Source organism: Protopterus annectens, chromosome 6.part0 (assembly GCF_019279795.1).
Source record: "Protopterus annectens isolate FY-2018-M chromosome 6.part0, PAN1.0, whole genome shotgun sequence".
In the NCBI taxonomy this organism is placed as follows: Eukaryota; Metazoa; Chordata; order Ceratodontiformes; family Protopteridae; genus Protopterus; species Protopterus annectens.
In genome coordinates this window covers 71,551,575-71,623,663 of record NC_056737.1, presented here as the reverse complement: position 1 = coordinate 71,623,663, position 72,089 = coordinate 71,551,575, and the positions used below count along the sequence as shown (strand labels likewise).

At 36.8% G+C, this 72,089-nt stretch overlaps 1 protein-coding gene across 1 annotated transcript; it reads left to right on the top strand.

The window, feature by feature from the left end:
- Window positions 1-17,845: 17,845 nt before the first annotated feature.
- On the top strand, window positions 17,846-45,114 carry LOC122804171 (annexin B11-like). Its single transcript, XM_044073858.1, has 4 exons — window positions 17,846-17,917; window positions 24,087-24,135; window positions 25,562-25,581; window positions 44,795-45,114. Exons 2-4 carry the CDS (start codon window positions 24,126-24,128, stop codon window positions 44,987-44,989), a joined length of 225 nt encoding a protein of 74 aa, XP_043929793.1. The 5' UTR covers window positions 17,846-17,917; window positions 24,087-24,125; the 3' UTR covers window positions 44,990-45,114.
- The last annotated feature ends 26,975 nt before the right edge of the window (window positions 45,115-72,089 follow it).

Below are 72,089 nucleotides of genomic sequence, written 5' to 3'. Positions count from 1 at the left end.
GCAAGCAGACATCAGTGAACCCACTTCTCTGGAGGTCACAAGCAAATGATAAATCACCATATTAATGCAGATAGACTGCCCAGTTACCACTGCAGATCAACAAACCAAGGGAGGCACATTCAGAGATGCTTTGTTGTACAGGTTTCATTTTCCTCAGCTGGATAACACGTCCATGACTGCGATGATGATCCAGAAGGAAAGGCACAGACATCTTATAGCAGGTTTTCCATATAGTACAGTCTGCAGGTACCAATTCAAAGAAGACACACCTTTGGCTGTTCTGTGAGCAGTAAGATAAAGTTAAAAACTGGTGGTGGCTGCTAGTGTAGGAGTTAAGGTGGTCATTCCACTGAAACTGCAGTTGCAAGTGTTTGAAGAGGTGCATGTGGCTATTTTAAAATAATCAAAAGTTTTATGTGATTGCCAGGAACAGCCCAGTAATCAGAGCAGCTTGCCACACACTGTTCAGGGCATCAGTCTGTTCAAACTGTGCCCAAAACAGCACTGATCAACCCTTGGGAATGGACTGTCATAACTTAATCTTGGCAGGGGATTCATACAGATTTTGCATGGCTGTCCATGGTTACTGCTGTCCTTTTAGCCAAGGATGCCTGCTCCATGTGACCAGTGGTGTTTTCAGTGATGTTCTTTTCACTGTGTACATAGTGGAAATACTGAAGGAGGTCATTCCAAGACCAAAAGTACCAGGACAATGGATAAGTAATGAAGGGCCACAACTTGTAACTGAACAGTTTAGTGAAATCAGACACATTAAATCATTATCATGTCACCTAAGAAGCAATGCGTTATTGGAGTAGTTTATGCAAAGCTTGAAGAATGTTTTACAGCTAAACCAAAAAGATGACAAACTTCTTACAGGAGTGGGGATGTCCCATATGAAGCAAAAAAGAAAAGAAAGAAAGAAAGCCACCTGCTATTGTTTTCCTACATCCCATGGTGAATTTTAGGCTGGATCTGCTTGTACTTGGTACCAGGAGATGCAAGCGAGACCAAGGGCTAAAGAAAGTGGGACTATGGCTAACAAAAGCAGGAAATGTTGCTATGGGAGTGGTAGCTCTAGAAAAATAGATCAGAGTGAGTAGATGAAGCCACAGTGGAGGATTAAGCAAAGACTGGAGCCTCTCAAACACCATGGAGGCAGCATATCTGAAGACCTCAGTGTAGACCATTTGAGAGAGGTCAGGTGTCCATGTCAAAGAATTGCTACCTAAAATGCTGGACACTGATGTTGTGGTTCTACAGTTGCTATCTAATGAAGCAAGTGCTTCAGCAGTGGATACCCCTGCACCATCATCAATTACCCTGTTGGACAACAGGAATACTCCAGCTGAGGATGCAATATGGTACCTAAACTCAGCATGGAAAGCTCCCCAAAAGTTGGAAGGACAACCACTGATATTCTTAGGAAACGAAAAATTGTAACTTTATTTCTCATTGGAGGTAGAACTGCAGTGCTTTGGTATTTGCTATTCCAGTTAAGTATCCTTTTGGTGCCTTCAATTTTTTTAACTTAACTTTACTCTGTCAGGCAAGGTTTTTTTTTTACTTTGTTGTCAGATGTGTAACTTACCTGTATGAAGTCTACTACATCTGATACTGATTCATGACATTTTAATGTTCAGCCATTGCGAATAGAGCTATAATGGCTTCAAATTGTCATTTTGGGGCTCTGCATTATTTATACTCTCCGTGTGTGTGTGTGTGTGTGTGTGTGTGTGTGTGTGTGTGTGTGTGTGTGTGTGTGTGTGTGTGTGTGTGTGTGTGTATCATAGTGCAGTGTGGAATGGGAAATTTACCCTTTTCCTCACTGTAGTGTGATCTTGGAATTGGTATATTTAATTTACAGTGTGTTTGGGGGTTGCAGAGAGGGCTTGCCCCTTCTGCAAAAATGTACAAAAATTTTGAGGTTTTTTTTGGATGTTCGAGTTTTTGGAAACTCGATCCTATTGTCTCAACCATATGAATTTTGAGTTTCTGAAAACTTGATCATCTGATAAGAATATTTATATATATATATATATATATATATATATATATATATATATATATATATATATATATATATAAATGTGTGTATGTATGTGTGTGTGTATACATATATATGTATGCTTCTTGTGTAATTTTGTGCAATTTGGATATTTTTAGTTATTTTTAGACATATTGATCCTTCTGTGTACCTGGGATTCTTCTTCCATTTTTTTTCTTTAGTAGGAATGGCTTGCTACTCTACATACAAGCCATTCCAGAGAAACCACAGTAAAAGCTATAAGATAGTGTAGTTGTATGATGCACCCAACAAAACGTGGTTCTGTCCATCTATCCCCATTGTAAATCGTAAAGGATATCATAATGTAAGACTCTGTGTTGTACAAGTTGTCTGTTTCCAATGCTTGGCACTGGTCATATTGCGTACCTGAGAGCCACTCCACAAATGTAGCAGCCTGATCGACAGAGTATACATTTAGAATGAAATGACTGTTTCTAGATAATGTGCCTTGACTTGGTTTATAGCGTAAATGAACAGCATGGAGGAATTGGTGAAATTCTGAAAACAGCAGTCATTGTCCTTGAAACAATAAAACTGAAAGTGTATAAAGGGGAACCTCTATGTTAAGTCTGAGTCTGCAGTACATTGGAGTATTCCTCCAACTTTAAGATATTACAGTCACAGAGTTAGCATTTACAAATAATAGTGGCATAAGGAACACAAGTGGTATTGTAATGGTTTGGGGTATAAAGGCTGCACCCCAGAAAAACTGGTTAAATAACATGTAAGTGAGGATGAAAATGTGATGGATTTTTTTTTCTTGTTTTTCACAATCACACTGTATTTTTACATTTGTAGGGTTAAATGTGATATTACTTAATCTAAAGAACTATGACAATGCAGAGCAGACAAGGAGGAACCAAATCTATCAACTATGATATTATGCTTAACAGAGAATCATGCATAACTGAAAAAAATGAGAGATTCTTTTGGAAGTACTGCAGTTAACTAGTGATGGAATGAAATGGAAAAAAATTTCAGAGGTGTAACAACATTAATGTAGAACTGCCGATACTGAAAGACATCACAATGAAAGGAAAAATCACCAATAGGGAAATTAATGCGGTCTTGTTAATTTCAAAGAACAAATGGGTTGTGGCCAAGGGCTTAATGTTCAAAGCAAATAAAGTAATCTTTTCCAATCAATTTGTAAGACAAATGCATCAGAGGATACAAAATTCTCTTTGATGAATAATCAAATACAAAGTAAGGACAAGAGATAAGATGCACTGGCTTGGAATTTGACTTGCAGAAAAAGAACTGTGTAACTTGTGAGTTGTACCACAATAATAATCCAAATCAAGAAATGATAGCAGACACAATACCAGATTGTGATTTTATCACCAGTTCAAAGACGTAGCATATCTCATATGTGGGCAGATTATTATTCTAAGTTCCCTGAAATAATCAATGTGACAGGCACAAACAAGTACAAATATGAGTAGTCTAATAAAGCTTACATTCTTGAGACAGGTGACACCCTGTATTGTTATATCTGACAAGCGCTGCAGATGGAAGCTCCTGAAGCCATGTCTTTATGCAAAGCTGTAGTGCAACAGGAACTATCAAAAGAAAGAACATTGGCTGATCAGAGGAAACAATAATACTATTGTGTACTTTAGATTTGTAAGAAAACTGAAAAAATCAGACAGAGACATCAATAGTTTGAGTTAATCATGATCATGAAAACTAGGATATTGTTTTTTAATGTGTTCAAAATTATTATTTTAGTGTAATAAGACACTGGCATGCTTAGTATACAACTTAACTTAAAGGCTCAGCTTACTGTAACTAACTCATAAGACATATAAAATGTGTGTGCGTGTGTGTGTGTGTGCGTGCATGTGTGTGTGTGTGTGTGTGTGTGTGTGTGTGTGTGTGTGTGTGTGTGTGTGTGTGTGTGTGTGTGTGTGTGTGTGTGTGGTTTACTATTAAAATGTTGAAGGTGGGTTTGGTGAACACGGAAATGATGAACGGCAGTTGGCCGATTTCTGTGTTGCCAAACATTATAAATGCAAGAGCAAATATCAGCGAATGCAACTGTGCATTCACTGATATGTACTCAATGTTATACATAGAGATTGCGGTACAGTGTGGATTGGGAAATGTATCCCTTTCCTCACTGTAGTGTGATCTTGGAGTTGGAATATGTAGTTCGCAGGGGGTGTGGAGGGGGTGCAGGGGGCTTGCCCCCCTGCTATAACGTGAATGGCAGTGTAGGAGTCTAACTTACGCCTGCACCTACACTGATGTCACATTCAATATTCAACATAAATGTTGAATCTGCTGAATTTGTTCAAGAGAGTCGACATTTATATCTAATTAATATGCAGGCATTCATAGTTTCTGTTCGATGTTTTGTATGTTTTTTTTTTTTAAGTTCATTTTTTTGATAACTCGCTGACAGGTACTCCAGGTACAATAAAAGCACGTTTCAAATAAGGCTGTAAAATGTTTTTTATTAAGTGTTCTTCTTAAAAATCCACTTTTCGTCGAGTGACTTATGCTCAACTTCCTCAGAACTACAATACAGTCAACAAATCCAAAACCATATATAACATTTCAATGTTCTTTAAATCTCGTGCCTTCCACTCATATGACTTAAACTACAACAGGTATTGGCTCTCTGTTGCCTGTAATGAATAATGCATGAGTTAACAATTAAAAATTAAAAATTCAGACGCCAAATAAAATGTTAAAATATACGCATTCAATAGTCCTAAAGTGACTCATTATAAATGTATTGCACAAGTTGTTACTCTCCTTATATATGTGTACACTACTTTTGCAGAAACCTTTAAAAATATATGTCAAAACCTTCTATATAAATATTTTTATTTTTATCGTCAAGTAAACTTAAGAAGTATATTGAATTCAAGCATAGCTAACCATACGACTGTGAAGTAGCACAGACACATATTAGCTAAAGCTACACTTAACAAAAGGTTAACCATAGTTCGACATAAAAATGGTTAACAGTACTTATAATGGTGAGCGGAAAAAGTGGTACTTTACTCACCCTAGTCAACTACCCTACTCTATGAACTGAATAGAGTTCTTTAAAGTATTTTACCGTAAATACCATAATGTTACTATAATTAACTGTGATTTACATGTAACTACCTACTAAAAACAAAAATAATGAAAAACTAATAAAAATAATAATAATAAAAATAGTGAACTTACAGCTGTTGTCTAACCATGAGGGTTACCTTATCAAGTTTTTAAGGTGAAGAATACACATAATGGAACTACATTCATTAATTCCTGGGTATTGGCATGCATTTAGTCTCAATTGCCATATTAACTCACTTTTCTCCAATCTCAAAGATTCAGGTCCACCTCTACCATTACTGTGTAGCTGTTGTATTACTCTAAATTTAAAACTATGACCTTCATGTTCATTTACGTGTCTGGCCAGTGCATTTTCTACTTTAGATCTACTGATACAGTAAAGATGTTCATATATTCTTTCACAAAGTTTTCTGTCAGTTTTGCCTATGTAAAATGCTTGACACAGGATACACTTCGCTAAATATACTACTTGTTTACTTTGGCAATTAAATTTGCCCTTAGTTACGAATGTTCTATTCCTGACAGTAAATTTCTTCCCTTCATCAATATTTTTACAACACCTACACATATTACATTTGTACATCCCTGCTCTAGGGTGTGTCTTTGTATGTTCAGATTCAAGGATCACTTTTAAGTTACTACCTTTTCTGTAAACTACCTTTGGTCTTGCTGGGATTAACATTCTCAGCTGGTTGTCACCTGTTAGTATTGACCAGTTCTTGTTAATAATGTTCACTATGTCACAAGCGTCCAATGAGTATGTACAAATGAAGTAAAGGGGGTTCAAAGTATTTTTCGTGTTTCTCACTGCCTCCAATTGTCTTTTGGTGTTGTTCACTATTGGAGTGTAAAACCCCATTTTCCTTTTGTGTCTTACTTGTCTAGTTAAATCTTAGATTAAAGAGGCTGGATAACCCCTTTGGGTAAAGAATGTGAAAAGTACATCACATTCTTCTTCAAAGTTATTTTCTCTTGAAACCATTCTTGCAGCTCTTACCAGTTGGCCCTGCACTACTGATTTCTTCTGGTGTGAAGGGTGACAACTGGAATACTGCAAATAGGAGTTGGAGTAAGTTTCCTTACGGTAAATTTTCATTACAAATTACCTAGTTTGGTAATCCTTACTTAATGCAACATCTAAGTAAGCTATTTTGTCCCTGTTGTATGTATAAGTACATTTTAAAAAAAATAGTACTAGTGTTGAAAGACCCTACCATGTGGTTTAACTCTTCTTCTGTACCCTTAAACAGAACAAAAAATATCATCCAAGAACAGAGCTGTTCCTGGAAAATGGGGTGTGATAACACATGTGTTCTTTCCCAGTTTGCCATAACCAAGTTGGCAAAACTGGCCCCACAAGGGGAGCCCATAGCTACCCCAATTTGTTGGTGGTAAAATTTTTTGTCAAAAATTACATAGTTGTACGACAAAACTATGTCAAGTAGTTCTTCTATTAAGTTTATTTCCGCATCTGGGGCACTGTGTTGTCTCAACATAAAGGATACCCATTCTATTCCAACACAATGTGGAATAGACGGGTGCAATGTACCTTTGTACCACCCCTTTTGTCCAGAACACTTAATAAACAACATTTTACAGCCTTATTTGAAACATGCTTTTATTGTACTTGGAGTATCTGTCAGCGAGTTCCTCTGGATTTGCTCCTTGTGTGGTCTGACAGTTTGTGCTTTGTTCTACAGTTCGTTTTTCATTTTTTTGATAGTTAAACCCATATATATATATATATATATATATATATATATATATATATATATGGGTCTACTTTAGAACACCGACCCAGTTAGCCGACACACAAACCACCGACACCAAACAACCGACAACACACAATACCGACAACGCAAAACACCGAACACCAGTACACCGACACACTACGCGTAAACAACACATTACACTACATTACATATCCACTAGCCCAAACCCAAACCCTAACCCTAAGGTCCGACACTGCACACTTACCCTACCTGCACCCTAACCCTAACTCACTTAACCCACTAACCCTAAGATCCGACACTACCGCACACTTACCCTACCTGCACCCTAACCTAACTCACTTAACCCACCCCTAACCCTAAGGTCCGACACTACCACACTTACCCTACCTGCACCCTAACCCTAACTCACTTAACCCACCTAACCCTAAGGTCCGACATTACCAGACACTTACCCTACCTGCACCCTATTCCTAACTTACTTAACCCACCTAAAACATAAACCGTCACTAACACACACTTACATTACCCAAACCCTAACTCCGACACTACCGCACTCACCTTTCACACACCCTAACCCTAAATCCCTCACTATTGCACACTTACCTGTCTGCTCCCTAATCCTAAATCCTCACTAGCGCATACTTACCAAGTCGCTTACATTCCCTTGTCGGTCTTCCAGCTGTCGGGATTTCAGCATGTCGGTCAACTCGTTGTCGGTCCTTTCGCGTTCCTCTTCCGCGTGTCAGCGAAATGGCGTTTCGGTAATTTGAAGAGGACCCATATATATATATATATATATATATATATATATATATATATATATATATATATAGTTCTGTTCCATAAATGGTAATTCCTCAGGTCTCACCGCCATGAAACTTGATTCATTGACAATGCCAGCATTTCCACTGAAAAGTCCTGACAATGCTTTTCAGTGGAAGTGCTGGCATTTTCAGTGGGAAATGTTGGCATTGTCTGTGAATTGTGCAGGAACTTAGTGTCATTTTTGGGAGTTTGCCCACTTACCCCTTGCAGTGTGAGCATACAGTTCATTATCTAATTTAGGGGGTGGGGTGCAGCAAAGCAGTGTTTTCATGCAGTTATTATCAGCGGATTGAGTTTCAGGTAAATGAGGCTTAAATTTGCATTCATATGTCATAGTGGAAGCATATATATATATATATATATATATATATATATATATATATATATATGTGTGTGTGTGTGTGTGTGTGTGTGTGTGTGTGTGTGTGTGTGTGTGTGTGTGTGTATATACACACACACACACACACACACACACACACACACACACACACACACACACACACACACACACATATCTCAAGAGAAAGAGAGTATAACTTTAAAAGTTAATGACTGATTTCTTGAAATTTGCCATGTGGCACACATTCTTTCTAGAAGTCACTCTTAATGCAGCTAATTACACATACTAAGTGTCTGTATTACTTGTAGCATGTCCTGGCAAAACCCCATCTGCTACAGTTGAAGTAGTAACAGAAGCAGAGTGCTCTGTACTTACCCTTTCCTCTTGTATCTTTTTATGTGGGTGCATACAATTAGCCTCAGCAAACAGCAGTGGATCTGTTATGCCAATGAGCTGTTATTATGGGTATCCAATAATTACCCAGACATTATCACCTATAAATCACCACTCTTTTCAAACAAATCTGTTAACCACTGGGTTGATCAAAGTCTGAAAGTGAATACTGCCAAAATCAAAGCTATGGTATTTTGAAAATTTAAAATGTTAACAGCCATCAAGGATGATTGGACCATTGTAAATCATAAAAAGTATCATAATGTAAGTGCAAATGAATGCATTTAAATATCTTGGAACATAGCTTGACCCACTTCTAAATTTCAATGTGAACATTACCAGTGCTATTGCCAAGGCTCAGCCCTGTCTTTGTAGTTATTAAAAAATGCAGTGATTACTGGATTATACACACATGGGGCTAATTCAAGAGCAGATCTGATGTTGTCTGTTCAGTCTTCATCAAACTTGTGGGTTTAGGTTTCGACCTTGGAACCGACTTGGTCGTTAGCAAGCAAAAGCTTCCAAACTAGAGTTCCTCCCACAGTATCCATAATCCATTGCTTCTCCCAGATATCTCATATCTTGTTTGCTGTGCATAAGCAAAGCATCATGGTCCATTTTGAACTCCTCCATGGGTTCCTTTTTCACCATTTTTTTGTGGATACATGAGTTGGCCTTTGGTCTGTTCTTTCTCTTACTACCCTTTTAGCCTTTTTGTACTAGTTTAAAGAAAAAAGAAAGAAAAAAGAAAAAACATCTCTTTAGTTTTAGTCTGCTCCTGTCTGCTGGATGTTCTCCATCATCCCCTTCTTTCCTTTTTCTTCCACTATGTCAGAGAAATCTAACACCCCTGTTGGTTTTAAAAAATGCACTTCCTGTGGGCACAAGATCCCTGTATCTGATGTCCACAGGTAGTGCGTTTATTGTCTGCACACCTTGAGGTGACATGGTCTGTCTGCAAGGCTTTCCTTCCCTGGGCCATTGCAGATGGAAGGAATAATCTGGTACTTAAAGGGCTTTTTCCACCTTCTTCCCCAGATATTCCTTCTGTCTCAGGGGCTCAAACCTTGCCAAGGAGGCCAGAGACCCTAAAAAATAATCCCCAGTCCTTCCACTTTAGTTCTGTTGGAGACTCCCCAAAAGCTCTGAGAACCTTGGAGCAGAGCCCTTCAGCTCCTGTCTCTGTGCTGACCCCTCTGCCCTGTGCTTCTTTCATCTTGTCCGGGCCAGACTTTTTGGTGCCAAGTACATCTCCTAGGGATATCTCTCCCAGACCTCACTCCAGGCCTTCCTCTCTCTCATCTTCCATCAGGTCTTTTCGGAGCCAGTCAGAGAATGAGGTGGACAGATTGATGAGGAAATTTCTCCATACACAGATTCAGATGGGGGTCATTCCAGCTCCATCCTCTACAGGATCTGTGAGCACAGCTTTCCCTTGCAAAATACTATCAGATGTCTGTTCAGTCTTCATCAAATCTGTGGGTTTAGGTTCCGACCTTGGATATGACTCGACCATCAGCAAGCTAAAGCTTCCAAACCAGAGCTCCTTCCACCCTACCCATAATCCCTCGTTCCTCCCAGATACCTCAGATCTCATTGCTGTGCATCAGCAAAGCATTGTAGTCCATTTAGAGCTGTGGGTTTCTTTTTCACTGTTTCTTCATGGATCATAGGATCATAGGAAGTTACGAGGCTATTGGCCCTGAGACCCTTATAAGCCTAGCCAAGAGTTTAGCCCATGCATAGAGAAATCAGGACCCAATGCCCCTGTCCAGCAGGGACACGAGTAGAATCCCAAGGATGTATTTTCTATTTTCCATCCAGTTATCCAGGTTGTGCTTAAAAAGGGGTAGAGAGGTACTTTGCTTGACATGGAGAGGGAGCCTATTCCATAGATGGGAGAGTCTCTGGTACACAAATCTGTCCCACCAACATGTCATATTGATGTCACAGACCAGGTTGAGGCCACTTGTGCAGGTTAATTAAGTGGAGCTTGATTTGTGGATATGCAGCAGTCCCATCAAGGTGGGGTCCAAGATCGCCTTGTATGCCAGACAGAGGTCACCTCTGAGGAGTCTGTATGAAACAGAGTAGAGGGGTAGGCCTTGTAGCCTATCTGTATATGATAGATTTTTGAGGCCCTGGATTCTCCTGGTGAGGAACCTCTGTGGTCTGTCCAGCTGCCGCATGTGCTTTGTGAGGTACATGCCAAATGGGGCATTGTACTCAATAATGGGCCTTACAATGGAAGACTACAGGAATGTTATGACCTCCTTGTCTCTGGATGAGATACTCTTACTTATGAGGTGGGTCATGTAGAAAGCTTTCTGCACAATAAAAGCAACATGGTGGTCAAAAGTCAGGTTGCTATCAATCTGGGTGCCCAAATCCCTCATGACTGACTGCGTGCTTAGGAAATTATTAATGTGATAATTTGTGGGGACGTCACTCTCCCCAAAGGGGATGATGATGCATGTTTTTGTATTCAGCTTGAGGCCATGTTTCTGGCACCAGTCATTTTTTTGGGTGAGTCCACATCATTAGGGGAATTGATGACAGCTCCCAGTTTGCAGTTATCTGCAAACTTGGTCAGCCATAGCCCACTGGTTTTGGCCTGTACCTCAGAAAAGTATATCCCAAATAACATAGCCCCAAGACTGAACCCTGGGGTATGCCACTCGATACGGGTCTACTGCTTGAGGTGGCTTCCCCTATTTTGATTAGGTGGATTCTGTCAGTGAGCCAGTTAGCTACCATCTGGTAATGTATGGATTGATGCCTAGTTGAGAGAGTTTATCTATTATGCTCAAGTGGGGAATAGTGTCGAAGCCTTTGGCCAGGTCAAGGTAGGCAGTGTGCACTGTCTTCCCCTCATCCATGGCTTTGATGACTGTCTCAAAAACGTCGACCAAATTTAACAGATATGACCTCCCCTTGATGAAGCCAAACTGTGTGGGATTAAGTGTTTGGAGGTTGCCACTGTCCTTGTTAATGAGGTCCATGATAATCCATTCCATGGCCTTGCAGATCAGGCTAGTTAGGCTGATGGGTCCGTAATTTCCCAGATCAGTGGACAATCCACCTTTGTGTAAAGGGATGACAGTGGCTGTCCTCCACTCAGCTGGGACAAAGGCGGTACTCAGGCTTTGGTTGAATAGGGCACCTAATGGTGCTGCAGGTTCCTGCCTGAGTTCATGTAGGATGCAGCCTGGGATGTTATCGGGTCCCATGTAGGCTGTATTTTTTGCATTTGAAAGACCAGTGATGACCTGATCCCTAGATATAAGGGAAAGGGGACAGGTACCGTGAATGTCCTGATTTATTGGGGGGGGGGGGCAGAGGGGTGACATTTTCACTTAATCTGTCAGACCAGCAAATTTGCTATATCTACGGCATTTGTATATGTGGTGTCCTTGACTACCAGTTCTGAACAGATCTGGGTGCTACCTTTGAGATTACAAACATATGTAAAGAAGGCCTTATGATTGTCTGTAGTAGATGTGGCCAATTTGGACTCGAAGTTTGCTTTGGAGGATTTCACTACTGCTCTTATTTACTTGTTTAGGCTAAGAAGAGATTGCTTCCAATTGGGCACCTGCTCCTTCTTGGTCCTGGACAGCAATTTTTGGCCTTTGGCTTGTTCTTTCTCTTCCTACTCTTCTATCCTTTTTGTGCTAGTGAGAGTTCTTCAGTGGACATGTCAGTTTAATGGTCCCTTTTGCACCAACCCATGAATCATCCTGTAAGACTGTTGCAGGTGTGCAGAAATTCTCTATCGTGGTGGCTTCACAATCCAGAAGCTGCACAAGGTCGACCATTTGTTCTTCCCACTCCCATTGCTCTGCTGACCATGGATGCTTCCCAGCTGGGGTGGGGGACATTACTTGAGATGGACAGTTCAAGGCACGTGGACTCCCCAGGAGACCAACTTGAATATAAACGTCCTAGAGATGAGGGTGGTGCTTCTAGTGTTGCAAGCACTTCACTCTCTTCCTCCTCTAAGGACAATTGCAATTCAAACTGACAACATATCTGTTGTGTGGTGCATCAACAAACAATGTGGAACCAGGTCTTACCCCCTTTCTCAAGAAGCAATAAGAGTGTGGCAATGGGATTTCTCTACCAACCTATTTCTAATTGCAATGCACATTCCGGGGGAGCACAGCATACTGGCGGACAAGCTCAGCAGAGTTTTATTGATGCCTCATGAGTGGTCTCTGAATCAGTTACTGGCAAACAGAATTTTCCTCAAATTGGGTTAACCTTGCTGTGACCTCTTTGCTTCTCTCCTCAACAACAAATGAATGCAGTAGGTACTTTGCATTGATCCCTCCACCTTGAGAGCCACCAAAAGATGCTCTAGTCCATGGTTGGCCCCTGTCTACTTTATGCATTCCCACCTGTTCCTCTGATCCCCAAATTTATTCAGAAATTTCGAGGAGCAAAGTGATCCTCATTGTTCTGTTTGGCCTCGACGAGTCTGGTTCACTTTCCTGTGGTCTCAACTGATTTGTCCACCATGGACACTGGAACCCTTTCTGGATCTCCTGTCTCACCCCTTAGGGCAACTCCATCCAGATCCTCACAACTTGAAATTAATCACATGGTTTCTCAATTCCATTGATGGCTAGACACTCCAGGCTTTCTACCCAGGTTCAGAGGATTTTGATTTCCTCCCATAAGACCTCTACCAGGAAGATTTATAAAAGTAAGTAGAAAAGGTTTTCCATATGGGCTCAACAGCATCACATTGACCCACTCACAGCACCTGTTTTTGCAGTTTTGGACTTCCTAGCTGGTCTGTTTCATTCTATGGCCAGCTTTTCTACTGTCAAAGTTCAGTTGGTAGGCATATCTAAGTTCCACATTGGAGAAAATGCTGGATCCTTAGCTTCTTCTAGGCTTTGCAAAGCTTTTCTTAGAGGTACATTTCTTCTTCATCCCCCTAGCAAAGATCCTACCCATCCATGGGACCTCACTTTCATTCTCCATGCTCTGATCGTACCTCCCTTTGAACCCACTGTAAAGGCAAATTTAAAATGTATGTCCTGGAAAACAGTGTTTTTACTAGCCATTACTTCTGCAAAAAGGGTATTGGAGCTTCAAGCCTTTTCTTCCAAATCCCCCTACCTTATTTTTCGTAAAGCCAGAGTTACTCTACATGCTAATCCCTCTTTCTTACCCAAGGTTGCTACAATAAATACTATTACTCAATCCATCAACCTCCCTGTGTTCTTTCCAAATTTCTAGAATAAGGGAGAATATATGTTGCACCTCTTAGATGTTCATAGACAGTTGCACTTCTATTTGGATAGAACAAAATATTTCAGAAAATCTGACTGACTGTTGGTGGCTTTCTTAGATTCCAAAAAAAGGAAAGCTGTTGTCAAAGCTACCATAGCTCAATGGCTGGGGGATTGTATCTCTTATGTTTATTTGTCTAAGACTGTACCTTTACCTGGGGAAGTCGGAAGTCATTCCACAAGGTCCATAGCCACGTCTCAGGCTTTTTGGTCTAGGGTTTCTTTGAAAGGCATTTGTGTGGCTTCTTCATGGGCAAGTTCTCACACCTTTATTTCACATTGCAAACTTAATATCATCTCCAGGAATAGGGCTGTTTTTGCTGTGCAGTGCTCCAGAATATCATTCAATGAAGGTCACCCAGATATATGTAGCTGGGGACTCTGTCCCATGGGTTGATGAAGACTAAACAGACATCAGATAAAGAAGTTATGTACCAATCATAATGTCCATCTGTGTTGTCTGCTTCAGTCTTCATCAACCTTTCCTCCCTCCTTCTCCTTTCCTTGTATCTGAAGGACCTGATGGATAGTGCTAGGAACCTTCGTGCCTGCTTTGAGCTTATGAGAATCTTTTAAGCTCTCTTGTTAAAATACGCCATTTCTCTGCTAGGAGAACTGACAGCAAATTTGATCTGAGGTATCTGGGAGGAGCTCTAGTTTGGAATCTTTAGCTTGCTAACGGCTGAGTTGGTTCCAAGGCCAGAACCTTAACCCACAGGTTTGATGAAGACTGAGGCAGACAACACAGATAGAACATTATGGTGAGTACATAGCTTATTTTTTTCTTTATCTCAACATTAAAATATTATTTTTAGGAGCTTGCTTTGCTTCCCTAGTTCATCCTGACAGCCATCTCCAATGCCTCACTTCCAATGCTGGGAATAGTGGTCACTTCATTTCTGAATTTGGAATATTACCAAATTATGACAGGAACCAACATGAAACCTAAGAGTGTCCTGAGGGCTGATACTTTCCAACATTGCTTTTTTTTTTAACTTTTTATGTCCAACCCCTGTTTCTCCCTCCCACCTTTTTGTTATGTGGTTACCTAAGGGTAAGGTGTGCAATGGGAACATACACTATCTCACCCCACCTCCATGGAAACTCAGCCATGCTCCTACCCTAATCCCTTCCTTTGGACTATGCCCTTCCTGCACCACACTGCTAAACAACTGTCCTGTCACTCTGTGACGTGCACTTCCCCATCTCTTCCCTGCCAGCACCTTGAAAACTCAAGCTGCTAAATGAACTTCGATCACCTGGGCAGTCAAGCTGCTAATAGAAGCAGGATCACCTGGGTTTTAGTCAAGACTTTATCCCTCTGTGCCACAGTGCTGTCTCTCCCCACATTAGAATACTGTGTATCAGTGTTTGCAGGCATAACTGGCAATTTATTAGACAGACAGCAGTAAAATCTTCCAATATAAAACTGGTGTTCCTTGCAAAGAGCATTGATACCATGCATATGATGAGAGTAATCAGTTTCTGGCCCCCTCAAGTGCTAAGCTACTGGTGTATTTTAAATGACAAAATACTAAACTTGCACTACTGTAGCTCTCTTTCACAGTACCCCAAAGAGAAAATATGTTACCAGATGCTTCAGATCTGGAAGTCAGTTTGCAAATAATGCTGGGATCCTTTTTTATGCATTCCACTAATGATCTGAATCTTTCTGAATTCTAAATGTTTTGGGGTGGAATTCTCTTCCTGCTGAATCTAAGAAGTGCATAGCTGTATATAGTTTCAGGAAATCCTGCAGGGAGTTTCTTTCATAATGTTACTTGTGTTTGTTACATAATTAAAATACACTACGATTCTGAATGGTTTCTTGTACGCAACCAGTACTCAGATTGTAATGTGCTCAGTTTGTCGCATTTCCAGTTCCTGTTGTATTTAGCCTATATAAAGTATGCGTTGTTTATGTCTAATCAGTTACCCTGTAGTGTATGATTCTATCAATACTTTTATGATGCCGTGAGGCTTGCTTAATCAATCTGAATTTGTATTTTGGTTTACTGAATTTGTATTTTACTTTCCTCATAAACAGTCTTGACTGGAAAATGACCAAATACACCACTTCTTTATTCTTTAAATGGTACAGAAAACTACAGTTCAATCCTGTTAAATAGAAATAAAAAGGATTTTACGGCAATGAGGGTTAATCTTAACTTACAAATGGCTCGGGGTGTGTGTGTGTGTGTTGGGGGTCTGTCTGGTCAGGTGTGTGTGTGTGTATCTGTCTGCGTGTGTGGGGTGGTGTTTGTGTTAATGTGTCTGCCTGTGTGTGCGGGAGTACCTAAGTATGTTTGCAGACGTGAGTGGGGTGATGTGTATGTATATGTGTGTGTGTGTGTGTGTGTGTGGGCGAAATTGAAGTGTATTAACCCACCAGATGCGCAGTAGCAAGCCCCTCCCAAACCTCGCCTGCGAGCATGTTGACTACTACACCCACCGCGCGGAGCATGTTGACTACTACACCCACCGCTTGATACATGTCCGTACTTCGATCTCCACATATACTCGTCTAGATAACTGGGCACCATAATGAGTGTGCCTGTTAAACATTATAGTATTTGATTATTAAGTATTAGTATTAAATGGTAAATAGGTCAAATAAGCACAAGTAATATCGGACGCGCAATATTCCTTGCAGATGAGTAGAGAACACTCGTTATCATCTTAAGCCAAGAAACTGAACAATTCAGAAAAAAGATATTTCCTCTAGTTTCTGAGAAAAACAGTTGTATGAGTAAACAACTGGCCCTGCCCCCACACACACAACCGCAGTCTTATCTCCCTGTAGACAGCCGTACTGTGATATCCATCTACCATCATCTGCCTGCATTTGTTCCAGTTTAAACTAAATTAATAAAAACAAGTAAATAAATTAATAGACAACTGTGAGATGTTCAGCCAGTTCAGTCTGGCGTTTCTGACTAAAAGGAATGAAAACATTTTAAGAAAAGCGTTCTATATTACTTGTGTGCTTATTTGACCTGTTTACTATTTACATATTTACTGTTTGCATTTATTTGACCGTTACATTTGCATTGCGTGTCAAGTCACGGCACATTGCCGTTGTTAATACCCGCCCTCCGGTATGTCAATCACGGCGGGCACGCCCATTCCTGCGCGAACTAGGAGGTGGGTTAATGCACTTCAATTGCGCGCGCGCGTGTGTGTACATGTGCGCGTATGGTGTGTGTGTGTGTGTGTGTGTGTGTACGTACATGTGCGTGTGTGTGTGTGGGATTTGAGGCGTGTGTGTGTGTGCGTGCGCGTGTGTGTGTCTGAGAGTCCGAGTGAAAGTACAGAGAAAACGTGTTAGTATGTTTGCAAAGTCAAAATGTCTTAACAATTAAAATTACGATGCAAAATATGATGGTACTTTTAATTATTTCTACAGTTGGTCATACAAGAGGACCTTATTGATTAATTATTCATGCTTGATATGAATGAGAAACTCTTTACACTGAGTGTGAAGGAGAGAGTACCCGTCCTGCACTCACTCTACTTCGGAAAATAAGACAAACTAATCAACAGTTGATTCTGCGTTCTCTAAGCAGCTTTGTGAAAACGTTAGGGGGGGGGGGGGGGGGGGCAGAACGCAGAACACAATGTGTGCGTCTCTAACAGTATTTTATATTATTATTATTATTAGCAGTAGTATAGGTGTAATACTGACCTCCACCATACCTCTCAAAGTGTTAGCGCAACAGCACTGGGCAAAACTAATAGGTTGTCAAATGGTCTCAAATCAGAGGCGATTAACAGGCTTTACATTAGCGGGTATATTTGAAGGATAAAACTAAAATAAGACTAAAACGCAGGTATCCGTTATTATTTAATGACTTCGATCCTGAACGATTCGCCAGACAAAACATTTTATATGACACAAGACACAGTCCAAATGTATGAGACAGAAATCTGGACATTCTGCTAAATTCTGGCCAGTTGAGAGACACCCCCCCCCCCACCACCACACACACACACACACACACACACACACACACATCTCTGTCCCCTTTAGGGCCCTGGAGCTTTTTACCTGGAATGGCGTGCTTTCATTGCAGTCCAGCCTCTAGGGGTGGTTTCTTGACAGCTCACTTGACTTAATAAAAAAATGCATAAATACAGCACTGAAGAGATCATCGGTAGGATAGCGTTTTGGTGAAGTCAGGTAAGTAGACATGGCTGGTTGGGGGGAATCTTTAATGTAGTTGTTTTGTTTGGTAAGAAACATTGTTACATTGGCATGTTTTGTTTGGCAGTAACGGGGCATTGTTACATTTGGAAGTTTATTGGAACTAGAAATGTGTGCATTATGAGTGACTGCGGTATTAGTATTGTAACCAAGTATAAGTAATAAGGTGCAGTTTAGTTTGTAGGGAGAATCCAACCTCAAACGTTTTGGATATATTGCAATACATCATGATTTCACTGGTTGATTGAAACTGCTAACTCTAACTGGCTCAAAGACGTTTTTTAAAATCATACTTCGCAAATGTCTCTGATTTTCAGGGGCGACCTCTATTTTTGCTCAAAGCTTTGTTTGCTGTGTCCCTCATAATTACCCCAAAAGTGGTGATTTGGGGATAAATGGTGGCGGTTTACATTTAATACATAGTGTGACACCAATTAGAGTTATATACTTCTTTTACTTCAAAAAATACATTCTGGTTCGCATTATGTTATTCTGCTAACTTTTCGACTTAATTGTAGTAATTTCTTTTAAAATGTGTCCCTGATTATGTTTGCATTTGTCCCCGATTCTGGAGATCAGAGGTTGAGAGAGCTATATTTCTAATCACTTTTAATGTGGATCTAAAAGTAACATCTCAAAGGCAGAATTAGAGAAACGTGTGCGGGGCCGTCGCCCTCTAGCCCCATTAATAAATAGCATCGGCTGCCTCAAGTATCAGATGAGAGACGTCTGACAGGTAGTTCCCTTTATAAATTACATATCGTTAGGGGCATTTAATATCGGATGAGAGACCTGGGGTGCACCCCGACACGCGCGCGCGGACGCGCACACACACACTACTACAGTATCTCAACCTCTTAATGTAGGAAATCTGGACAAAGCCTAAAAGTAATGGGGGTAGAAAGGCTAGGGACTGATTTTAAATGTCGCTCTTACGAACTTAGAAATATACCTCTCAAGTGTACCTCATTATGAGGAACATACTTCATTTGGGGTCTTAAAAAGTTCATGTTCCTCGAAATTCCTCAAAGTTCCACATTGAAAGAGTCTGTCACACATTCAGTGTTAGAAAAATTTTTAAGTGAAATCCATGGTAAATTTAAATTGTTCATATTAATTCATTAAAGGATCTTCTTTATAAGTAAAACCAGCATATTTTAACCATCCTGTGACCTTCCTAGGTGAAGTTGTTAGTAAGCCATTAGTATGTGTTCCACATTTTGCCCATTTGTTCCACATTATGAAGGCGAGTGTTCCTCATTTTGGTGATGGAAGGTTGAGAGCTATGCTTAGAAAGTTAACAACTGTGTTTGTGCTGGTCTGCCTTTTGTGAATGATATGAAGACTTCAACCCTCAGTAATTTGCTAGAAAACCAGACAGTTTACGAGGAACAGACATAAATATGAGGCAAAAATATGGACATTCTGCAAAAATCTGGATAGGTAAGAAGTATGATACATTTCTGTATAGAAATAACCTCATCTCCGCCACCCTACTTGCAGGGTGCGGTTACGGTACCAGAGCACAAGTCTAGTAGTGTCTGGGCATTTCTTTGGCATCACTATTAGGCTTACCACCTGTCCCACTTTGCGAGGGACAGTCCCTCTTTGGGCAATTGTGTCCTGACAAAAAATGTAAAAATGATAAATGTCCTGAGATTTTAGGACAAAATGATTTCCTATATTTTATGTAATACGTGAATAAAACAGTTATTCTGTATCTGAAATACCTAAATGTTATAAGAAAAGAATAAACAACTAAAATGCTACAAGAATAAGCAAAAATAGTTAAGTTCTGTACTTTGTACTGGCCGTGGGTATGTGTTGGCCTGTAAAATCTGACGTTTTACCAAAAATGTCCCACTTTGGCCATTTAAAAAGCTGGCAACCCTAATCACGATTTGTCTAACTTGGCTGGCTCGGAACCTCAAGGACAACATGCTACAACGTTCACAATCGTTTGTTTGTTTTTCGTTCTCTATAACAGGCTGGACTCAGGACTGGGAGGACACTGTGGTAACACCTTCGCCAATACATTTGTTTCACGCAGACAGAGATGATTAAAAAAAACAAAACAAAAAAAACTTGTCTTGTGCATTCATCTTTATGAATTCCGGTAATAATATCAAACATCTCAGGCTAAATAGTGGATGTGGTCAACTTGCAAATATTTTTGCTTACGTGTTTTGGAGCACGGTATTTATGATGTCTGAGTTATAGTTTATATAGACTTGAAAACATTTTACGTAATGCACCCCCGTATCTGCAGGTATCCCCCATCTGATGAATGCTAAATTGTACTAGTTTATGATTTGCATAATTTTTTTTCAGATGTTCGTCTTTATTTCAAATACGATAACAGTGGTTGTTGTCTTTAGGGGTTGCCACAGCGGAACTCCGGTCCGCTAATGATTGGCAGTAGATTTTGACAAACGCCGAGGTGCCAGCTCGACGTTCAACCTTCAACGAAGGCACGCCCATTTACGCATGAATACGATGACAGTATATATACAACTAAAGTTCGGGAAATTAGTTTTGCGCCAGTCTCTGGTGTTTGCTCTTACACTGAGTGCAGTCGCAGGTGCACGTTTTAAAGATGTGATTCTTAGAACGAATGCTGAAAAATATCATTGTCAAACCACACCATCCTTATTAGCGTAGACACAGGAGTAGTAAAGCCCGCAGGGTTAGAGGAGCCCTGTTGTAATCTGAAAACACTAATGGGGTAAAAGTGAGCACACCTTTTTCAAGCAAGACTTCTGCACCCCCTATTCACACTTTCCTTAACATTTTATTACTTATGTGAACTTAACTTTTTTTGTACAATAATATTTGTTAGTGGGATGTCCCCATCTCATTACTTTTTTAACTTTTCCATTACCGTACACACTTCATGTGAAACAAGAAAACATGCCCTAAGCCATAAGTTCTTATCCTTTCTGCTCTACAGTAAGGAACTCCACCTCTGGTAATGGGCAAAAATGTGGAACATTTAGTTTACCCACACTTTCATCTAGGAAGCTTACATGATAGTTAAAATGTATTTATATACTCATAGTAAAGTTATGTTGATGATTTGGTATCATTCATTGTAATTTGCTGTAAATATTAGCTAAACATTTCTTAACAATGAATGTGAGAGACATTTTCAGTGTGGAACATGGACTTTTACAGACTTGAAATGACTAATGTTCCTCCTAATGGGGTACTGGGGCAGACAAATTCCATTTTGTACTCACACCCCGTTAGTGCTACCCACCTTGGACACCTATCACTTAAAAATGGACACATCTCTCAAAATGCTGTCTCCTCACCATGCACGTAATAAATGTAACTAACATTTTCAACTGTTGTCCCTAAAACCATTAAAAATACTGTTTTTAGATTAGCAGTATTGTAGCTTTTGTTAAATGCATTAATTTTGACAGTTGTATACATAATATGACCTGAAAAAAAGCCAAGTTGATATGATAGGGCAAAATAAGGGACCAGTCTTTCCTTGTAGAAACAGGAGGATGTACCTTTAGGGTGTGGTAGTCACGCTGTTTATTTGCTTGTTAGACTATACTTTTTTAAAAGGGAGGGGGTGCTACAATACTTGTCAGTCTGACAGTTTTGTTTTTTTATTTATCAGTTATGAGTTGAAGATGTTAAGATTTACACTGGGTGTGACGAGGATGGACAGGATTAGGAATAAGTATATTAGAGGGTCAGCCCAGGTTGGAAGGTTTGGAGACAAAGCCAGAGAGGCAAGATTACGTTGGTTTGGACATGTGCTGAGGAGGGATGCAGAGTATATTGGGAAAAAGATGCTAAGGATGAAGCTGCCAGGCAACAGGAAAAGAGGAGGGCCTAAGATAAGGTTTATGGATGTGGTGAGAGAGGACATGCAGGTGGTTGGTGTGACAGAGCAAGATGCAGAGGACAGGAAGAAATGGAAACAGTTGATCTGCTGTGGCAACCCCTAACGGGAGCAGCCGAAAGGAGAAGAAGTTATGATGTATTAATTCTCAGTTATATAAGGCATTGTGTAGTTCGTCACGGAATCAGACTGACAAAAGGTTGTCACAGATAAATAAAAAATGTATTTGTTGTATGTTTGTTTGATTTGCTCCTTCACATACCCAGCTGACATCCAGCTGTTCGAATTGTTGTGTTGTTTCAGCTGCTCCTAACTTAAAGTGCTCGATAGACTGCAGAAGGAGGGGTGCATGTAGTGAAATGAGATAGTTATAAATGGTTTACATGCAGAGTAGTCCTGTTCAGTTTAACAGCTCCAAAGCATACAATCATAGCTAACAATCTCTTCTCTCCAGATTCAGGGACAAATCCGGTAGTAATCAGGGACAATTGGGAGCACTTTTAAAAATATTACTGCTATTAAACTGGGAACTGGCAAAATAAGAGCTTGTGAATTAACATGCAGGTTCTGAAGTAAAAAAAGGACATTGCTCTAATTACTGTCATTATGTATTAAATGTAATCCACTAGTTTTTCTCCCCAGATCACCAATTTACATGGGATTAGGCGGTACAGAGCAAATGTTTGTGCCACAAAAGGACATTCATGAAAATCACGTACATTTGAGAGGTATTCATGTCCTAATTATATCAGTTACATCCTTGAAAGCCGTTTATTAAGGAAACTATGTCCAAACATTCATGGTAATTGCTGGGGTTAATGAAAGTGAACCACTCCACCCAGAAATTGAAGCGCTTTGCGTCTCTCTCTCTCTCTATATATATATATATATATATATATATATATGTGTGTGTGTGTGTGTGTGTGTGTTTGTGTAAATAGATTGATCCTGGATGTCTGTTATTCTCCAAATGGTTTGACAGTGACTACAATACCTCCTCAATTTTTTCTGTCAATATGTCTTTGTTTCCTGCCATACCTTGTATCTCCTATAATTTCAAATAACCAAAAACTGTCATTTAGAAGCATTGCTTTGGCATTTGCTTGTAGTGGCCACCTTGTGAATTAATAGGTTCATAGTTATATACTAGGCTAATGACGAACAGAGCCTTTATAAGGCTAGCTGTGCAATCCATCCCAATTGTGACCCTATGTAGCATGGGTGTTTATTAAGAGGGGGTATTTTAGGAAGTTTCTAGAGGTTATGGGGGTATGTTAGTTTTGGCATTGCCATCTGCCTCTGTCTGTCAGAGACATGGTGAGAAATGCTACCCTTTTAGACTTTCTCTGAAGATGGAGGCTTTCTCTAAAGCAAATTTTTTGTAATTGCATCTGCTGGTGTTGGTGGTGCTGTGGTAGCATTGTCGCCTCACAGTAAGACACTGTCTGGTTTGATTCTCAGCTAGAGCGTCTTCTGTGTGGTAACGTGTGAATGGGCGTACCTTCGTTGAAGGTTGTGCATCGGGGCTGGCAACTCGGCATGTAAAAATCAACTGCCAATCATTAGCGGACCGGAGTTCCGCTGTGGCCACCCCTAACCAGGAAAAGCCAAAAGACACACATCTGCTGGTGTTGGAGTTGCCCCTCACTGCACTTCAATGACTCAAATTCAGCAGGTGGTCCTGGAGGTGGGTAGGCCATCCAGGGAGGTGAGATTAGGAATTAGGAAATCAGCTGTTCCATCTCAGGGTAATATGTGGAGCTCCCATCCTCTACTGGCTTTTCTGCTCACTGATATCATGCAGAGAGGTATGTAGTTAGTGCACACATTATCAATACATATAACGTGTCTGTGTGGGGCATAATCAAAATCCCACCCTGGTTTCAAACCCAACAGCAGTGACACTGGAATCCTTCCATCAGTCAGTATCTGATATGTGCTACTGGGTTACCAGGGGTGAGTAGAATTAGCAGTTAAGACCAGAATGTTAGACATCCAATCTGTATGTCATAAAAAATAGCTAGTTGTTAAACTGAGCTATGCCTGGAAAAATGCAATGTTCAGAGGGTCACTAGTAAAGACTTCAGAAAAAATATTTTGTTGATGCAAGTAAATGCACAAAAGTAAAATGTAGATTTCCATAGCAACAACTCTGCTTAGCTTTTTTGATGCACTTACTGGGGAATAAAGGTATGCTAAACATAGCAGTTTTGTTTCTTCCAACAAAATTAGAAAAATGTTTAATTGCAGTATTTTTTTTACATCCACGGATTTTTTTTGCAGGTTAAACAGATTTGAGAATCAGAACTATAAGAGCCAACCATGAACCCTGGTAAGTCATAACATGAATACAAAAGTTAAGGTTTCTTTTTTTGACAGTAGATGGGGAGTCCTCAGCTGTTAAATTCAAATTGTTTGATGTCAGATGATTTTAATCTGTGCTGTAAACGAGATGTGTAATATAGTATAGTGGTTAAGGTCCTGGTCTGCAAAACTAGATGACTGGGATTATCAGATTTTCTTTAGTTCCAGTTTAATAGAAAATCAATGAACTTGCATGCCATACTCCATGTAATTTCAGTATCCAATGAGAATGTCCAAGCTATCATTAATTCTGTTTCTGTGTTCCCCTTTAAGTACTGATTTACACCAAAAATATCTCTACCATATAATTGTATGCTCTTAACAAATTGCTTTATATTAATCTCTGTTATAATTGAGTTTATTTCTCTATTTTGCCATTTCATTAATTGAAAACAGCTGCAAATCATAACCTCGTTGTTATGTAATTATTATGATTTTTCATTTCATTAGAATATTTATGTGAATTCTATGGTCTAAACAGGGAGTGCCACAAATGAAAATATTAAATAACCAAGTTGCTGTATGAAAACTCTAACTAAAACTAAATAATATCAAAATATAGCAACTTATTTTTTTATAGTTTTCTAGCTGATAATTCAAGAAAACACTCTTTTCACCCGGAAATATTTTAGACCTGTAACTATCATTTCATACAGAATCAAAAGTACTAGCATAGTTGTGTGCATAGCTAACTAAGTACTAATATAACTAACCAAGTAGTGTCATAGTTAACCATCTCTGCATAGTGCATAAGTACCTTTTGATATTCCTTAAATTTATATTATATACAATTTCTAATAAATGTATATTGACTGGTGACAAAACACTTTAATTTATGAAATAGTTATTAGATCATTAGTCTATACCTCCATTGATTTACTGTGATAGGAAAAATGCTGTTACATATTATTTCCTATTTAGTTCATGAAATCCTCTTTTTTGCAGAGAGTCATTTAGCTTGCAACCTTGAAATCAAAAGAAAACACCTGCCCTCAGTGCAGAATTAAAAAGTAAGCTTAGGAAGGACATGTGTTTACTAAAAGTCTTTATGGTGATTTTTTTTAATTTGAGAAACAGATGAAAGCTTTGGAGGAATAGCTTTTGAAAATAATTTCTTTTTGAAAGCCAGACTTGCAGTTACAGCCGATGAATGATTTCTTACTTCATATTTTCATAAGCAGCACTAGTGATAAGCAATTTAACTGGTATTGCACCAACATTTCACAAAAAGTAGTCAGTACGTTGTAAAATACCTTTTCCTGTTTAGCACTATACTACCTCTGTTTTTATTCTGTAGGACAAAAAAATAATTTTAAATCAAGACAGAATGTAGCAAACTAAATGTAGTTGCCACATTGGAAACATATCGTTAATACCACATTTTTAATTTTCAGACAAAGAACACAAGCCTGAGGTGAGTTGTCCTGTTTACAGTTTATTTGGAATGCTCTAAACAGAAACAGGCTGTGCCCTGTTTGTTTATGCACCGTTTAACATACATGTTATTCTTACTTACTGCCTTTTACTTCCACTTTACTAAATGCAGAATGATATAAACAGCATGATTGATATTATTACTCCTGTGGGACAGCTGGTACCTAAGAATAAATAATTTAACTCAGAAATTCATCATGTTTGTAGAAGAATCTTTTGTGGGTCAGTTAAACACAGTGGGTGTATGAGTCTTACTGATTCCCTTAGCTTTAAGAAAATATGTCCTACTGCTAGCTCACCATCATACCTGCTAGCAACTGTTATCATTACTCACACAGACTTAACCATGGAAGGCAGCTAGAAACTGGTAGCAGAGAAAGGCAGAGAGCAAAGCTAGAAAACTGGAAAATGGGATTTAATCAGTGCAAAGTGATATCAAAACCTGAAGATGTAGGATTTAAGCAGCTGTGCATTCACCAACAGCTGAGGATAAGAAGGCAAGGAGATGTGAGGTGTGATGCAGTATCAAATGATTATAGCTTCACTTCAGATAAGTTTGTTGAGCTCACTTATTAATTTAAGCTAAGATTGTTAATGTTTGAATTTTTTACTTATTTACTAAGAACACACTATTTCAGTTGAGTTTACATTTGTTGATATGATGTAGTTTATAGCTTATAACTGTTGGTGCACAATTTATCATATTGTGTCTTGCAGACTTCACTATAAATGTGATTTTAAATATGTAGACTTTGCAGGTTTAATTCTTAGTTTATAACTGGCATGCATGTGAGATATATATTTTGAGGCATGCTGTCTTGAGTCTATCATTTAGATTCTTCTGTAATGAAACAGTTCATTATATGATTTCATTTATAGGTTCATAGGTTCATACTAGGCTATCTGCCCTAGGGCATTTAGGTTTTAGATATAATTTCTGACCTACAGTTATCACACATTTGCAGATAAATTATAATACCTATTATTTAAGCCTAGTGCATTTCTGAACTGAACTAGACAGAGCAGTGGCATAGTTATGTATTGTTGAAGCATTGGTGGTCGAGCAGCATTAATTCATTAAGTTAATGTCATGTTGCATTTCAAGGCAGTGTGTTGTAATGTGTGAGCTGGCAGAACAGTCTCCCGAGAGTTTTTGCCCTTTTCCCCACTGTGTTGTGGCCATGGAGTTGGTATACATAATTGGACCCCCTCCACATTCTGCAATGCACACACACACACACACACACACACATATATATATATATATATATATATATATATATATATATATATATATATATATATATATATATATATTGTTTTCAATGATTTTGGCTTTCCTTTTTTGTCTTCATTTTTAAGAAAACAGTGAGTTGAAATGATGTACTTTGATCACATATATGTAAACCTGGAGTAGTTTGTATTTTTTGTATTTTTCAACTTTTATAGTGACTATTTAAGTTAAGTGGTAATGGTACTGGTGGAAGGTTGGCATAGTGGTTAAGGTGTTTGCCTAATGGATACAAGGTGCAGTGTTTGATTCTCACGTGGGTTAACTGGTTTGGCTTAAAATGGCCCACAAGGGCAGTTAGTCTAGTACTAATCTATAACTGCACATTTTCCAATTTCTTTTAACTTCTGGAGTTAAGCTTAAAGCAGAAATGACAAGAAAAAATACAATTGTTTGCGTTATCATCAGAGAATTAAGTACAAATTGATGGCTGTCCACATTTTAAAATCTATTTATTTTCCTCATTTAAAACTGAGCTAAAATTAGATAGATATTTCATTGTCTCTGGGTAATGTACACTAAATTATAACTTTTGGTCTGTTATTCTTAAGTTCGCATTAACTTGTCCCTTGACTGGCATTCACATAGTAAGTCAGGAATAATACTTTTGGTCAAAAGGTGTAGCCAGATGTTAAAAAGTTGTGTGTGTGTGTGTGTGTGTGTGTGTGTGTGTGTGTGTGTGTGTGTGTGTGTGTGTGTGTGTGTATATAAAAGGAATGAAAATTGTGCATTGTGGGTGGGTGATATGCTCAGCATGTGGGGGTAGGTTTGGTTCAAAGAGCTTTGAAGTGGAACAGAATGTGGAGCTGGTGGGTGAACAGGGAGGTTTGTGGGGTAATTCCTGGGAGCTAGAGGTGGTAGGTAGTTGGATATTTAAACAAGAAGGAACACACTTGGAAAGAAGAGAATGAGCAAACAAAAAATATATTCATTTATTTACAGTTTATTGACTGGGTTAGTCCCACATGGCCAGTAGCGTCTTTTCAATGGAGACCTGAGATGGTATTTATACTGACTAGGGGAACTTTGGCCAGGACACCAGGGAATTTCCCTTACTCCCATTATAGCACTCCTAGTGCATACAGCTAACGAGTACAAGTGTCCATTCCATTCCTAGCACAGAGGCAGCTGGGAGAATGGCTCACAAAGATGGTGACAGAAGGAAGTGGAGCTGAGATGAATGCTGGTTATGCAGATATGTTTTCTTCTGTAAGAGAGGAAAATGTTGTTCAAGTTATTGAAAAAGGAGATCAGATGGAAGATTATGAGGGGAATCTTCCAAAAGGAGCTGATTGAAGGGTTGAAGAGTGAGGGTGAAATTATAGTTACAGCCCTCCAGTCGGGAGGTTGTGGGATGATATACTGGATAATTTATTGGAGCAGATCGAACCAGAGGCAGGAAAGGAAGCTTCATGGAATGAAATAATAGAGAAGGTTGTCAGCAGAGAAGAAAGGAAGAAGAAATAATTTGCGGAGATAGTAGGGACAAAAAAAAGCAGCAGAAGAGGAGATAAAAATGGAAGAAGTGGAAAAGGAGAAAAGTATGTTGCAAGAATTCAGTGTGTAAAGATGAAATCAAGTTGGACAGGTATGAGATTTGGGACAAGATAGGTAGGACTTATTCTAATAAATAAAGAGACATATTGTGACATTTTCACACTCCAGTGTAGGGAAAAAGAGGAAGAACGGCACCACAATTTTTACTTCAATAGGCTCAAAGGCAGTATAAAATCAATGCAGAATTCAAGGTAGTAATAAAAACTTTGTTTATTGTGAAAAACATTTTCCCTACACTTGAGTGTGTCTTTGTGCAGCAGTTTAATTTATTATACTGTGACATTTTATTTGAGACTGCTGAAATTTTGGATTTTTTTTCTAAAGAAGTATGGAGAGAAAAAAGACATTTATCAGTGGAAGTTAAGTAGTTAAGACTTTTTAGAGAACTGTAAGAGTTATCATAGAATAAGTAGTAGAGATGAGGTTTTCCAATCATTTAGCATTATGGATTCAGATATATGAAAATAAAGAATACATTAAGATAGGTAAGGAGATTAAGAGAATTAATGAAAAAGAGTGGAACAAGGGTAGCCAAGAAGACATAATAAATTTATGTAAGGATCATTTAACAGTGAGATTTTCTTATAAGAACTGGACATAATGGTGAATAACATTTAAATAGAAATTTAAAAATATGTATTTTGTATGCGAGAATGAGAAAAAAATGAAGATATAATAAGAAGGCATATGGGCAAACTCAAAAGGATGTTCTAAGTCATTTAGGTAGGAATGAAAGGAATTATTTTAGGAAAGAAGAAGACATTTATCAGAAAAATCAAGAGGAAATTAAAGAGTTATTATATAGGCAAAACTATCTTCTATAGTGAAAGAAGGAAGAGGTATCACCATACCCGAGTACTAAAGTAAGGGAAGATGGTGTTATAATGAGGGAAATTAAACTAATAATGGAAGAACTGAGAAAGAAGAATTTAAATAATGGATGTTGTAGGTACGTATGTGAAAGAAATGGTAAAAGGAAAAGAGTTAAAAAGGAAAAGTTTGTGGAGGGTGAAGCAATTTTCAGAAGAAATAAACTAAGAATTGAAAGAGCAGATTACAATAGCAGAAGTAGCTAAACTAATTTAAAGTGTAAATGTGGATATAGCAGCTGGATTGGATGGCATAAGATATCAAATGTATGTAAAGTTAATGCTATGGTAAAAAGAATATTAATAAAAGCATTTAATGAATGGTTAAAATTATGGGATAAATTATGAAGAAATATGTGAAGGGGTGATGAGATTTATATGGAAGAAAGGAGAGAAGGAAAGATAAGAAATTTGAGACCTATAATGTTGAACAGTTGTGACTATAAATTGTTTATGAAAGTAATACAAAAAAAGATTAGAAGATAAACTGTATTATATAATGGAAGAAGATATTTATAGGATTAAAGGAAAGGGGATCCAAGAAGCGTTAATGATACTTAGGGAAATAGTAAAGGTTATTAAGAAAGGACAAGCAGAACTAAAATTAATAGCGGCATGTATAAATAAAGCATTTTCTTCAGTAGAGATTAAAATTTATGGCAATTAATAGAAAAATATAACTTTAGTATAAAAATAAAAAAAGTATGTGAAACAGTATATGAAAACATCAGTATTAAAATTTTAGTAAAGGGTTGGTTATGTGAAGGAATAAAGATGAGAAGAGGTGTACAACAGGGATGCCCAATGAGTGGCATTTTGTTTTTAATAGTTATGAATAGTGTAATAAAATGGTTAAATGAGGACTTGATGAAAGTAAATATACTCAAGAAATGTGGATAAATATCCTATTATTAAGTCTTATGGTGATGACATAATACTAACAGAAAAATGGAAAAGAGATGGAAAAGGTAATTAGGCATGTGTTTAACAAGAGATCAAATTGAATATTAGCAAAGAAAAATATAAGGTTTAGGAGGTAATAGAGAATTGGGAGGTGTGCAGTTTGGGAAAACAATATCAGCACTAGGAATATAATTTGGAGAGTATGACATAAAGGAGCAATTGGAGAAAATGTTGAGAGATTTAAAAGGACTTAAGATTCTATGGACCGGGTATAGAATGTGATTAAATAAAAAGTTAATTTAATAAATACAATATGGATAGGAAAAATATCATGTTTAGCAAGTGTGTATTTGCTCCCAAGAGATATGGAGAAGCAGTTTATTGAAACTATTTTTTAATTTATCTGAGGATCCAAATTAAATCCAGCCAAAAGAGGACTTGTGTAGATAGAAAAAGATAAATGGATTTGGGCTTATTGAACCTGATAGTGTATGAAGCATCTTTAAATTTATATACAGCTTTGAGATGGATAAGTAGAAAAGAGAAAAAGTTGGTGATAAACATATTTAAGGAAATATAAAAAATAATGGGATGTAATTAACATAAGTAAAAGAGAAAAGGAATGGAAAAATGGAGAAATAAGGTTGTACCAAGATAAAATAAAAATGTGGAAATTAAGAATAGATAAAATTGTTGAAAACAGGAAACATTGGTATAATAGTATTATGAGACAAATCTGTTGTGTGAATCCTTGGGAATATTTTGTAGAAGTAAAAAAAATTAAAGCTATAAAACAAAGGAATGAATTGTATATGAAACAGTGGTTTAGCAACATTTTTGCGTAGATTACAAATTAATAAGGAAATATGCCTTATAAAAAGTTGATGAGAGAGTTTGTTTGTATTATGGGGAACTGGAGGTAAAGGAACTTGTTTTTTAATATGTCAAAGAGTTAAAAATTTATGGGGAAAAAATGAAAAAATAAAATAGTTGAGGAATTGCAGGATTTTAAACAAATAAACATGGACGTGAGCATGGTTTCTATAGACAACACATTAAAGAATTTGTTAAGAATGTGGATACAAAATATTTAGTATAATTTGGATGATTTAGAATGAAATGTTAACTGAGGTTATGCTTAATGGTAAATGGATTTTACCAAACATTATAAAGAAAATCAAGTGGTGGTTATAGAAAAAAGAGTGTGGAGGGTCTGTATGAAATATCTTTTTTTTTTTGCTAAATAATTTTGAGTTTGGAAATATGTAAATATATAAATTTGTGTATTACAAAGAAGGCATAAATAAGTTGTAAATAAAAATCCCATTCTCATAACCATGTTCAAGGTCTGTTTAGTCAGACAAGCATGTATGTGCATATGTTCCATTCCCAGTGCAGTGGCAGCTTGAAGAAGGGCGCAACTTGGAGGAGGGAGAGCAAGAAGCTGAGGTGAATGCTGGGTGTTTAAAATATTTTGAAATTGATGTAGAAAGAAGATTAGAAGATATTTGGTTAGCTTTAGAAGCTCTATTTGAAAAGGAGTTATTCTGTAGTTCAATAGTAGATGAGTGATCAAAAGAAAAAATCATGGCTACAGTCCTCCAATTAAGAGGGTTGCAGGATGATTTGTTGGTAAACTTAATTGAAGAAAATGATCCAGAGAGCAGGAACAATCTTTCATGGGGAGAAGTGATGAAAATTATTAGAGAAGGAAAGGTGGAGGAATTAGGCAGAAAGACATTTGCTGAAGCAGTGAAGAAGTAGAAATAAGAGAAATGGAGAAAATAGAAGACCAGATAATTTGGGAAGACAGAAGCTTCTGACACACATACAAGATAAAGAAGAGAAGGGATTAGACAGATATGAGATATGGGATACTGTAATTGTTCCATTATGAATAAAAGCTCAAGAGATAAGAGCATTTATATTAATAAAAAAAAGAGACATATTGTGACATTTTTTTGAAATGGCTACAGGACTAGAGATTTTTGTAGGAAATGATATATCCATGGAGTAGATATATTGTTAAAACTATTTTACAGTGAAACACAAAAGAAAGTGAACATTTAATTCAGAATAGAGACTGAAAGTGAAACTGTTAAAGATCATTTATTGCAAAACTTTTCTAAAAAGTTAAAAGCATTTCAAAAGTTTTGGATAATAGGGGGACTTTGAACTGGGGATTGGGGTTGCAATGTAATATTAAAAACAGAAAGCAAAGTAAATTATGGGAATTGTAGTACAGTATATTAAAGAAATGATGAAGAGAAAAGAATTAAGAAATGCCAATGACTGGAATGTTAAGAAATTCACTGAAGATATAAACAGAAACATTGATAAACAGATTACAATAGTAAGATTAGATATGGTAATGAAGAAAGTAAATATTAATTCAGCAGCAGTTTTAGATGGTGTAGGTTATTTAGCATACAATAATTTGGAATTATGGTAAAAAGAAATTTTGCTAGGTATATTTAATGAATGAAAATGATATTTTGTATTTTCAAATATGTAGTGGTATATGGAAGAAAGGAGAGAAGGTTGATATAATTAGTTGGAGGTTGCAGGTTTTAAATAATACTGACAACAAGATGTTTATAGAAATAATACAAATAAGAATAGAAAATAGGATACATCAAGTGTTAGAAGACATAAAGTGGTTTTAAAGGTAAATGTTTTCAGGAAATATTAATGATTGTTAGAGCAAAGCTAGACAATATCCTAAAGAAAGCAATGTAGAAAATTCCTGGTAGGCGATATAAAATAGCATTTGATGCAATAAATCATGATATATTATGGAATATAATAGGAAATACAATTTTTAATAATAGTTACAGAATGCGATTAAATCAGTGTATAGTCACAGTAAAGTAAGAGTTTTGATAAATGCATGATAAAGTGGAGAGATAAAGGTGAGTAGGGGTCTAAAATCAGGTTTCCCAGTGAGCAATATTTCACTTGTGATAGTTATGAATTACATAGCAAAAATAATAAATGAAGAACATGAAAAGACAGTGTTTATACAGAGTAATGGTACTGAATATCCAGTTATTGTGTCTTATGCTGATGGTATTATTCTTATGGCTAAGGAAAATCAGATGATGGAACAAGTGATTATTAATGTAAATAACAGTTTACAATATATAGGATTATCATTAAATAAAGAAAGTAAATGATTTAGGTCAAAGGAGAAGTTGAAAGGAATTAAGTATGGAATAAAGAAATAATGGTCTTAGGAATAACATTTGGTACATTAGGTAGGATTAAAAAAACAATGGGTGAAAATCTTACAGGAGCTAAGTGATATAAGTATTATATAGATATAGCTTGTCATACAGGAAAAAGTATATTTAATAAATTCTATATGGATGGCTAAAATAGCATATATTGCCAGTGTATACATGATGCCAAAATATTTGGAAACACAATTTATTGAGTTAATATTTAGATTTGTTTGGGATTCTGAATTAAACCCAGTAAGGAGAGGAGTTTTGTATATGGATAAGGATGAATGTGGTTTGGGGTCATTGAATCCTATATTTATGGAACATTGTTAAATTTGTATAAGGTGTTAAGATGGTTAAATGGAAAAGAAATTAATTTTGTAACAAAAATATTTAAGATAAAATATACTACTGACTGGAATTTAATAAAACTGAATAAAAAGAGAATGGAGAAATGAAGAAATAAAAATGTATCAAGAAAAAAATAAAAAAAAAAATCTGGAAGTTGACTATAGAAAAAGTGGAAGAAATGGAAGAGTTTGGTATAAGAACGTAATGATTGAACATTATTTAATAAATCAATGGAAGCATTTGATGGAAGAAAAAATAAATGCTATAAAACAAAGAAGTAAATGGTGTATGTTGAATGTCAAGATTTTTATGGGGATTACAAATAAATAGACTACCAGTTAAGGGAAACATGCCCTATAAAAAGGTAAATGAGATGGTGTGCATTTTTTTGTGGTAAAATAGAAACTGTAGAGCATGTCCTTTTGACATGTTGGAAAGTAAGAAAATTATGGGAAAAATAATAGAAAAATATTTTGAATGAAATATAAAATTATAAACAGTTAAATATGGATATGACTGAATATGAATTTTACAAAGGTGCAAGTAAGGAGTATGTTAAAAGTTCAGATAAAACATTGTTTGTATTATTTGGACTATTTGAAGGAACGATTGAATGAGATTAGGTTTAATGGTAATTGGTTTATATACCAAATATAGTCCAAAAATTAAGTGGTGGTTATGGAAAAAAGAGTGAGGTCTATAGGTCTATGATATGGAAACTTTGAAAATACGAATATATGAAAATTGGATATATATTTTTGTATATATGTAAATATGTGAATATATTTATCTGTATATTTGTAAATGTGTAAATAGTTGCATAATAAAGGACCCCTATTGTTTGGAGAACAGAAAGTGAAGCAGTGTCTGCAACTGCTAAGTGATGCCAGAGGGTAATACTGCAGTTCCAGGAATTCCAATGTGGAGGAGAATGCAGCAGAGTTGGAAAGAGAATCAGGAGAAACCTTACTGAAGGAAGGAGAAGGAGGTGAAATAACTGTTACAGTGCTTGAAAATGGTGGACTGGAGACAAAAGTGCTGGTAGATTTGATGAACTAGGCAGAGCCAAAGGAAGGAGACTAAGCATGATGGAGTGAAAGTAGTCAAACACAAGCAAGAGCAAGTGGAGGGAAATAAGAGGTATCTCAGGTGATATAGTAGACAGTTTTCAGGGTTTACCTCTGCAACACTTTTTTTTTACAAGAAATACATTATGCAAATGCAACAAGGGAAAGAAGAATGGAAGAAGCAACTAAGAGGGGAGAAACAATTGAAACTTCTAAGGCTCAGAGAATACGCCAAGGATAAGAATAAAAAGTAAAGTGATGGCAGTCTGAACAGGTATGACATTATGGAAAGCATTATTTGCCAATAGGGTTTAACATTAAAAGCATAAGACCATTAATTCATTTGGGAGCTGAAAATGTTTGTGAAGTGACATTTGAAAGCTTTAACTTGCTGGAAAAAAATATGATTGAGACTGAAAAAAGAAGTTCATTAGTGCAATGGAAAGATAATTAATTTCAGAATTTGGTAGTACAACTAAAAAAGAAAATAAATGTACAGTTTAGGACTTCAGATATGGATGAGTATGAGTTAAAACTGTTTTCCCCTATCATTGTGTAGTAAAGTACATGCAGTTAAAATAGATGTGATGAAAAAAATGTATGGATTGGGTGTTGAGAAATGTGGGTAACAATGGGTGTTAAAGATGGGAAATTCAGCATATTTTAAATACAATAATTGTAAATGGCAAGAGAGGATTTGCTAGCTACTGTGGTCACCCCAAAACATGCTATTTTTGTGGGAATGGAAATAATTTATTATAAGACTGCAACAAATGAACATGTGACCAACATGGGGGGAAAGGGACATACAGCAAAAATCTGTAAGCCTTTTTGTAAAAAAAATGTAAAGAATTTATGGATTTCTAGTTTGACTGTCCTTTATTAGAAAGGAAAGAGTAGGTGAAGGTGGTATGAGGAGAGGTATACTGAAGAAAGATTAAACAATGAAAAGGTAGATAGAGAAGATATAACAGTTTATAGTGAGGTTATTACTGTACAGGAAAAAAATAGATTTGCAATTTTAGAAACTGAAGAGGAAGAAGATGGATAAATGGAGACAAAAGAAAAAGAGCAAGATAGCAAAAAATCAGTTGGTAGGAGATGTAGGAGAAGGAAAAGAAATATAAGACCCAGAAGTAAAACACTTACAAAAAAGGAAAAGTATGATATAGGAATTTTAGCATTACATTTGAATAGCATTAGAAGCAACTTAACAGGTTTGGTGGTACTGGAATGGTGTAAAAATAAAAATGGATTTTTTTGGGTTTGCCAGATACCAGATGTAACAAAGAAAATAAAAAATGGAAAGTAATACAGGCAGTTGTGGGGTGTCCTTTGGTCAGTAGAAAATGAGACATATTCTGAAATAGGAATTTTTATAAAATGAAGAAATAAGAATTTTAGATGTAATAGTAATAGTACTAATATTAGTACTAGGAAAGGTAGTAATATGTGACATGAGAATGAGATCAAATGTAAACGAAAAATAGTGATTTATGCATATAGTAATACGATGGGGAGAAAATAGTTCTTTGAAGAAATCAAAACATTTCTGTTAGTAAACGTGTTGATAGTGAAGGTAGGGAAAAATAATACAGGATATTAACATGTTAAGGGAATTAATAAAATGTGGAGATTTAAAAGTAGGAAAGAAAAGAAAATGGACATATAAAAGTGACCTTTTTTAAGATTGAAATTGATTGTATAGTTTACTCTAAAAGAAATAATAGGGGGAGTACAGATAGCAGAGTTTTCATGCTATAGAGTATATAAGCTAGAAAAGGGGAAGACAGTGAAATAATAAAGGAGGGAAAGGGATTAGTGAGATTAACTGCAGAGTTTAAAAAGAAGGAAAAATGATAAGAGAGAAAGAAATATGGAAATATCAGATGACTGAGAATATTTTATAAACATTGGGTATACTGGTGAGAAGTGTATAAGCAAAAGTATGAAAAAATATGTTTAGAAATGGAAAGAAGAATGAAAACTAAGATGAAATAGAAAGCATGTTCGTGAAAATGTGAGAGAGAACAATAAGTGACAAGATATGGGAAATAAAAAAAAAACAGATGCATGAAAAGAACAGACAAATTAAAAATGCTGTTACATAGGCAGAGATTTTTTTGAAAGAAAAGAAAGAGGATGCTTCCCCTTATTTAGGAAGACAAGTACAAATGAGAGAAGGATGGTTACTATCTCAGATGGCAAAGGAGACATAAAATACAAACAAGAAGATATTATGGAAATGGTAGAAACTTTTTTGTATAGAAAATGTGTGAAGAAGAAGAAATGGGTGGGCAAGAAGAATGGAAAGTGAAAATGCAGAAAGATGTCTGAAAAAGTTAAATTTTTTTAGAAAATGATAAAATTGTAGAAAAAATAGGGAAGGTGATAACAGAAGGGAAGAATGAATCAGCACCAGGATTGGATACTATAATAAGGAAATGAATAAAGACAAAAGAGAAGTTTAAATGAATGGATGAAGGAAGGTATAATGGAAGAAGACATATATGGTGGAGTGATGACATTTATATAGACAAAAACATGAAAGGAAAATATAAAAAATGGAGGCCTATAACATGCTGGCTATAAAATATTTATAGTTAATGCTGCAAGAATGGATGAAGAAAGTGTTGGATGAGATAGAATAATCAATCTATGGTATGAGGGAAGAGAGGTGAAAGAAATATTAGTTATAGTGAAAGAAGTAATAATGATAGTGAAAGAAAATAAAGAAATAAGACTGATAGCATGTGATATAGTTAAAGCTTTGATAAAGTCAGCCATGGAACAATGTGTAATATTTTAGAGGTATATGGAATAGGCGAAAATATTAATGTAATAAAGAAATGCTATGGAAAATCATGGATACAAGTTATGATAAATGAATGCATACTAAAACAATATGTATGAAGAGTGGAGTACAACAGGGTGCCTGATGAGTATGTACTTGTTTGTATTAGTACTAAATGCAGTAGTAAGACATATGTATAAAATGAGGGAGACACAATACGAGATGCAAGGAAATCTTTTATTACCAATATGTATGATATATGCAGATGACTTAGTACTAATAATAAAATGAGGGATGGATAAATGAGGTTGTATTAAGGATTTGAAAACTGTTAGAAATCTTTTCTGTAGTTAAATAAAATGAAATGTAATAGATTTGGTGAGATAAAAATAAATACATGACCTATATTTTACAATAAAGGAAATAAAGATTTTGGGAATGACATTTGGTGAGTATGAAAGTGTAATTAGTCAATGGAGAGACATGCTAGAACAAATAAAAAAAATTATCTTGGTAGAAAAGTTTTTATCATTTCAGAAAAAGACATATATGTTGAATACATATGTATTAGGAAATGTATAGCAAATTTAAGGGGAGTATATATGTTTTCCAGCCAAATTGAAAAAGAGATATTAAAACTTTTTTAGATTAATTTGGGTTTAAAGCTGAACCCAGTGAGAAGAGGAGTAGTTTGTAATAAAAAGGAAGAAGGTGTTTTGAATTAAAAAATCTGATAGTGCATTTATAATCTATGCATTCATCGAGTTATGACCAAGGTTAAATAATGGCTAAAAGAAAGGCTAGGTAAGATGTTATATGAAAGCCAAGAAAAAAAAAAACAGGGAAAAGAAAAGGGAAAAAAAAAGGACAGGGTAGAAGAAAATAATATGAGAATAAAATTAAAATATGGAATTTAAAATTAAATGAGGTTGATGGGAATGTAAAAGAATGGTATAATATAGTGTACCCATGGAAGGAATTAAAAGATGGAAAAAAACAATAAAAGAATAAAATATTTGATTTTTTTATGAACCAGTGTCTTTTTGTGAATTTTATTAAAGTTACCTTTGAAAGTGAATATGAAATATATGGTGAAGGAGGAAAGAAAATGGGTTGACTCTAGTGAAGAAGAAATAGCATAACATTTTTTGGATTATAAAATGAATAAGAAGCGTTGTAAAAAGTTTAAAAATTAATATTGATGGAAAGGATTTAAGTGTATAAATATGAATGTAATATAATATTATATTGGAATTGTGATAGTATAAATAAATGTGGTATTGATAAATACATTTAAATACTGTTTTGAGAATATGGGTTCTGTGGAAAAAAGATGTGAGAATTTGTTATATAATGAGAAAATGGAAGAGAAAGATGTATTAGCTGAAATAAGAAAATGGTTGTGGAAGAAAGGGTAGAGAATATAGGGTAAATGTAAAAGAATAAAATGAAAAATAAAACTTTTTAGTTAAGTTCTTTTGTACTGATAACTTGTAAAAAACGAAGCATAAATGCAAAAAAGGAAAATGCAAATACCTGATTTAAGGTTTTTATATAGTATAAAATTAATGTAAATGTTAATAAAGCATCCCTATTTTTTTAGACAAGTGTTATGGGATCTTTTATATTCATCTAAGTTATCACTGAGTCAGGCAGATGGGACCTCAGTTTAAGATCTCCTCTGAAATCTTCAGAGAAGATGGGTTAGAAAGTAGTAAAAGGAAGTCAGGAAGAGGGCAAGAAGATATGTCCATAGGTCATTAGAGGAGGCATGTGATGTGGCACAGAGTAATGTGAAAGAGAATGTGGGTGGTGTAACCATGGAACAGAGGGTAAAGAGATGAATACAAGGGTAGTAAGACAAGTACAAGCAGCAGTGACAAGTGGTAAAAGGAAGGCAGAGACAGAGATAACCATATAGAAGCCAACACCACATAACAAGAGCAGGATGGAAATAGGTGGAGAGGGGCACTTTGTGAACATGACGAGCAGAGTTTGAAAAGGAAAAAATAATGTTGCTATCTTGTAGGAAGTACACATGGTGACTGGAAAAGGAAGCTTATAAACATAGGGAGGGATTCAGGTACCAAAGACAGTGAGGAAAACAAGGGGTGGTAGAATTGGAGGGATTCAGGTTGCAGGAATGAGAGGTAATAGCATGGAGGAGGGAATAAAGGAGTCAAGATTCATTGTAGGGACAGAGAAATGAGTTTTATGACTGAGGACTCCAGCACAAAGAAGATTTAAAGTATAGCTATAGTAGATGGGAAACTAAATTACAGTGAAACCAGTCTTTAGACTTAATAATACACAAGAAGAGGTGGCCAAGTTGGTCAGTAAGGGAAGGGAGCACATATTGTGGTGCATACAAGCATCAGTTATCTAGCAGAGAAAGCAGTTATGCTGGTAGTAAACAGGACTAGAATGCATGAGCAGAGATACCAAGAGGTGGGGCAGGAAGTTGCATTCTCAGAATCTGTCTAGATGTCAGCAGCCAGCAAACAAAGGAAAGAGATGCTTAGGAAGTATAATGAGTGGCTGTGATCATGGAAACAGAAGCAAAGCTTGGGGGTGATAGGAAGATGGGGAGATCTGTCAGAGAGACTACCTCTATGCAATTAACAAGCTCCATCTTACCCCACAGTGGCAGCAGGGCACATAAGTGCTATGTAAGGGAAGATTTCAGTGATAATACATTTTAAACAAAGATGGAAGGGGGATGCAGTGGAAGTAAGTACTCAAGCAGCAGGCAAAAAAGAAGAAGGGACACAGACCATAGCAAACAAACAAGCAGGGTGGCTTGGAGCATGGGTGTGTAGTGTTACTATGCAATTTGAGGCATCTAGATAGGCAGATGGGGAGCTCCAGGCTGTGATGCTGATGAGAGGCTGAACCTTGCTAACTCACAAAGAGGGGCCATTGATAAGAGGGGATGGGACATGGAGGTGCCTGGATTTAGGTTGTTCATCTTTTCAGCCATGAATCTAGTTAACAGTTTGTATTAACAGATGGAAAATTGCAACATTTGTAATTATACAGATTCATTTGTGAAGTGGAATGGATATGTTGTCAATGCTTATAAGACTGCAAGATCCTGAAGTCATTGCTGGTGAGAACCCTTAGGCCCATCCTGCCCAAATAGAAGGCATGATTTAAGTAGCTCTCCTACATTCCTCTCTGCAACTGATTCTGTTGTCTCTCTGCATATTATAGCTTTTCATGAAATACCACACGGTTTCTTTATGTTGCAGAGACTTGTGAGCTTTATACACCATATGGCCTTTTGTAGCAAGCTCTGTCATGGTGATGAATTCCCAGATGAGTGGTGAAGACATTCATGAATAAAAGAAAGCTTGACATTTAGAGCTGAAACTGTGAGTGGGTGAACATTTCCTGCAGCTGAAACATAATTTGTAGATGTTTATTCCTGAAACAGGAGAAAACTGCAGACAAAAAGACTGTCTTCTGTATAAAAACTATATGTCTTTTGTACTTGTGTGTTCAAAAGTTGTGCCCTTCCGAGCAGTTCTGCGGATACATTTCAGGACCTAATTTGGTTAGGATGCTTTTGTGGCAGAAGGATGACTCTTTAGTGTCAGAATGTAAGGGTGTTGAAGGATAGTTCACACCCATCAGCAGGCCTTCTTTCTGCAAAGTTGCATTTATGTCGGTATCAAATATGAGAGAGCTTGTCCATCTGAAGCATGTGACTTCCTAATAACTGTTTTGTTTCATTTCTTCAACAGCTAGAGTGTGATTTTTGATGGTCTGTATGGTTAAGAAAATAAGCTATTTATTCTGAGTGAAATTAAACTGGTAGAAAACATCTGTTTCATGGTTGCCAAAATGATGAGGGTAAGCAGGAGCTGAGATTTGAGAAAAGACTTACTAATCTAGGTGTTCAGCAGAAGAGAGAAGAGAAATGGGAATTTGATTGGGACATATTGAATTGCTTGTGGATAAATTGGAGAGGATGGCATTAGAAAGGAAGGGTGAAGAGGAAGTGGATATGATTGGCACTTGGAAGGGGGTATTTCACATTCCATCCATCCAGTGCTGCTTAGTCACATCCAACTCCTATAATGACCTCAAGAACAGTCACCACCATCCTCAGAGTTTACTGGGCAATGAGGGAACTGAAGTAGATTACCAGGCCTTTCTTCTATATCATGCGTACACTGCATACACACCTATGGACAATTTGGATTAGCCAGTTTGTGTGCTGCATGTTTTTGAGATGTGGGAAGAAACTGAAGTACTAGGAGAAAACTCATTTGAGCACCAAGGACATGTAGAATCTGCACAGAAAGCATTCCAGCTGAAAATTGAACTTGATAATCTTTTTCTGTGAGACTAAATACTACTCACTGCATCACTGTGCCATTGCATTAAATGTAAAAACATGTTACTTTGCAAGAACATCTGTAGGACCCTGGAATGCATTATATATGCAGTGGTATTTATTTATTTATTTATTTGACATTTGTTGACCGGGTTGGTCCATCTGGGATGAGGCCCTTTTCAGTGGAGATCTGGGGAGAAAAGCTCCATAGTTACAAAACATATACAAGCTCCAAAAAAAAATATGCAAGTACACAAAAAATACATAACAATGTAAAGCGAGTATACAATAATAAAACTGATTACAGATTATATACAGTGTTGGCTAGCTATGTATATTGAGGTGGGTAGACCAGGAAAAATAGTATTTACAGTAAAGAGAAAGCAAATTAGTAAGGAAGTTTCTGGGTAGCAGTGAAGGAGAGAGAAAAGTGCAGCAGTAGTTGTTGAACATTCTACTGGTGAGGAGATTGTAATAGTAAAGGAAAGGTTAAGGGTAAGAGTAGGGAAGAAGGGAGGGTGAGTTTGGGAGGAGGTAGTGTTAGGTAATAGTAGGAGGAAAAGTAGTGAGTGTTTGGTCTGAAGAGATGGAAATTGGACCCTGGAATGCATTATCTGTGCAGTGGTATGCCATAAGGCAACAGGAAATTAAGGTTGTCTGGGATGGAGCAAAGAAATGATGGTCAGGGACAAGAGAGAGGTAGCTGTACAGGGGCAAACTGCAACATTAAATCAAACTGAGTAGATCAGCATATAGTGCCCCATTTGGTATGTACCTGACCAGGTGTATGCAGCCGCTACAGTGACCTCAGAGGTTCCTTACAAAAACAGTACAAGGCATAACAAGCCTGCTTTACACTGAGCACCTTAAAGCCCTTTTTCTCTAGTCTGTTTCCTATAGATTGCTGAGGGGTGATCTATGCCTGACTTACAAGTCATCTGCCAACCCCACGCTTATGAATTGCCTGCATATTTGTAAGTCACACAGTACCAGAAATACAAAGTCTAAGGACCTGATTTTTGCTTGTGACTTAAACAGAACATGCTGGGGAGAGAGATATGTGTCCCAGAGACTGCATGTTTTATGGAACAGGCTTCCCATCCATGTGGTGCTGAGTTCATCTATTACCCAGTATGACCGAGACCAATGGATGGGGAATACGAAATTTACACCAGGCCTGGCACCCATGTCCCTTATGGATAGAGGTTGCTTATAAATGCCTGACCATCAGTGTCCTATTTGGATACAAGGTATTATTATTCTTTTGGAAAAACTTGGCTAAGCTTAGAAGGACCCCCCCCCCGAGATCATTGGCTTAGTAATAATCTATGAATCTATGGAACTTGTTACATCAGTTTTCATGTCCCTGTAGTATATTATTGCACAATTAATTCCTATTGTGTAGTCTATACAACATCAGAGTAAAACTTTAAACTGCTTGAAAGTTAAAGTGGTGTAAAATGGACGATTATAAACTGGATAAGTGATATTCTGTAGTCACAGTATCTGTTATCTATACATCATATATAACTGGCTCAAAAAACATTCACTGACAACTAGTACATTAATAACCAGTATTACTACACTCAAAGAGATGATCATCTGTCACAAACATGGCTGTTAGCTTTAAAGAGTAAGGGAATCCTTACAGCAGGCCCTGGAACAAAATAGCATTGAAAGGAAATGGAGCAATGATTAAGTGTTTCTCCAATAACCACTTTTTTTCCTAATATACTAGAGAACATTATGGCACTTTCACACCAACACCCACAATGCTTTTCACTTCAGTGTGGCACATCATGATACCATTTTATAGTGTTGGTGAGTACTTTGATTTTTCTGATTGCTGATGACAGTATAAGCTAAAATTTGGGTCACGATTCTTAGAAAAGCTACCTAGTATACTAGTAAATATGCCCAACTCATTGAACTCAAAATTACCTGAAAGCATAGATCTTCATTAGTGGGCAATGAATGTTTTGGCACTGTATTTAAATGTGTGGCTGTTACGAGCAGTACCTGTTCTAATGCCTTCCTATGACTAGCCCTACATGATGCTTCTTTAGGATTCTAGAAGAGTTTTGAATAAACTACACAAGGGAAGTGGAACATATTTACCCTTCACAGTTTGCTGATTTGAACAAGTAGCAATGAATGTGCATGTGAGTGTGCATATCTCTGAGTGTTTGGGTGGATGACAGCTGGGTGACGTGATTGTGGCTAGTATGAATGCTGGGATTGTGGTTGCACTGTATGTCTGTGTACATGCTTGGACCTTTGTACATTAGTGTAAAGCTGTGTGAGTTACAGAGTGTGCAGGGGATTTGCCTTTGTGTGTGTTGGCCTCACTGGTGATCAAGCCTTCAGTGCCATCCTTAACACTGGGATCAACGCCAGTGTGTGTCTGTAAACATATTTCTGTGTGTGTATGCATATGTAAGTAGGCATGAAGTATGCCTATGCATGATCTGGCAGGACAAGATGTTAAGGCCTTCATCATAACACCATAACACTGAAAATATTCTCATTTCAGTGATTTGTAATCATCCAGTTTCTCCATTAATGAAAGAATGTTATTTAATAAATTTAATTTCTATGAATCCCAGTCATGCTTAACATTATGCAAAGTAAATATGTGCAGAGTTTTTATTGACAGGAATACAGAAATTTGAAGGTGCATCATGTTATATTATTACCTTGAATTTTGCTTGTAACATTTACATTTTCATATGTAGGTAATTTTAACACAGTATGCACATTGACTAACAGTTGCTAATATTTTACTTTTTCATTAGGGAGAGCACCATGGAAAGGGTCAAGAACATGGTAAAGGACACTGTCATGGCAAAGGTGAAGGCAAAGAACATGGCCATGGAAAAGAACACTCTCATGGCAAAGGTGAAGGCAAAGAACATGGCCATGGAAAAGAACACTGCCATGGCAAAGGTGAAGGCAAACAACACTGCCATGGAAAAGAAGCAAAAGAATAACATATGCCCCACATTATTTGCCATGAATATGTGAGACAAAGTAAATGAAAACAGAACCATGTTCTGATGCACATAGACTCTAATCATTGTTTTTGACACAATGAAATAAAGCTTGACTCAAATAATTTGGAATTTTATGGATATTTGTAATGGGTTGCAGTTATTTTCTTATAAAAGAGTTGTGTGCATTCAATATGTTTTTGTTTGCATTTAATAATGTATAAATGTTGCGAGGGCATGGTGCATGATTATTTCTCAATAGCATCATTGCAACAACCCTTTCATAAAGTGGGAGAAGGAAATCGTCATGTCACGCTGTATCTTTTAATGTTTTTCCACTAAATGTATCTAATAATAGCTGTGGTTCCATCCTATGATCTTGGCAGTATAGATTTTCTTTGGGGATGGTCCCTCTAATAAGAAATCATAACATTTGGGTTTTACCCATATTTCTCCATTCTCAGTCAGAAATTTCATCAACTCTGCTTCATTAACTAAGAAAACCTGCATAGATCTATCACCCGTATTCTTTTAAATCTTGGTGTACAAGACTCCTATTTCAAGTCAGTAATGATATTAGATTTTTTAGTTATTCTCACTCTTTGAATGGTTCAAAACCAATCTTTATCACTGAATAATTTTGAATGGGTAGTGCCGTATGCGTATTAGCCATTTGTTAGTTTTCAAAGATCTTCAGGCAACACAGTATTATATTGTTTTCTTGTGACTCTGGTAGGTGGCAGTCCATTTTTGTTGCATGTATGTTCTGCTATGTCTTTTTCTTAACTCTCTGAATTTTAAAGAATGGGTTCTAAAGGGTCTAATATGAAACAAGAGAAAAAAGGATAGTGTAGTAAAGATTAGTGAAGGGTAATCTACAAAGAAAACTGTAAGATATCTGAAAAAAATCCACCTGTTCAACTTTAAATTCAGAAGATGGGACTACATTAAAAATGCTTGTCTTAAACAGGAACATGACATCATGTTTTTAAAAATAGAATTTTCATCTCTTTCAAAAAAGCTCCATTTTCCAAAATAAAGATGAAGTGGTCTTTTTTTAAATATATCTTTATTATAGATTTATCAGTACCAAAGAAAATTGGGTATTTTTGATGTAAACATTTCAAGCAAGAGTTGTTTATAGTTACTTTACTTGACAAAACAAATTTATATAGTTTAGACAGAGAAAAAATAAAATGTATCTAATTCATAGGAATGGAATTATATTCTAATAAATATGGATAAATTGCCCTCTTCTGTTATTGATGTAACTAACTAATTTGTGCTTTTGACCAAAAGCAAATCTGGGTTATATCTGTGTGTTATAACATCTTTAGGAACAGTATAACCTTTCAGAGAATTAGACCAAAAGATGAAGTCGTTCCTTCTTAGGTTGACTATTTTAGTTAAATTGCAGCCAGCAACAAAAGTCTGGCATAAAGAATACAAGAAGTACTTAAATATTTGGTATCTGTAAAGGTAGTTTCTTCTGCCGTTTTTATTTTTAGACATTAATGGTGTCAACAGTGGATTTATAAGAGGAGGAGCAGTAGTTTTACTTAAACATCTTAAACTAAATAAAATGCAAGGCTCAGCTGTCAAGAGTATTATGCTTTATAAATTCTTTGTATAAAAAAGAAGAGCTATTGCTACAGTTTGGGTAAAACAACTACTATGTATCACATTTACGTGCATATAGTAACACCACATTATGCTTTCTATGCCATTTATTTATTTGACAATTGTTAACCAGGAAAGAGGAGGCCCAGAGAGAAAAGCTACATAAATTAAAACATTGACAAAATGAAAAGTACAGAGATACTTGAATTTACATGTGGGAGTGTGGCTTACATTAAGTTACAAAGTAGTCCTATTGCCATACAGACAGTTGTTATACATTTACACAGTAATCTTTGCAAACAACAAATACAAATATGTAAGTTTATATAATTAGTTTATCTAGTACAGTCTTTTTAGGTAGACTGTTGGTGTACATTATGATAGTTTTTATGGTTTGATGTCAACTGCAACAATTGATTAGGTGGACTGCAGGTCTACTTTTAGAAAAGGAGGTTAAAAAAAGTTGGTTAACTAATGTACAGCAGTAATACTGGCAGTTAATTGACAGGGAGAAATGGGGGAGCTTAGTATTTGTAGTAATGTATAAAGTTCTTAGTCATGTGTCAACAAATCTAGCTGCTATGTCCTTTAAAGGGGGGAGAGGGAAGAAATCATGGTAGGGTAAAGCAGAGTAAAATACCAAAATAGACTCTCAAACCTAGGAAATGTGCATTGGATACCTGGACGTGGGGCTAAATTTGCTGTTAAGTATTTAGAAATATTGTGTAAAGAAGACGCAAGTAGTAGTAGAGATCCTAGATTTTCAGCATTAGCAAAAGCACTTAGAATTTGGACAGAGGCACTAAATCGTAAAGAAACCAATGTATTTTTATACCTAACTCTTGTGTTTCATATATTATCCATATGTGTTTGGCACTCAGACTAGAACAGATGCTGAAAATGGACTAAGTAGTAAGTTGTAAACGGTAAAAAATCATACCAAGATGCATGCAGCTGCGATGCTGATATGCAGCTTCTCAAGGGAAAGCCATAATTATTAATGGACTCTCTACCAATACGACAAAATGTAAAGACTTTAAATATGGTTACTTTAAGAGATCAACAATTGTAACTCACTTAATAATAGTTTTGGGTGTTATAAGTTTCTATGGGACTCACTGAAAATATTCTTATTTGGAAAAATAAATTGTTAGTGCCACAATGAGCTAAAATAATGGGATAAGGAATGGCATAAAGTGCAAGAAAAATTATATGAAGCTAAATTAAACACACAAAAAGGAGATAAGTTTTTGGACTTGGTAGAAGTGCTGAATAAGAAAGAGGAATTTTAAATGATAAAGTTCTTATAGCATGACAATCTATCAATCAATAAATGGCAGTCATTCCATTATGCTCAATGGTCTGCATAGACTTGATTATGCATTTGCCTTGTAGATAGCAGGAAGTTAACAGATATTGATGAAATTCTTTTTATAGTTTAAAAATATCATGAGGAAATTAATTAAAAAGATAGATGGTAGATAGACTGCTTCTTAGACGCTTTCCTAAGTGAGAATATAGAGCTAAATTTAACACATCAAACCGATAACAAAGCAATTGGAATGGATGATATTATATATGAGATATATAAATATTTCCACAAGAAGTTAAAATCTTGGAGGTACTACAGAAAAACAAAGATATTACATTAGTGTAAGACACTATCCTGTTCCTTTGCCAAATCTGTATTAAAGCATGATAAAGGCTCAATATTATATTGTTATAGGATCATTTATTTACTTAACCCACTCAAGCCTGAAATTAATGTTTTGTATATTTCCTTTTCACATCCTTTCCACCTTATGACATCCACACCTTTTTGGGGATAGCTTTTTCAAGTAAGTGACTTACCAGCTAATAATCAGCAGTATCAGAAAGGACAAGGAGTTGTTAAAATGACACTAAAGATTGCTAGTCTAGGATGTCGTGCAGTGAAGAAATTAATCTTTGCCACTTATTATTCATATTTTCAAATTTATGTTCATAATTTCATAACTGAAATACCTACATATTATTGAGGTGTATGGTATAAAACACCAGTATGGGAGTCAGGACAATTAACTGTCAATGCTGGTTTAGTTTTGCTAACCAGTCATAAGCTTTCACATTGTAGTAAGAAATTCCTCTACGTATAAGCGCATGTTTATAGAGATATTTACAGAAGTATGAAACATATGCTTAATTGTATAATTAGCAAAACAAATAATAGTGGATTTCTCTCAAGATGTGTAACTTACACTGCACATATCAAAGACAGTTTTCTTCAACAATATCTAAGGTTTGACTTAACATCAGGCAACAGTTTGTAAGTTACTTGGTTTTTGAAGTATTAAGTACATATGGAAATATTGCATAACAAACAACTGGCACTATTTCCAGTATAGAGTGATATAAACCAGCACTGACAGTTTCACACCACACAGCTCAATAATACGTAGGTCTCTCAGTTATGAAACATGAACAAAAATTTGAAAATATAAATAATAATTGCCAAAGATTTTTCTACTGCAGGTAATTCTAGACTAACAATCTTAGTGTTATTTTGTTAATAACCCTTGCCCTTTCTAATACTGCCCACTATTAGCTGGTAAGTTACTTAATTAAAGAAGTCAGACTCAGAAAAGTTTTGTACACCATAAGGAGGTCTGGGTTAGAACTAGAAGTTTAAAAAAGGCATTTTGGGCATGACTGAGTTAATATTGCAGTCCAAAGTTCAACATAAGTGAAAACAGGACCCTACAAGCAGCATCACAGATGTTTATCACTGTCAGCAAGTGTGTATTAAAAAAAATTATAATGTTTTAAACATGTAGTGTAACTCACTATTGGAATGGGTGCAGTCCCCACTTTTTCCTTTTCTGCATTGGCATCTCAGTTTAAGGCTTAAAATTAAAGCTAACACTACCACAACAGCTTTAAATGATCCCTTTATAGAGGTACTGAAAAACAGTGAGAATCCCACATGCTATATTTGTAACGCTACATAAATTATTATTATTATTATTATTTTTTTGCAGCAAATACTGGGAAAGGAAATTCATTCTTGTATCACTTCCTGCTTATTAAACCATCCCCTCCTGTCTCAGTATCTGTAAAGACATGTCTTATCAGTGCCACTTTTAAATCCATCTTCTTCCCCCCTACTTCTGATCACGGTGCTCTGGTTCCAACTGGCATGCTTAGCAATCAACTAATGGAAAATTACTTGAAATTACTGTTATGTGAACCACTGTCTGCGTATGTGCTGTAGTTAATTGCAGTACAAGTTTGTATTGCATTCACTTAACTGAAAGTGAGAATATTACTCTTTCCAATTAGTGCTACTTAGAAAAGCTATTCTGTTCTCAAATGCTTAGGCCTTGTGAATGTATGTCACAGGCTCAACTGTTTGTTTTACTGCTTCATTAAGTATTATAATGCAGGACAGAGTTATGCTGTGTTTGCCTTATCATCACAACTGAAAGTGTGTGCCATAATCTCTTTATAGTACCATCTTAGATAGCTTGAATGGAATATAAGCTATTGCTATTTCACTGCAGTATTCTGTCTTCTGTGATTATTCTTATTTGTCTCAACAGAGGAGATGCAATTTATGCACTGCCTTTTAGTGATTTCCAGTGTACTGATATTAGCCCTCATAGAAATTAATTTACGTTTATGGAAGAGCATTGCTGCAAATCTGGCTTAATAAGCATTTGATGTAAATGTAATATGTTCAGCAGACTGCAACAGTGTGAAAATTATCAGCATATTTAAAATTATTCTGGTAAAAATGATAGGACTGCATTTATTCCAGAGTTCTTCCTATACTGAATGAAATGCTAAATAATATCCTCACTATCTCTTTTTACTTACCCCAGGGAGAGTTGTCAGACTGGATGAGGGCTGCCACTTAACTGTGTCCTGCATCCTTATATTTAAAAATAAAATCCTCCTCATACACTAACTAGATATCCAAGGTAATGTAAACTTGTCCTCCCATTACTCTAACCTGCAATATTTATTTCTATTTTGGCCTAATTTCCCTTTATTTTTATTTCTTTCAGTGATCCACTAGACTATTATTCCTGCCTTCTTAAGCAGACAAACTAGTGCAACAGTGAGTCATACATCCATAATGTGCCCCTAATTTCAATATAAGTGAAATCAGGATCCTGTAAGTAGTAACACAAATGTTTATCACCACCAACAAGTGTTTGCTAAAAAACTAGTTCTGCTGCTAAACAGAAATACAGTGTTTTAAACATGTAGTGTAAGTTGCAGTTGGAATGAATGTCTTCCCCACCTTTTCTTTTTCAACACTGGCATCTCACTTTATGGCATTAACAGCTTAAACATAAAACTAACACTGCCACAATACCTTTAAGTTATCCCTTAATAGTGTACCTGATAAACAGAGGACACCAACACATTATGTTTGATAGCCCAAAGAGTATTTTTTGTAGTGAATAGTGTCTTGGACCTGAAACTGGCTCTGTTCACCTAACCTAATCTGTCCTATTCTACCCCAATTTCAATCCATCCCTCTTCCTTTAAATGTATCCCTCAGCTCTACCCCTACTCACCCATATCCAACCACAGACACTATTAAATTCACAACCTCCCCAACAGGATCCCTATACATTAATCTACCCTCTGCTACAACTTTTTCAAAAAAAATTTGCACCCAGACACACAGAATCATATGACATAGTAATCTAACATTATGAGTAAGTCATCTCATGAGCATAAGAAAATGTTTGTAACCATCATTTGATCTCTTTCCTCTTCATTCTATTCCACCTTACTTTTGCAATTCATCGAGATTCAACAAAGATACCTTCATCAAAATGCTATTCTAATTTAACTTGAATATCTTAAAATCCATACCTCTTGACACAATTAAAGACACTACTTCACCTACTGACACACACACACACACACACACACACACACACACACACACACACACACACACACACACACACACACACACACACCAGTGCAACATTCATCTCATTAATGGTGTCAACACCGGATTTATTTTACCATGTCACCTTGTCTTTGAAATTCATCCTGCATAGATTTATATCACTACAAATCATTCAACCTCAAAATCAACAATAAGGATAAAACAAAAATGTAATGAGCTATTTATTTTATTCCTATAATCAGTGGAGAAATTTACCTTTTTCCCAGGTCCCAAGCTTAAAGAAGACCACCTAGCAATGCTACATCATGATACTGCTACTACTGTTACTCTCTTACCCATCTTCCCTCCAAATCCATCCTGTTCTTCAAAACATCAGGCTAAGGAGCATATGCAATAAAATCCATGCCAGCTTGTTATGTACTCCCCTGATATACTGATTGACATGGAAACATGGTCCAGGTTTTAACATAGTCAGGCTTGACTGGAAAAATAGACAGGTAGCATTTTGATCTTTTTCTTTTAAAAAACTCACTACATGTAACCTTATTTAAACAGGAGATACCTACATTTAACAATGCAAAAATAATCCTATCTCTACTAAAAATCAATAATAATGGGATCTTCCAAGATGGCCGTACACTGACCAACATCTTAATTTCAGCCTCCCAGTGTGAAAAAGAAACAGAGAGACAAAAGGCCAGAAACTCTGCAAGTTTAATAAATTAATTTACTGGCTAGTAAGTACACTGCCTGGATGCCAGCAAAGAAGACATTTAGAGAGAGTGAAAGAAAATCAACTGGAAAAGGTGAAAACAAACATTGACTAGGAAGAATTCTGCAGCTGTTCAGCAAAAAAAAAAAAAAAAAAAAAAAACAGTCCAAGTTTTAGCTTTGGTGCATAACATGACTTAGAGTAATCTAGAGGAAACAATAAATCAAATGTGCTCAGAGCTGATAAAAATAAATGAAATACTGAAGGAATATATTAACTAATATAACAAAATGCTGGAAAAATGGAGGAAGCTTTAAACAGCTATACAGATGAACTGATAAAACTGCAAAAATCAGAGGATGAAATAAAGAAAAGGCTGGCTGAATATGTGACTGTTCAAAAAGAGATGTTTCAAAAATGTTAGAGTTAGATGAGAGAGCATCTAGGGAAAATCTGAGATTTTCTCCTCTAAGAGAGGAACTGGAAGGATCAGACTATATTAATTTTATGAAAGCACAAATAAGATGCAGTTATAGCAGCAGAAATAATTGATCCTGACAAAACTGTGGCAAAGGGACAAAGTATTCAAAATCTGAGACAGTAGAGTATTTGTGGAAAATAATTATTCACTGCACACCAGTCAGAAGAGAAGCAAATTTATCCCATTAATCAGGTATTGTCAAGCGGCAGGTGTGAGATTCAACCTGCTGTATCCAGCTGTCTTCAGAATATTTTTTCCTGGAGGATCAAAGTCATTTTTTGGTGCAGAACAGGCTAAAGAGAAAATACAAATGTTTGTCAAACAAAAAGTGAGCCATCAAACAGAAGAGAATACTGTTTCTCATTTGTCCTGATATAGAGAGACTGCCAGTGAAAGTTTTTCCAGTGTTCCAAAGGAAAATGCTTGAGAGACAGAAAAAGCATAAGAGTTAACTAAAAGAATCAGGAATACCTTGAACTTGAGCTGGAGTCTGGTGATGGGAGACGGAGATAAACAGGAAGAAGACCAGCAGCATTGAAATTAATGTATAAATGTGAGACTATAAAGCATTAATCACATTTGTGAAATATGGCCTTGGAAGAAAAAGTAAAAATATTGGACTTTTGTTGGCTTTGTTAAACTTGTGGGGGACTGAATTGCATATGTCCCACTTCATGTCATAAATATTTGGAAAGGCATTGAAGTGAAGGAGGAAAAAAGAAAAGAAAAGTAACTGTAAGTAAAAAAAAATGTTCTTAATATTTGTATGGGACATTTCATGATACAAATTACATGTTATATACTTTAAGTTATTGTTGTATGTGGTAAAGATACTAAAGTAAACAATTATAATAATATACTAATAAAATAATAAACCATTAAGAAATGGAGGCATTACGATATAAAAAAAGAATAAAGAATGGACAAAAGCATGTTTAAGTTAGCATGCTGTAATCCTCAGTTGTTGAGGTGGGGTATGGGGTGTAAAAGTGCACAGATTATAATATATGTAGAGTTGATATGTACTGTCTTACTTTTGCATAGGAGAATGTCTGGATTAAGGCCTTTGGTGTAATGTAATAACCAATTTTTGTGTAAACAAGTGAATAAAAGGGTACTGAATGTAATGAAAAGTTGAACAGTTTGCAGAGCTGCACATTTGGTACTTTTGTTTTCATGGAGACAAGCTGACTATAGAGGGACACAATAAAAACCAGAACATTTTTTAAGACTAAAGGTTGATATTTTCTGAAAGCATATAAACTGTTTTTTCACATCTGGGAGAGGAATGAAGCTAAGACAAGAACAGACAGAAATGAATGTAAGTAGGAGCACATGCGTCTTAGCATGGATAACCTTAATGATAGGTTATGTTATGCCTGCATGTGCAGCTGTCAGTTTGGGACAACTGATCCTATCAGAAAGGTTAAACTTCATTATATGAAGATGTACATCGTTTTGTGTGTGTGTGTGTTTTTTTTTAAGTTAATACATTATGGGGTGCTCCAGTGGTGTATTTTTTTGTTTGTTTAAGGGTTTTCATTAATACAAAAAGTCTTGTAAAATGTGACATAGGTTCAAATGGAGATGACAGGAAACAACTGTATGAGACCAAATTGTCAAAGCTGTGGGTGCATATAACACCAAAGCTAGAAACATACATTAAAAAAATTGTCATATATGATAGGTGGGAATACTAACTTCTTACCATAATGGCTACACCAAACATTATTTTGGAATGTGGATGGCTGCACAGGTATAGACAAAAAGATAAGAGTATTGAATTATATTAAGAAAGGCCGAGTGCAAAGACACATTTGGAAAGAAGTGAGCATGTAAATTTGATAAGGTATGACTTTCTGGATGGATATTCAGCAGAGTATCAGGGACAAAGGAAAAGGGGAGTACTTAATACTAATTGCTAGAGGAGCTCCAATAGTGATAGAAGAAGAAAAAAGGAATGCCAGATTTATGGTAGTAAGAGAATTCTGGCAAAAGCAGGATTATGCTGGCATGTATTTGTATTACAGCTAAAATTGCTATTATGGAGCTTAAGAAAATGTGGAGAGAAATAATCAGCTTTCGCTGGAACTTGATTTGCAACGCTGAGGATGTGCCCTGGGGTGCCTAGAAGAGAAAATATAACAAAAGAGGGAAGATTTCTAAAGAAATGTATAAGAAATATTTGATATGGAAGCTGTGAATTCAGTAGTAAGAATTCAGACAGAATTTACATATTATTCCCCAAGGTAAAACAACTGGACTTTACTAAGGAGAAATTATATTTTCACATGAACATAAGTGAACATATTCGTGCTTCGACACAGATCCAGTAACTATTTCAGATCATGCATCAATAAAACCTAAGATAAACATGCAGGGTAATGAAGTAAAACTGAGACACTGGAGCTTCCTCACCTACCTGTTAAAAGAGAGGAATTTAAGGAATATGCAATGGAAATTATTCAAGAACTTTTAGGGAAGATAATGTCTTTGGAAGTTTTAGTAAGTGAGTGGGATAAAATGTAAGTGGAGTTTAAAAATAGGGTTAAAAAGAAAGAAAAAGACATATGATTAAGAAGTAACAAGAATTATTTAGAGGGGCTGCAAAGGTTAAAGTATTCCAGAATAAGAGGAATCTCGCAGAACAAATACAGGTGCAACTGCATATTAACTGAAGAGAAAATAAAGGAATAACTGGATAACATACATGAATTTAGAAAGATTGCTGTTAAGCAGCTGTTTTTGATAACTCCAGAACAGAAAAACTCTTAGCACAATGACTTAGGCAACAGAAAGTGGAAAGCTTTGTTGCCAAACTTAGGGAGCCTATAACAAGAAAAATAAACAGAGTTCATGTAGATGCATTAGATATATTTCAGAAGTTTTGTGAAAATTTGTATACAGCAAAGGAATGTGCAGATAAAGAAAAAAAATAAAAGGGCTCAGCAATTAACAGGAGATAGGGGGAGATGATATAAAAATGGTGACATATAATCAATCTGCAGGAAAGTCTTCAGGAATACATGGTATTCCTCTGGAAGTTTGGAAGCTAGGCGGGAGGAAAGTGATAAAGATCTGGACGGATTTGTTTCACAGTATTTAAAAGGGAGGGAGGCACCAACATCCTGGAATAAAGCTGTTGTGGTTGTGATGCCTAAAGATGGTAAAGACCAATCAGACCCAACTTCATATAGACCCATTTCAATTTTAAGAAGGGTTATAAAATTTTATGTCTATAATAACTAAAAGAATGGCAGAGGTGTTGCCAAAAGTGATAGATATGGATCAATATAGAGTTTGGAGGGGAGGCAATATTTGACAACATTAATAGAAAAATGATCCAAAGGGAAGCAGAATGTAAGAAAATAACACTATTGTTGGTGGGCAAGGGTGAAGTGGGATATGTTGATCATTCCAATAGATTAGGTAGTTTAAGATTACATGATCTCAAGAAATATTTTAGAGCTACACAGTTAAGGCTCATATGCATAACACAAACAGAAAGCTATAATTCAAATTGTAAAGGGATGATGATAAAATGGAAATAATTGGATTTCAGATGCAAATTCTTAAGAAGAAAAAAAACACCCATACAGAATATTATATATTCATAAAGTAGCAGAAAGCATTCTAAGAATTAAGCCAACATGACAATGAAGAAAGAAGATTTTGCTGATAGGGATGACTGCAATTAGGGGCACAGAGAATAGGCAAGAGAAGTTTGGAATTTACTGGAGAAAATTAGCAAAGGTCACCAAGATACTGGGAGCAAATAACTAGATAGGGAAAGGTAAGGGAACAGGAAGAAGCCAAGAAGACATTTGGACTGCAGGCTAGAGACTGCCTTCTTTATCAGCGACTGATATGAGAGTATAGACAAACAGAAAGGTGTAGGGGAATCCTAAGTGAAATACCTGCTCTGGTAGAGCTTTTCATTGAATCTAGAACAAAAGTTGGTGTTAAAAAATGATAATTTGTTGGGCATATAAAATATTGCATGATAACTATAAGAATCAAAAAGAGGAGGTTAGGAAAGATTGGTAAGAGAGACTGGATAAACACGGTACAAGGAAATATGCAACTAAGTCTAGAAGATTTAAGATTTTTACCCAGAAGTGTTTGCATATGTATTTTTATACCCCAAGCAGGCTCCAAAGAATTTTCCTCTGGTAGATGGCAAATGTAGGAGGGTAATGGGGAAGAAAGCGATAACTGGGAACATGTGTTTTGGGAGTATAATGAGTTGGCAGACTTTGAAAATTCCCTACAGAGCACTCCATCAGAAATATTGGCTGAGCAAACTGGTGTAACTGAGCTGCTATACAGGATCTGAATTGCCTAGACATAGTAAGGCCTTGTTAAGTTTAATTCTGGTGGCTGCCAAAAAAAGCAATTATTAGAAAATGTAAGTCAAAGTCTAAACCAATCATACTTGAAGTAGTGAATACTGTAATGGAGATAAAAGAATTGTAAGTGGGATCTTTAGAAAAGGGTCGATACAAACTACTTTGAAAAAAATGGAAAATGTGGAAATAATATATGCAGAATAATGTTCTGAAGGAGGAATGAGGTTTAAAGGAAGGCAGGAATTTAACAATTTATGTAATGCTGGATTGATGATAATTTATAAGGAATGTATGTGATGTAATGTTTGTAACTGTGAACATGTTAACATGGTTTGTTTTTTAAATAAATGTATGTTTGTCTATGTCTTAAGTGATAATTCAATAAAGGTGTTTTAATCAATAATAATAATAATAATAATAATAATAATAATAATAATAATAATAATAATAATAATGTATTACTGGCTTATTTATCCCAACAGGCAAACATATTGACAATACAGAAGAACATTTCACTATATCCACCATGAAACCATTATTCTAGGTGCCTAAACATAGACAGGAGACGAATAAGCAGCAACACCCAAGTGAATCTATTAAATTTTATGGATTTACTCATCTACTTTAATCTCCCACTAGATTTCTGAAAAGATCCATGAGGGAATCATCCTTGGATTGGGTACTTACTAACAGATCTAGTAATGTAATGACAGCTGGATGTCTACCAGACACCATTAGTCATCACCTGCCAACCTATATTTTCGGAAGCCAAAGTAGCTATGAGAAACAAATTACCCACAATCAAATTCACAATTCAAATAACTTCAACAAAGATACCTTCAGCAAAACACTTTCACAATATAACTAAAATATCTTAGAATCCATGCTTCTTGATACAGCAGTCAGCCACTTCAAATAAATCTTCATAAAAATCCTTAGTGATAAGGCCTCAATCTGTCACAGACAAGTCAACTCCAACCTGACACTATGGCTATCAAGAGAAACTAGAAAACTAATGTTAGAATGTGATAAGGCCTGGATACAATGGCACAAACATGGAACACAAACACATATAAATTATTTAGACACCAAAGAAACATTACAAAATCCCACATAAGACATCACAAGCAAATGTACTACAACAATCACCAAAATGACAATCAAAAGAACTCAAAACTCTTTTGGTCATTTATAAATGCACCACTACACCCTGAACAAATTGCCAACAAACTCCCCACACGTAGTAAGTCAATCAATCCTATCTTCACTCAGTATAATCAGTACTTCCTGCAGACCATACTATCTCTAATTAATGTTGATCCTGCCACTTCTATCTTCCTTCCATCACCAAAATCTAACTATTCCCATCCCTTCAACTTCACCCTGTATCTACTTCTACCATAAAAACAAACCCAGTTAAAATTGAAAGCTATCACCTGGGGGCTGATAAATTTACATCAAATTATCCAAAAATGCTCATATATTATACCACTACACAAGAAGGTACTTCAACAACTATAGACCCATAGCCGTCCTCTCCCCAAAAATCCTTAAAGTGCATCCAGACTCAGATCATTCAATATCTTAATTCAGACCAACTACTCTCTAACACTCAACATGGTTTAAGACCCCCTGCTCTACTTCACTTGGCAATGGTAACCTAGCATTCACCATGTTCTTAGATCTATCAAAGCATTTGAAACAGTAATACCCCAACACTTACTTTCTGAACTAATTTCTTACTTGGTTCCTTAGCTGTCTGTCTGATAGAAAACAAGCAGTCACGTGGAAATAAGAATATTCCCCATGTCTAACCATTTCCATTGGGGTTTCACGAGGTTAAGTCCCTAGACCTCTTTATTTTCAGCATCTTTATAAACAAACTTCACAACACTACACAACAAGCTAGTATACTACAATATGCCAATGACTCCTCTATAATCTGTGCAGCCCAACCTTTATCTAAACTGCAAGACATTACTCAAACCTCTTTTCCTCCTTCAAATCCTAGCTAAACAAATTCTGCCTACTCCTTAATTAAAAAAAAAAAAAAAGATTCTTTTCACCCACAAATACACTGTAATTTTCAAAAAAAAACCTTTCATTATAATATTACCAAATGGCACAAAAATCAATATATTTACATATAAGAAATTATCTGGTGTCATCATAGACAGAAATCTCAAATCTGACTACCATATTCTACAAAATATTAAAAAAATCATCAAAAGCTAGGTTTTCTCTACAGGTCAAGCACTAACTCAGAGACACAGCCAGGAAAACATTCACCTTGACCCTCTTATTCCCATCTTCCTATATGTGTCACACATACTGACAAATGTAAATGTCCCACTTGAATTCAAGCTAATCTCCTGCTATAACAAAGTTGCCAAGCTTGCCATTAGCTCGCCACACAGAGCTCACTGTTGTCAAGCTTTATTGCAGCTTAAGTGGCTTGAGTTACATAACCACCTAAAGAACTCACAGTTAGTAACCACGCCTAATCTGATTTATTATCCTGACAAATATCCCTCTCTGAAGAATAAGTTACTACCCTATTTCCCTAATGAGGAACTCTTCAACACCAATCATAATATCCACGTCTAATAACAGAAGATGATACACTTTATTCTTGTCATGTCTCCAAAATATGGAATACCATCTCTGAACAAATCTAGCATACTGACAAAACTGCCGGTCTTTAAAAAAAGGCTCAAACAACATCTCAATAAGTCATGGTCATACTCGTGCTCAGTGCCAGGTTAATATCTACTAGGTAGGTAATTATACTAGTATGCAACACTTCTACAGATTTCTTCCCACCTTCAACTCACTCTCTTCCACATGACTACATCATCTCCTCCTCCCTACCTTCTCAAACTCTGCTTCATCCCCCCTCTACTAACATTATCCTTACTCCTCCTCTCTACAGGTATAATACCTGTCCTTTTTACCTTCTTCCCTATGAAAACATTGCCTACAAATCTTTTTGTATAATTTAAATGTAAGTGTTTAATCTTTTGAAACTTATAGATGCAGTTGTGAAGATATGTGAAGGCTGCCAGCCTAGCTAGACAGAATTCTGTAGATAATTCTGTCATTTGTAAACATTAATATAAGCCACAGGCTTTCTCTTTTAACTCATTCACTCTGGAGCAGCTCAGAAAACGCTGTCTGCTTAGGAAGAACAGTGCAGTCTGAGCTCATTTTCAGATAATCCACTAGTAATGCCATGCAGAAAACAAATTTTCATAACTCTTTAACTATAAGAGATAGGCTGAAAATGTAAATGCAGAAGTTGTTCAGCAGACACTGACCTTTCCAACTGTGTAAATGTTGATAGTGCATATCTAAGTCATTATTAAATATTTGCCAAAGAATGAAGATACTGTGCATATTTTTTACCTTTTTGGTAAAACAAATCACAATGTCTTGGTGAATGTACTATGTAGACCCATACAATTTGTAATTAATTTGTATGAATTTCAGCTTTAAAATGATACCTTAACCATTACTGTGTGATGCTTCTTTACTGAGATATTCACAGAAATATGATTAATATTATATTTGTCATAATTAATAATTAAAGCATATCTCATCCCCTGTAACAGACAGAGACTACATAGGTTCATAGGTTGGTAATAGGATATTGGCCCTAGGGCCTATACAAGCCTAGCCATAACAATTCCCTGGCTATTTCTTCAACACTATTTACTTCCCTGGACCCCTGTCTAGCAGGTTGACTGACGTGATCCCTGGGGTGAATTTCCTTTCTCCCATCCAATTGTCAAGGTTCCTGCTAGACATGTATGGGCAGACTATTCCAGAGTCTGGGGAGTCTCTGGGTCAGGAACCTATCCCTCCAGTATGTTTTGTTTTTTGTGATGACAAGGTTTAGATCCCTGGAGTGTGTGGCTCTGAAGTATTGGGATTTTTAGTGTAGCATGTCCAACAGCTCTGAGTATGTTAAGCAGAGATCACCTCTGAGTAGACAATATGTGACAGAGTATAGCTGGTATTTTTTAAGGCGGTCAGTGTAGGGCATCTGCTTTAGGCCTGTGATTCTTTTAGTGAGATATTTCTGCTGCCTTTCCAGTTGTTGCAGATGTCTTGAGAGGTATATAACAAACAGGGCTTGTATTCTATAATGGGTCTAATGAGGGATGAGTACAGTGGGACAATGACCTCCTTTTTTCTGGATGAAAAGCTCTTAGTGATGAGGTGTGCCACATAAAAGGATTTCCTGACTGTTGTGGTGATGTGGTTATTGAAGGTGAGACCACTGTCCACCTGTGTCCCCAAGTCTCTTATTACACGTTCATGTTTGGTGTACTGCCACCTATGTGGTAATTCACAGCTAAATGTTTTTCCCAAAGGGGATAACTATACATTTCTTGGCACTGAGCTTGAGCCCATGGCTCTGGCACCAAGCATTTGTTTCTGTAAGGCCCTTTTGTAGAGTATCCACATCATTTGGGGATTCAATAATGGCTCCCAGTTTGTAGTTATCTGCGATTCTTGACATTGTTATAGAATGCCTTGTGGTTGTCTTTGGAATCTTTAGCCATAGTCCCTTAGAGTTGGCCTGTACTTCAAAAAAGTAAATGCCAAACAAGAGTGGTCCCAGGACTGAACCCTGAGGTACTCCACTAGTCACTTGTCTGGAGCTGGATTTGGAGTCATCTACTTTTACAGTCTGGGTTCTGTCAGTAAGCCAGTTGGCAACCTGAGTGATGTAGGGATTAATGCCCATCTTAGTAAGTCTATCTATGATTTCATTGTGGGGGATGGTGTCAAAGGCCTTGGCGAGGTCCAGATAGGCTGTATGGACCACCTTACCCTCGTCCATGGCTCTGGAGACTGATTTCAAGAAGTCAATCAGGTTCAGGAGATAAGATTGGCCCTTTACGAACCCTAACTGGGTGGGGTCCAGTGTTTGAAGGTTGCCAATGTCTTTGTTTATAAGTTCCATGATAATACGTTCCATGGCCTTGCAGATCAGGCTCATCAGACTGATGGGGTGGTAGTTCCCGGGATCCAAGGTGGATCTCCCCTTGTGGAGTGGGATAACTGTAGCTGTGTGTCACTCCATGGGCACGAAGCCTGAGGTGAGGCTATGATTAAACATAACACTTAGGTGAGGTGCCAGTTCATTTTGTAGTTCATGTAATATACAGCCCGGGATGTCATCTTGTGCCATGGATGCTGTATTCTTAGCTTTGGAGAATGCATTTTTTACCTGTGTGGCCATTATTACCGGAATTTGGCAATCTTCAGGTATTGAGATGGGCCATTTAGGGGGTGAGAGCGGGGTGAAGTTGGCACTGAATTGATCTGCCAGGATATTGGCAATATCCTTGAGATCAGTATATTTAATGCCTTTCTGTTGTAGCTCAGAACAGATCTGAGCATTGCCATTTAGATTCTTGACATTGTTATAGAATGCCTTGTGGTTGTCTTTGTAATCTTTGGCAATTTTATTTTCATAACTAGCTTTGGAGGATTTTATGAGGGATCGCAGCTTCTTACTGAGGCTGGTAAGGGAGTTTTTTCCATCCTGGGATTTTCAGTATACAAGTTGTGTGGCTCAATGTCAGCTTCAAAATGATGCATCGTGCATGTCATTACCATGCTCCCTTGCAAAGATACGGGCATAATATCTATAATTTTCATAATCCTACAAGACTAAACAAATTGTGATATTTGTACATGTTTACCATATTGTAAGAAGTAATACTGTCTTCAAAATGAGGTATTACTTAGCACACTGGCATGCTCACTCGCAAAGTTATTTACCAAAATATGAAAACAATTCATAATTTCCGTAACCTAAGTCCTAAACAAACTGTGATAGCTGTACATGTGCACAGTATACAGACACACTTCTTTTATCATGTTGTAAATAGTAATACTGTCTTCAAAATGGGGTATTAATTAGCACATAGCTTGTGACAGAAACCTGGGGTATTAATTAGCACATAGCTTGTGACAGAAACCTGGTTCAAGGCTCCTGAGAGCACCCCAGCACTATCAGGTTTTACCTCATATCATGCCCGCCCCAAAACAATACCAAGAAAGGAGGGGTGTATCCATATTCATCAAGGACTCCCACACCTCAAGACTGCGATGCATCGGAGACCATCCAGGTGCAATTAACCATAGGCAAGACTGCTCTGCAAATTGTAGCATGTTACAGGCCACCCTCACAAACTCAGGAACCTCACATGGCCTTCCTGAAAACACTAGAGGGGATAAATGTATCACCAAACACCATCATACTAGGTGACTTCAACTACCCTAATATAGACTGGGAACACTATTCAAGCCCAAACACCCTAGCCCAAAAGTTCCTGGAATTCATAAACTCAAATGCCATGGAACAACTAGTTACCATCCCCACAAGAGGAGATAACATACTTGACCTCATCATCACGAACATGGGAGCACAATGTTCAACACCGAAGTATACCCTCACTGGTGAGATCAGATCACAAACTAATCTCGCTGGAGGTCCTCATCCCACCCCACCTGAAATAAAAAGACCACAGTAAAGAACTTCTCAAAGCTGACTTCACACTTCTAAAGACTAGTGTGGTCTCCTTTAAGGCCCCGAGCGGAAAACAGTACACATGCCGCTGAATCACTTACAAATGCCTTCTACCAGCACCTGCAGGACTGCATGGATAAGGCAATCCCAAGCAAAACAAAGACTCTCTGTACCAAAGGCAAGCGTCCAGTCTGGTGGACCCCAGCCATAAACAAACTCTACAACAAAAGGAGGAAGCTACTACAAGATAGAGCAAAATCCTTAAAAGGTAAGACACCCTTGATCACTATAAGTAAAAAACTAAGAGCTCTCATAAAATCATCCAAAGCAAATTTTGAGAGAAAAATAGCTAAAGACTCAAAAGACAATCATAAGGCCTTCTTTAGCTATGTTAGAAACCTGGGAGGAAACTCCCAGATATGCTCAGAACTAGTTCAAAATGATGTGAAGATTACTGATCCTACGGACATTGCCAACATACTGGCTGACAGGTTCAGTGCAAACTTCTCCCCTCCCCAAAAGGAGAGATATCTATACCAAATGATTGCAGCCCCCAAACATCTCCAAAGTGAGAACTGCTCTCTCCAAAGCAAAAACACAGCATCCATGGGACCTGATGGTGTCCCTGGCTGTGTGCTCCACGAACTCAATGAGGAATTAAACCCACAGCTAGGACAGCTGTTTAATCAGAGCCTTACCTCTGGTGGCGACTGCAACTGTGGTCCCACTTCACAAAGGCCGTGCCTCCACCGACCCTCGAAATTACCGCCCCATTAGCTTGACAAGCCTTATCTGCAAAGCCATGGAGAGGATCATAATGGACCTCATAAATAAAGACATAGGGAATTTGCAGACTTTGGATCCAACCCAGTTTGGCTTTGTCAAAGGCAGATCATGCCTTTTAAACTTGGTTGACTTTTTGAAACAGTCACCAAAGCCATTGATGAGGGAAAGGCAGTCCATACAGCCTACCTCGATCTGGCGAAGGCCTTCGATACAATACGCCACTCGGGTATCATTGAAAAACTCATCAGCTTAAATATTAACCCATACATCACAAGATGGGTTGCAAACTGGCTGAGTGACAGAACCCACAGGGTCAGAGTTGCTGGCGCCATGTCAGACTCAAAGCCTGTCACAAGTGGTGTCCCACAGGGCTCAGTCCTAGGCCCACTCTTGTTTGGCATCTACTTCTCAGTACAAGCAAACACAGGAGGGTTATGGCTGACAAAGTTTGCAGATGACTGCAAACTGGGCCATAGTAGAAAACACATCTGACACAGATATCCTTCAGAAGGGTCTCACACAAACGGATAACTGGTGCCAGAGCCATGGCCTAAAGTTAAATGCCAAAAAATGCATAGTCATACCCTACGGGAAAAACAAGGTTACCCCTAGCTACCAAATAGGTGGCAATCCACTGAGCACAGAAGAAGTTATCAGGGACCTGGGGACCCAGGTTGATAGTAGTCTGTCATTCGACACCCATGTAGCTAAAGTAGTTAGGAAGACCTTCTACATTGCCCACCTTATCATGAAGGGATTCTCATCTAGATCAAGGGAGGTCATTGTCTCCCTCTACTCATCACTCATCAGACCAATGATTGAGTACAATGCCCCATTCGAATGTATCTGACCCGACACTTGCAGCAGCTGGAGAGGCCACAAAAGTTCCTCACCAAAAGGATAAAGGGTCTCAAAAATCTGTCCTATGCTGCCCGACTGAAAGAACTCCAGCTCTATTCAGTCGCCACCGCTGCTCAGAGGTGACCTTTGCCTAACATACAAGGCCATGTCAAACCCAGATTTGATGAATATGCTTCACCTCAAAAAATCTAGATCCATCAGAGCCACAAGGGCGGAGACTTAAACCTCGACACGGCTATTAATAGGATGTGCTGGAGGGATAGATTCATCACCCAAAGACTCCTATGCTGTGGAACAAAATCCCGGTATATGTGAGGCAGAGCACCTCGCTGGCCTTGTTCAAGAGAAATCTTGACCAATGGATGGGAGATCGCAGATATACCCCAGGGATTACCTCAGTGTCACTGCTCGACAGAGGCACAGCAAAATAATGGGTATAGTTCCCCATACTAAAGGGGTGGCGTAAGCCACAAAACTATGGGCTAGGCTTGTAAATGCCCTTGGGCAGATAGCCTAGTATGAACCTATGAACCTATGAACCTATGAACATTGGCATGCTCACTCACAAAGTTATTTACCAAAATATGAAAGAAATTCATAATTTCCATAACCTAAGTCATAAACAAACTGTGATATCTGTACATGTGTACAGTATACAGACACAGTTCTTTTACCATGCTGTAAGGACTAATACTGTCTCCAAAATGAGGTATTATTTAGCACATTGTCATACTCCCTCGCAAAGTTATTTACCAAAATATGAAAGAAATTCATAATTTCCATAACCTAAGTCCTAAACAAACTGTGACATCTGTACATGTGTACAGTATACAGACACAGTTCTTTTACCATGTTGTAAGGACTAATACTGTCTTCAAAATGATGTATTAATTAGCATGTTGACATCTTTCATTACGAAAGTCATGTACTAAAATATGAAAAAAATATCATAATTTTTATAACCTTAGCATACAGATACAGTTCTTTTACCATTTTGTAACTGGCAATACTATCTTCAAAATGAAGTCTTACACTGCATGTTGGCATGTTCCCTAACACAGTTATTCACCAAAATATGAGAAAATATAATGGGTTTCATAACCTGTCATAAACTGTGATATCTGTACATGTATACAGCTTCCAGATATAGTTCCTTTACCATCTTGTATGTACTAATACTGTCTGAGGTCTTATTCAGAATGTTTATATGTTCCCTACCACAGTTATTTATGAAAATGTGTAAAACATATAATACATTTCATAACCTAAGTAATAAAAAATTGTGATCTCTGTACACAGGTACAACATACAGACAGTCATTTACCATCTTAAAACAAGGTTTTACTCAGCATGTTGACAAGTTCCCTGTCAGACTTATTCAACAAAAAAAACTTATCATAAAAACTTCTGCACATACACAAAAACTAAAACTTGCCATTTACATTCATCAGTGTGATAATGACTTTTAGTAATGTGAATAATAGTGACAGCCGGCGGAGGTTTTACCTAACAAGTGATAATGACCCAGTATTATAATGTAACTGCACTTACTGTAAATCAATAATGTGATAATGACTTGCATTTAATTGCTGCAAGGTTCTGCATGTTCAGACAAAGGTGTTAATTGCTGCACCCTTTTGAGCAGACATTCATTGCAGGTGTAAGGTAAGACTGACTCATTACCATCTCTCGGTAGAAGTAGTATAACATTTATATTACTGAGCCATTTCTCTCACCTAAATTCTAGCCAGAAATATTGTCCAAAATATATAGTTGCTCCATGCCAGAATTAATGTACAAGCAATGATATTTCTCTCTCTAAACCATCCCATGGGTTACAATGAGGTACACAAATAGCAAAATCAGAAATATCTAAACCATCTGGTTGATCCATGTAAGAATTAGTGCAAAAGTAATAACAGCATTTATCTCACTGAACCATCCCTCTGATTTGAATCAGAATCATAAGTGACAAAGAAAGAAATATTGTCCAAAATATGTGGTTGATCAATGCTGGAAATAGTGTAAAATCAGTAATGCTATATGTTACAAAGTACCCTACATTTCTGTCCCATTTTGTTAGACTGGCCTTACCCATGCCATGGCCAATAATTATGCATTACCCCTAATGACAACAATTGAAAATCATACTATAGATAATTTAAGGGCACCCATGCATGGGATAAAGCATTTAAGATTTGCCTCTCTCCATCAGTAGTACAGGGGTTCCTTCATTCTGAACTACTTTAGTAGACACATAAGAGGATTGAGACATATGAAATATAACAGGAGATTAAATTGTCTCTTTTTTCTACTAAATACAGATTAGTAAGGGGAAACTTAACTGTAATTCATAAATGTTTCTATAGTGACATCTATGTTGTTAGTATCAGAATAAATAAGAACAGTCATCTGTAGTTACCAAGAATAATAATTTTTTTGTAAAAATACTAGTTGGTAGAAAAAGATCATTACAAATTTTTTCATTATCTGGCCGGTAAATTGTGGAATATGATCTCTCTCAGAATAAGGAATATCAACAAAACTGAATTTTTTAAAAAGGAAATGGATGCTATATTCTGACTTTGTTTTTCCTAGACACTGAACATTGAAATAATGTGATGACTAGAGATGGAATCCCATAGCTGCTACAACATAATGTGAGATGTAGGGGTATTCAGGATTTCAGCCACCTCAGTCCGAGAACTATGTCTTCAACTGCAATCTTACCAGCAGTAACAGGGATTTAACCATAATATTTTCTCATATACATATACTGTCAGAATATCTGTTAGAAAGGGCCACTGATTCCACTACAGTCATACTACCCCTTTCCTGCATTCATAGTATATGCTGACACTCAGTAATCCAACTAATGTCATCTTAGCAAGGAACCAGTGAGCACTGCAATAAAAAGTGCCACAAAAATTTGTAAATTCTGCATCTCCAATGAACTGCATAGCTATCTACAGTTTTAAATCCAAGAAAATGTGTCATCTGATACCCTTGTACATATCAAATAGCAGATACATGACATTGATACAATACTATCATTCTTGAACCTCAAATATCTTCTGTAACACCACGACTATAAAATTTTATGATCCGCATCTTCTGGTTCTCTGTCAAACTGCCCTACTGAAGATTTCATGGAGGGTACAGTACTTCTGCAGTACTTTTGGGTACAAGGTGATGTGCAGTCAGTTCTACTAGCCTCACTTTCAGACTCTGCAATAATGTACAGGAAACCAGATACCAAGACACACATAACAGTTCTCTGTTAAAAAACAGAAAAGTTACATATACATGACACCAGTGTCAGTTTTCCTTGAATACCTAGTGTATTTAGAAAAAAAACACAATCCCATATTCTTGGACTGTTTTATTTTACATGCAATCACTGCTGTATTAACTTTTTACACGAATCAAAGTAAAACTTTGTCTTTCATAAAACTGTCTAGGATTTTGGGCCTTTGTCTGTCCCCCACTGATTATTGAGCAAATCCCTCTTGTTAGCAAGTACAACAACGAAAACACAAGTATGACCCATAACAAATTTGGGATCTCACAAAATGGTACCTTCAACCAATGCAATCCTGCTTGTAAGTCACAAAGTGGTGATGTAACGGATATCAGTTCTGCTTACAGGGGTTACAGTGCTTCATGATTTGAAAGGAGAACGAGTCAATTGACACCAGCTGCAAGCACGTATTGTAGCTTCTTCTTTTAATTTAGGCACTGTTTTACAGCCAAACATTAACCCTTTTTGGGTAAATGAGGCTGAGCAAGCAAATGTGTTATCTGTCATTACAGGTGTATCACAGACAACTTGTGTTCAAACTAGAAAAACAGCTGATTACATTAAAAATGACAGAACTTGAAATTTTCTAAGTGTATGTCTTTGTAAAAAACACTCAAGAATAGAGATGGTGCCAGAGCCTGTATACTACTAACATTAGCTTTTAGTTTTTTTTTTTTTATGTTGAAAATAGCTGATATTCTTATAGTTGCTGTTGCTACATAGACAACGTGATTGCAGACAGGACCGATTACAAAAAATCCAGATTACAGGATCCTTGGTGGTGGGGACTTTTCCAGCAACCACGGAAGTGTGGAGATACTGTTTTTATAACTTTTGGTAAGGTTTGCTTCTTATTGTGGGGAGTTTGTGAAACAAGCTTTTTAAAAGACAGCTGATGGCAGGCATTGTATGTTTTTAAGACTAGGTACTCTGTAACTGGAGAGGTGACGTGAACGTTGATTGCCTAAAGTTAATCTGGGCCTAATGATATATTATGTAAGTAATATGTGTTGGAAAGTCGTACTTCATAGGTGCTCAAGAAAACATTCACTGTTATGTTTATACTTAAGTCATTCAGCAGCAAAGTTTTTCAGTTGACCTGTTTTATCTTAGTGGGTGCATCTAATGCAGCAGTTCCAAGCTATAACCAATAAATGTTCGGTGAAGACTGATAACTGGACTTTTTGTCTTTGCTTTTTGACATTTTATTACTAGTTGTCTTCTATGTATTCTTGAAATAGGGGTGTTAAAGTTTAAGATGATGCACATTAAAAAGTTACAAACATTATACTTTCAGAGCTGTAGGCTGTAGCTGTATGCTTTTCTAAACTTAGCTGCACTCCTAGATGACCTCGGATGTAATGTACTGGATTGTTATCGCCTCAGGGAGTGCTCGGATGTAACCTTAGATGCTCTCTGTGATGGTACTCGGGGTTAATGAGTTAAATAAGAAAATTATATTGGATGTTGAACTTCAAAAATGTAACCACATTGCACTCTGCTGGAGGAAAGCTGGTAAGTCAAGCCTTGTATAAATGTTTGATCTCAAACTCGGAGCCGTGATGTCTAAACCAGCAGATTATCTCTATTGTTTTGAGAACAGAGTTAATTGCTAGATTTTACATATATAATGTCTTTAATTACTGTGGTTTCCTGCCCAGGTGCAAGATCAAAGCAATGTAAATGTAGAGTTTCTGTTAGACTGGGAAACCAGAGAATTATTAAGAATGATGTAATCTAAATGTGTCATTAAAATGTGTTATCAATTTAAGGACAGAGAGACTTAGAACATTTTGCATTTGTCTTTAGAACATCCAACATCACTAGCACTGTCTTGCTCTATATGTAAGTTTATTTTAGAACTGTATTTGTTCTTAGATATAGCTAGGAAATAGGAAGATTAGACTAGCTGTTTTCTGTATTGATGTCAGAACTTTTCTACTGTATTATTTTAAGCATGTATCTGTGATCTCTGAACTTTTGACTAGCACTGTGTAGTAAGAAGTATTGTCTTGTGTTCTTATTATTTATTATTAAATATTTTTAAACCTTTCAACTGTGGTTGTTTTATGTAGCGATAATTTAAGCTCTATAGTACATTGAAGGTATATAGTGATACTTTCCAAGCCACTCCAAATAAGCCTTGCTGTTTGTCACACATCATTTGGATAGTAATATTGCACAGTAATAATTGGACTCACTTTGATAAGGGCCTTATTAGTAGCTGATATTAGTGGTTGGTGGCAAGTGATACTACCGTATAGTCTGGGCAGAAGGGGCATAGCTGGAAAACCTGTGCCAGCTTTCCCCAGGAGTGTCTGTGTGTTTGTATATAACTCATATCTCAAAGTGTGTGTGTGTCAGCTACTTGGGCAGGGACACAAAGCACTGGTTGGACAGAGAGGGTGCTGGAGGTTTTAGCTTGACCACTAGGCTGAGATCTGGACCCTATAGCTGTGCCAGTGGGGAGTTTTATTGGGGATCTGGAGAGAAAGGGAGAAACCAGCCCCAGACTGACTATGATCTCTGTGTGCTCTTAAGGGAAATTGTACTTTACTGTGTGTGTATTTGTTATCCTTCCCAATGTGGACACCCCTCACTGGAGTTAGTGGTGAGGATTGAGGCTCCTTGATTCCTGGGCCAGTGCACGGGCATCACAGCAATCATAATAATTTGTGGCACAGACTTTTTTCAAATGTACCTGCAATACTATGTTATGTGTTTACTGTATGTTTTAACATTTGTACACCATACAAAGAACTAAATTCTTTGTTAGCTTTATATGACTGCACTACACTGAGCATTTTTCCCTGGACTGCCACTGAAAAAAGGCTCTGCCCAGTCAGACTTTCCTGGTCAATAAATACAAATAAATAAAAAATAAATAATTAAATAATAATGCACAAAACATGGCAGTTATTTGGTGAGATCTTGAAATTGCATTTCCTTCAGTTACCCTATTATTTCTTGAAGGCTTTAAAATTATTTGGTCTGGCTGATTTAGTTACATATTTACTATAACAATTATCTCTGAGTACCTCTTCTGATGTTAAGGTTGAACATTTTGTTTCATAGACAATAAAAATCATAAAGGGTACCAAATAAAGGATACCCTTATTGCCATTTTTACTTAGCAAATTCCATCAGACATGAAAAGAATATTAATGGTTTAAAAATTAAGAAAAAATGAATCATAGATAATTCAGTCCATTCACTGGGTGCTGAAGGTGGCACTCATTTGGCATCTACAGACTCAACATCTTTGCTGAAGAATTGGGGAGAAAAACAAAAATAATTGGGAACAACAACCCAAAATCAGGGACAATGTTTAAATATTATACTAATTCACTTACAAAGTAAATGGAACAAAAAGTTTTGTATTAACATGCATTTTCTGAAAACGAATAATATGCATGAAACTGTCTGGCATTAGTCATCAGTGATTTACTAAAAAATAAAACATTTTACAAGAGAGAGGGCAAAAATAAGAGGCAAAATCAAGAACCACTGAGTCACATCTCAAACTCCACC

Coding starts and splice junctions, on each gene's coding strand:
- LOC122804171 (XM_044073858.1), top strand. Junction 25,582..44,794: donor ACAAAGAACACAAGCCTGAG/GTGAGTTGTCCT, acceptor CTTTTTCATTAG/GGAGAGCACCATGGAAAGGG.